The sequence below is a fragment of the Nicotiana sylvestris genome, chromosome 12 (assembly GCF_000393655.2).
Source record: "Nicotiana sylvestris chromosome 12, ASM39365v2, whole genome shotgun sequence".
Classification (NCBI taxonomy): domain Eukaryota; kingdom Viridiplantae; phylum Streptophyta; class Magnoliopsida; order Solanales; family Solanaceae; genus Nicotiana; species Nicotiana sylvestris.
Genome location: NC_091068.1, coordinates 72,959,430 through 73,031,518, shown reverse-complemented (window position 1 = coordinate 73,031,518; position 72,089 = coordinate 72,959,430). Strand labels below are relative to the sequence as shown.

Below are 72,089 nucleotides of genomic sequence, written 5' to 3'. Positions count from 1 at the left end.
AAAACTTCAAGATAACATGTTTCTTTTTATTTATATTTTTATTTTATATCTATAACAATCTAACTCCTTGATTTAGTGCTTGTATTTTATTTTGTGGTCAATATTAAATAATACTAAACATATCACGTTTGTGATATGTCTTGTTTGAGCATATTGTTTAATAAAATTCTTACTACCACTTTATGTTTCACTGCAAATTCGAATAAGCCTTATCCTTCTACATTTTCACCAAAACAACTCTCTCTAATCTTTGCTTATAGTTATTGCATTATCTATTACTTAATAATGTTATATTCATGTGATCTTTTATTAGCTTACAAATTGACTTGATATCTTGCTTATTACCCTTTTGATAAACATATATAAATATAAATTTTTTTATTCCTAAAATTTAATTTATTTTTGTACTTTTATCCTCTTACTTGGAACTCTATTTTCATTTAAATCTTTCAATAATATTTTTGAGTATTATTTAATTATTTAATATACTTATACTTAATTAATTCAAAGTATAAATATTCTCACACTATCTCTATTTTCCTCTTTATACATCCTCTTCCCTACTATGAATTTTTAATTAGTTTTTTACATTAATATTTTACCAATAAACAAAATATATAATATCAGATTTTATTTTAAGTTATAACTTTGAATTAGTTTAAAATATTAATAGATAATTTTTTTATTATTATATTTTAAATCTATTGAATTTTCTTAATTATTTTTTGTATCATGTGTAATTAAATTTTCTTTCTCTTTTAACGTTAGGATATAAATAGACTTTAATTTTCGTTCATAAAATTACTCACACGAGATATTTATTTTGTATTTCCTTAGTTTTAATTTGTTATCCAATTTTTAGTTTTTTATCTAGTAAAACTTTAATTTTGTAGTCCTATCCATAGTTTGAGCATTTCATCATAATTTTAATCTAAATCTCAAGTTCAATCGTCTTTCCCTTCTATTTCTAATATTAAATATTTTTAAATTTTTGATTATTGCTATTAAGTTACCTAATATATAGTATTTTATTTTCTTATGCGGCTTTCATTAACATGCCTCTTTATTTAATATCATAATCTGTTTATATCCTTTAATGTTATTATATAAATCGATGTATGACTTTTTAATCTTGAAATAAATATTTATTTTATTTAAAATTAATACCCAAAATTATCAAATTGTTTAAATTTATTAATAATATTTTTAAGCATTATATATTTACTTTATTTTTTAAAACTATTTTATTTCCCTTCTATTTCTTAGTATTAATATTTTGATTTTTTAAAATTTTTAATCTATTAAACTTCAGTTATGTGGCCTTATCCACATCATGACCATTTTTTATCATACTTAAAAAAAACTTTTTATATCAAATTTAAATAAGTTTTATCCTTTTTTGTTCTTTATGATAGAAATTTTGATTTTCTCTGTTTGTTTCTATTTTGCTATTGTATATTCAATACTTAATATTATTAACGTTGTCATATGCTTTTTATTAGTTTACTTGAATTTAATATTCACTTTTATCACATTCATTTTAATATAATACAAATAATAAATAAAAATTATTTCAATAGTAACTTTGACTCTATTGTTCATATTCTTAAATATGATTTTTCTTATCATATTAAAAAAAAAGTCCCATCTCAAATTCAAATATATCTTATTCTTCTATTTTCTCCATTGGACCACATTTCCAAAAATCATCTTATACTTTCAAACTTAACCTAGCAATACTCAATTCAAATATTAATCGTAAAAACTCTAATTGTTGCAACAATATTTTCACTATTATTTTAAGAAATATTTATTTATGTATAAAATATTTATTGTATAAAATTTTAATTAAAGATACCTACAGTAATGTATATTGTACCAAAATAAGGTCAGTTACAAAGCTTGATCAATTAATTAAAATTCGTCCCTACCATAATTATACAAAAAAATATTAACTAAATTATACTACTAATAGAGAATTTGTATCATAATTAAAAAATAATTCTTATTGAACTACTACTTCCATTAATTATGTTTCCATTTATAATTCAAATTTTTAATGTTGTCTTAAAATTGCCAAGTGACTTTTTTTTAGCTTGCCACTTGGCTTAATGTCATGCTTCACTACTCTCCTTTTAATATAATATAGATTATACTACTAATAGAGATTTGTATCATAATTAAAAAATAATTCTTATTGAACTACTACTTCCGTTAATTATGTTTCCATTTATAATTTAAATTTTTAATGTTGTCTTAAAATTGCCAAGTGACTTTTTTTAGCTTGCCACTTGGCTTAATATCATGCTTCACTACTCTCCTTTTAATATAATATAGATATAAATAACAACCTAATCTATCCGGTTAAAGTAAAATAATGATATAAAAACTTTGTATATTGTAAGCTTATATAACTTAGATCCATTATCTAGATGAAAATTAAGCTTGTAGGAGCTGATTGGAGGATATTTGTGGCATTTCAATAAGTTGCGCTATACGAAGCGCTATGCAAAAACCAGCAATCTCTTTGTTTGTATTTTTACTTTGTTAAGATAATTCAAAAAATGAAAACAACATTGGAACTGATTTCTTGACTAAATGTAAAACCAACATAGAGTGTTATATACTCCATCCGTTCACTTTTACTTGTCACTTTTAGCATATTTAAAAAAGGTAATTTTTTTTTTCTGTTATACCCACAATATTAATTACTCATTTCAAATCATTTTTTTCAAAATCATTAAAAATATGCATAAATTAATATGAGTATCATAGTAAATTATACACTTTATTTATTATTTCTCAAGGGGCGTGAAAAGTAAAAGTGAATGGAGGGAGTACGTATCAAGCATGACTACTCTACGGCCTAAAAATTTAATAATAACTGCATTTTCTATACTCATTGCGCTTCACACTGGCTTATTATATTCCTTCTAGAAGCGCCACTTGTTTTTATATAAAAATCTGTTTACTTTTCTTTTGAAGAAATAGAGTTTTCATTAATGGGACCTAACACTATCACTATCACATTGAAAACCCTGCAGAAAGATTTGTAGCCAGCAATATGAGAAGCACATGGAATTAGCGGCTAAGTAAGAATCTTAAAACGGCAGTTTGAAAAGAGAAGGAATGAGCAGCTTCTCACTAACCAAACCAAACAGGGAATCCACATCAAATTCCACCCCCCTCCCCCCCCCACACACACAAATTCATCAACAATCAATCCTACTTCTTCTTATAAGGATAAATTAATTATAAGGGAAATGTTCTCCATTAACTCCCAATCAAATCCAGGGCCCTCGTCTACTACCATGGACATTCAATCTTATGACTTGGAAAATATTTCAATGGAAGATATGTGCCAAAACATAAAGCAAATCATACTTAGTGAGGATGACAAACAAAGAATGTACAATCCTTGGAAGTACTCATTCATCGTCAAACTCACGGGCAAAAGGTTAGTTCATCTCTACCTTAACAGAAAAACTCAAGAGATATGGAAGTTAGATGAAAATTACCCTCTAATAGACTTAGGGGAAGATTACCATACGGTTAAACTGATGAAAGTAGAAAGCATGACTAGAATCCTACATGATGGCCAATGGTTCATCAATGGTTACTTCCTATCAGGGGAAAAATGGGTCCCTAATTTTGTAGCAACAAAGGCATCTCAAAATTGCACTGCCGTTTGGATTAGATTACCACAACTTCTCACGAAATTTTATGATGGGATTATTCTAACAAAAATTGGGAACTGCATTGGTAAATTACTGAAAGTGGATGCATGCACATCAGCCACATTGAGAGGGAGGTATGCGAGACTTTGTGGTGAAATGCCATTGGACCAGTAGATTCAAACTTTCATTATGATTGACCACCACAAACAACCCATACACTATGAAGGAGAATGCTTTTTGTGCAAAGTTTGTGGAAGATTGGGGCATTCAGACAGAACCTGCCCCCATAGGACTCTACCAAGTGGCCAAAATAATGGACCAGTCACACACGAGGCACCACAACCTAAGGAAGACACTACACAGGAGTGGATGACAGTTTTTTTTCCCAGAAAAAGTAAAGCAAATGTAGCCAATCAATCCATGAATAAGGCAAATTCCTCTGTTGGCCCAGGTATTAATGTACGCATATTTAATGCAATGTCAGGTAAGTTTTTAAACACTCAATGTATAAACTATGTCAAATACTCATTTGCTTACTAATCCTAACATAGCTTACAATACATTACAATCAGACAAAGGTAAGGGGTAACCTTAGAAGCAAATGATCTTACTGGAAAACCAAACATTGAAAACAAGGGTGGTTTTTTCAATAACCCACAAGAGCACATAGCTTTGCAAAATTCTATTAAAGAAAATAATAAAAAAGACAACTCTATTTTGCACGGCACATTAGACACCCTCTCTACAAGTGGCAAAAACGTGTCACAACCTACTAATGACAATAATCCTCCAAACCTTTTATCTAATAAAATGAATTTGGTAGTAAATCCCACTATAACCAACAAAGGCAGTCGGAATATCATTATTTCCTCTACTAATAGCCACCCCCTAAACATTAACAATCAATCAAATGAAGTTGAAAACATATTACTAGAAGCTACCATGCAAACCTCCGCCCCTAATTCTAACTTTACCATGCAACACATGGATATAGAAGACGGCCAAGTGGAAGAGAGAAAATCCATGCAAGATTTGATTATAAATCACACGCAATCCCTCTCCAATACTACAAAAGTAGAGCAAATCATTACTAACCCTACTACACAAGTAGATTGTATCCCTCTTATATTACCCCAAGCCAACAACAATGTCAAGACCACCACTAACCTTGAGAAGGAGATATCGTTTGATCCAATTAATTTACCTCTCAAGGAATCACAGAATGAACAACTTACCACCACTCCCTCCTCAACTCCAACCAAATCCAGTCATCTATGCCCAACCTCCGAGCCCACCCAACCACGTACCCTAATCATGGGTGGAACTGGGCCTTCAAGGGCATGTCATCTCCTTCAACATGGAGATCAATGGCCAGGAGTCCATTCTAATCATTCAAATCACACACTTCCTTGCTCAACTAATCTCGGAAGGGATGAGCCTAGCTATGAACAACTACATAAATCAAATGTGGATGAGCAACATACTACAACCCCTAACACCTTCACTAAATCAGAACCTAGTTCACAACATGCAACAAATGTGGAATATACCCCACAACTCCAACCAACAGCTACCACAGAATCCACCTATCAATCTTCCCTTCTTTGCACCAGAGGACCTAATGCTCCTGAACCCTATCTTCACATAGTTTGGGTTCACTTTAGAAAGGAGAGATTTCCTTCCAAAAGGAAGTCAAAGTTGCATCCTAGAGGAGATGGCCCATTTCAAGTCCTTGAAAGGATTGGAGACAATGCTTACAAGTTGGACCTTCCTGGTGAGTTCCAAGTAAGTGCCACATTTAATGTTGCTGACTTATCTTTGTTTGATGTAGGATCGAATTCGAGGACGAATTCTTTTCAAGAAGGGGGGAATGATAGCATCAAGAACAAGGATATAGTTAAGGACAATGATAGAGATGATAGAGTTTTGGAAGCTCTAAGGCCATTTACAAGATCTCAAGCTAAAGAGTTGCAAGCTAAGGTTGCTAGACTTCAATGGCAAATAAAGAAGCTTTTAATTGTAGAGGAAGAGCTCAAGCCCAAAGGAGATGAATTGTCCAAGTTTTACAACTATTTGGTAGTCCAAATTGAAGTCCAAGAGGAGGAAAATTGGGTTACCAAATCAGCCCTTGAAGTCCACCAATAGGGCTCAAAATGACCTTAAAAGAGGTCCAAAAGGGGGTGTTTCAAAAGGAGCCCAATTGGAGTCCAAACCAATGGCCCAAACTAGTTATTTTAAGGCCCAAATCTGCCCCAAAGGGTCTTGGCCGCCCCCACCTAATTTTAATGACTTTTCTTACTCTTTAGCAACCACCCTACCTAATTGTAATGAATTTGTATGCCTTAGCAACCACCCTACCTAATTTTAAGGACTTTTATGCCTTAGTATTCCTATAAATAGGGAGTTCTTCTCATTCATAAGATACAACATTTATTGATTAAGTATATCATACTTTGAGAGTTCTTTTGAACCTTTGTTACTTGTGCTTTGAGATTTATCTTTCAACCTTTACTAGTTCTTAGTTCAAGGTAGTAAGATTACTTCTCTTTTATGATATCTTTGATTCCTTTGTGGTATTCTTAGAAGGCGATTAATACTAGTTATTAATTGTTGTCTCAAGTTACTCGTAAAGTGGTCAAGATCCGAATCTATTGTTTTGATTTGCTTTTTAAGTAAAGGCGTTTGATTTCTTCCATAAATCAAGACGTTGTTACTTTGATCTTGTCAAGGCTATAGAACTTACGTTCTTGGAAGTTCTTGGAATTCTTTCCTTGAATTCGTCCCATATCCTTTATTTTCATCTCTTTAATTCTAGTTGTTCAATTCCTTGTTGTTATTGTTTCCGCATTTACTTCTCAAATTCTTACTCTAATTTGGATTCCCGACCTAGTTGTTATCAAGTGGTATCAGAGCGGTTTTTATCAAGATTTCGTTCTTGGTAAGTCTTGGGATTTCTTGAATACTAAGAGCAAAGAAAAAAAAAATTTAAAAAAAAAAAAGAAGCGAAAATCAGTTTTTAGAATAAAAAAAATAGAATTGAGTGCTCTCCGGGATATTTCTTTTGTATCTAATTTGTTACCAAAAATTAACAAAGGAAACAAGAAGAGGGGATCCTAGATTTTCTTACTCTTTCTAATCTAAACATATAATCCTTTCCTTTTTGTTCGCGTCATGTTTCAACCGAGCCTAATAGTTCTAGGATTTGGTTTTTCTTTCATTAGTTCCCCAAAAATCTGAATTTTACTACTAAGAATTTCATACGAGTTGGGTTTAATTATAAATCTACAAAGTATTTTGTTCAAAGGTTATTCCGAGAAAAAAAAAGAGAGCTAATTTTTGTGATACAGTTTACACTTTTTTTAAAAGATGTCGCGTACAGGTAGTGATGATGAACGAAGGGTTCTCCAAGAAGCTGAAATCAAAGCAAGAAATGATTTTACCTTGCAAGCTATGCATCAACAATTTGAAAGGTTGAATTTGCAACTCCAAGAGATGAGGGATACCATTGCTGATCAAAATGATACAATAGCTGAACTTAGGAGGGAAAATAATGTTAGACCCCAAGCTAGGAGAAATGTACCCCATGCTCCCATTGTAAATCAAGAAAACCCTATAGATGATTTTAATGATATTGATTTTGATAGGGTGGGAAGAGATAGGAGGGGACAAAGAGGTAGAGTAGAAGATGACAATATAAGTAGTATAAAGATGAAGATGCCATCATTCAAGGGAGCAAGGGACCCAGACTTGTACCTTGATTGGGAGAGAAAGGTTGAAGCCATCTTTGATTGTCACAACTACTCTGAGGGTAAGAAAGTTAAACTTGCTGTTGTTGAGTTTTCTGACTATGCTGCTATTTGGTGGAAAAAGCTTGCTAGGGACAGATTGCAAGAAGGACAAGCACCAGTTGCTACTTGGGCTGAGATGAAGAGGGTGATGAGGAAGAGATTCGTGCCATCACACTTTCAAAGAGAGCTACAACAACGTCTTCAAACATTGAAGCAAGGGTCCATGTCTGTGGATGAGTACTTTAAGGCTATGGATATGGCTATGATCCAAGCTAATTGTACAGAGGAAGAAGAGGCTACAATGGCTAGGTTTTTAAATGGTTTAAATAAGGAAATAGCTGATGTAGTAGAATTACAACAATATGTAACAATAGATGAGTTAGTTGATTTGTCTGTAAAGATAGAAAATCAAAATAAAAGAAAGCAGACTAGCTCGTGGAAAGGTCGGACAAGCACCATCTCCAAGAATCCATGGCCATATCATGAGATGAAGAGTTCTTCTAGACCTCAAGAAGACAAGGGTAAAGGTAAATTTGAGAACAAAGAGGGAGGTAAAACCTTTAACCCTAAACCTTTTACACCTTCTAGTTCTATTCAATGTCATAAATGTAAAGGAAGGGGACATATGATGCATGAATGTCCAAGTAGAAGAAACATCATTCTTAGAGAAGATGGAGGATATGAGAGTGAAAGAGGTGAGGGAGAAGAAGAGGGAGATGTGAGTGATGAAGATGATGTAGAACTACCTAATGAGGGCATGATTGGGGTAGTTAGAAGGATTATGACTATCAATTTGGCAAGCAATAGTGAAGAACAAAGGGAGAATATATTCCATACTAGGTGTGGGATAAAGGGAAAAACTTGCTCTATGATCATTGATAGTGGTAGTTGTGCTAATGTGGTGAGTTCATACTTTGTGGAAAAATTGGGACTTGCCTGCATGAAACACCCTACTCCATATAGACTCCAATGGTTAAATGATAGTGGTGAACTAAAGGTAAACAAACAGTGCATGATTTCATTTAATGTTGGTAGATATGAGGATGATATTCTTTGTGACATAATACCTATGCAAGCTTGTCATATCTTACTGGGTCGTCCTTGGCAGTATGACAGGAATGTTTTTCATGATGGAAGAAAGAATAGATATTCTCTTGAACTAAATGGCAGGAAATTTACTCTTGCACCTTTATCTCCTTCTCAAGTGTTTGAAGATCAAAAGAGATTAAGAGAAACAATGGGAAAACCAAGGGGAGAGATAAAAAGTGAGCTTGAGGAAAAAGAAAAGAAAGAAGGCCAAGAATTAGAAAAAAAGAGAGATGGCCGAGAGAAAGAGAGAGAGGGCAGCAATTTGAGAGAAGAGATAAAAAAGGGTTTGAATGAAAAAATAGACAGTCTTGGTGAGAGGAAAGAGGTTAAGGAAAGAAAAAAAGAGAGTTTTTATATAAAAACCAAAGAGTGTTTAAATGCAAGAAAAGAGGGGCTGCCCATAATACTACTTACTTACAAAGAGACTTTGATTAATTCTGAGTTGCTAACTTCTTCTTTGCCAAGTAGTATTTCTTCTCTTTTGCAGGATTTTGAAGATGTCTTTCCAGAAGATATTCCTAATGGATTGCCACCTTTACGTGGCATTGAGCATCAAATTGATTTTGTACCTGGATCACAAATCCCAAATAGGCCAGCCTATAGGAGTAATCCAGAAGAGACAAAAGAACTTCAAAGGCAAGTTGAGGAGTTGCTTGAGAAAGGTTTTGTGAGAGAGAGCATGAGCCCTTGCTCGGTTCCCGTCCTATTGGTACCAAAAAAGGATGGAACTTGGAGGATGTGCGTGGATTGTAGAGCAATCAACAAGATTACGGTAAAGTATCGCCACCCTATTCCTCGTCTTGATGACATGTTGGATCAATTACATGGATCCAAAATCTTTTCTAAAATTGATCTAAAAAGTGGTTACCATCAGATTCGAATGAATCCTGGAGATGAATGGAAAACTGCTTTTAAGACCAAATATGGGCTTTATGAGTGGTTAGTTATGCCTTTCGGCTTGACTAATGCACCTAGCACTTTCATGAGATTAATGAATCATGTTTTTAAGGATTTTCATGGAAAATTTGTTGTGGTGTACTTCGATGATATCTTGGTCTTTTCTAACACTTTAGAAGAGCATGTAGAACACCTAAAACAAGTTTTTGAAGTTCTTAGAAAGCAATTTTTATTTGCTAATCTTAAAAAGTGTACTTTTTATGTGGATCGTGTGATTTTCTTGGGTTTTGTAGTTAGTTCTAAAGGAGTTGAGGTTGATGAAGAGAAAATCAAAGCAATAAAAGAATGGCCTAAACCTAAGAGTGTAACTGAAGTTAGGAGTTTTCATGGACTTGCTAGTTTTTATAGGAGGTTTGTGAGAGACTTTAGTACCATTGCTTCTCCTTTAACTGAAGTTATTAAAAAGGATAAGATTTTTAAATGGGGAAAAGAACAAGATGATGCTTTTAACTTGTTGAAAGAAAAGTTATGTTCTGCTCCATTGTTACAATTGCCTGATTTTTCTAAATCTTTTGAAATTGAATGTGATGCTTCGGGCAAAGGAATAGGTGCTGTTTTGATGCAAGATTCTAAACCTATTGCCTACTTTAGTGAAAAGTTAAGTGGAGCCACATTGAACTATTCCACTTATGACAAAGAGTTATATGCTTTGGTAAGGGCTTTAGCCACATGGCAACATTACCTGTGGCCAAGAGAGTTTGTCATTAAAACTGATCATGAATCCTTGAAATACTTGAAGAGTCAAGGTAAGCTTAGTAGAAGGCATGCTAAGTGGGTTGAATTCATTGAAACGTTTCCTTATGTAATTTCTTACAAACAAGGGAAAGAAAATGTTGTTGCTGATGCACTTTCAAGGAGGTATATCTTAGTTTCTACCCTGACTTCTAAATTAATGGGTTTTGATCAAATCAAGGGACTTTATGCTAATGACGTTGATTTTGGCAAAATTTTTGCAGATTGTAAGTTGAGTCCTTTTGAGAGGTTTAACCTCCAAGATGGCTTTCTCTTTAAGGAAAATAAGTTGTGTATTCCTAATTGCTCTTTACGTGAAGTATTTGTAAGGGAAGCACATTGTGGAGGGCTTATGGGACACTTTGGAGTCCCAAAGACACTAGACATATTGGCCGAAAATTTCTTTTGGCCTGGAATGAGAAAAGATGTTGAAAGAATGTGCGCACAGTGTTTGGAATGTAAACAAGCTAAATCTAAAGTGTTACCACATGGTCTTTACACGCCATTACCTGTTCCTACTTCGCCTTGGATTGATATTTCCATGGATTTTGTGTTAGGTTTGCCTAGAACAAGATATGGTAGGGATAGTATTTTTGTTGTGGTAGATAGGTTCTCCAAAATGGCTCACTTTATTCCTTGTTTAAAGACTAATGATGCCTCACATGTTGCTGGTCTTTTTGTAAAAGAGGTTGTCAAATTTCATGGTATACCTAGAACTATTGTTAGTGATAGGGATGCTAAGTTTTTGAGCCACTTTTGGCGTGTTTTTTGGGGGAAGTTAGGTACTAAATTGTTGTTTTCTACTTCTTGTCACCCACAAACTGATGGACAAACTGAAGTAGTTAATAGAACCTTAGGAAACATGTTGAGGGCTGTTTTGAAAGGTAAATTAACTTCATGGGAAGATCACTTACCTATGATTGAATTTGCTTACAATAGAACAATCCATTCTTCTACAGGTATGTCTCCTTTTGAGGTTGTTTATGGTTTTAATCCCTTCACTCCCCTTGATTTATTACCATTACAAACTAATGATATTGCTAATCTTGATGGTAGGACAAAGGCTGAGATGATGAAAAAAATTCATGAACAAACAAGGCTTGCAATTGAGAAGAAAAATGAGCAAACTGCCTTGAGAAAGAATAAGGGAAGAAAGCAAGTTATTTTTAAACCTGGAGATTTAGTTTGGGTTCACTTTAGAAAGGAGAGATTTCCTTCCAAAAGGAAGTCAAAGTTGCATCCTAGAGGAGATGGCCCATTTCAAGTCCTTGAAAGGATTGGGGACAATGCTTACAAGTTGGACCTTCCTGGTGAGTTCCAAGTAAGTGCCACATTTAATGTTGCTGACTTATCTTTGTTTGATGTAGGATCGAATTCGAGGACGAATTCTTTTCAAGAAGGGGGGAATGATAGCATCAAGAACAAGGATATAGTTAAGGACAATGATAGAGATGATAGAGTTTTGGAAGCTCTAAGGCCATTTACAAGATCTCAAGCTAAAGAGTTGCAAGCTAAGGTTGCTAGACTTCAATGGCAAATAAAGAAGCTTTTAATTGTAGAGGAAGAGCTCAAGCCCAAAGGAGATGAATTGTCCAAGTTTTACAACTATTTGGTAGTCCAAATTGAAGTCCAAGAGGAGGAAAATTGGGTTACCAAATCAGCCCTTGAAGTCCACCAATAGGGCTCAAAATGACCTTAAAAGAGGTCCAAAAGGGGGTGTTTCAAAAGGAGCCCAATTGGAGTCCAAACCAATGGCCCAAACTAGTTATTTTAAGGCCCAAATCTGCCCCAAAGGGTCTTGGCCGCCCCCACCTAATTTTAATGACTTTTCTTACTCTTTAGCAACCACCCTACCTAATTGTAATGACTTTGTATGCCTTAGCAACCACCCTACCTAATTTTAAGGACTTTTATGCCTTAGTATTCCTATAAATAGGGAGTTCTTCTCATTCATAAGATACAACATTTATTGATTAAGTATATCATACTTTGAGAGTTCTTTTGAACCTTTGTTACTTGTGCTTTGAGATTTATCTTTCAACCTTTACTAGTTCTTAGTTCAAGGTAGTAAGATTACTTCTCTTTTATGATATCTTTGATTCCTTTGTGGTATTCTTAGAAGGCGATTAATACTAGTTATTAATTGTTGTCTCAAGTTACTCGTAAAGTGGTCAAGATCCGAATCTATTGTTTTGATTTGCTTTTTAAGTAAAGGCGTTTGATTTCTTCCATAAATCAAGACGTTGTTACTTTGATCTTGTCAAGGCTATAGAACTTACGTTCTTGGAAGTTCTTGGAATTCTTTCCTTGAATTCGTCCCATATCCTTTATTTTCATCTCTTTAATTCTAGTTGTTCAATTCCTTGTTGTTATTGTTTCTGCATTTACTTCTCAAATTCTTACTCTAATTTGGATTCCCGACCTAGTTGTTATCACACAGTGTGGAAGAATGTGGTGATACTGGTTCTCTCTCTAAGGAGGAACCCCAACAACATCCCACCAAATATGAATCCCATGCATCAGCCCAATAATATCATTATTTAGAACGTTAGAGGAGCAAACAATGAAAATTTTAAGAGGCACTTTCGTGAGCTTACAGACACACATAGGCCTTGTTTAGTTGCTTTGTTGGAAACAAAAATGGAAACTCACATATCCATCCTAGAGGAGTATCATTTCACAGAGATGGTGGAAATACCCGCCATTGGTAATTCTGGAGGATTGGTTATTCTTTGGAACAATGAGGTGGTGACGGTCAACAACTTCACTAGAAATGGTCAATCAATTCATGCAATGATAGAGGTAAAACCTAAAAACATTACTTGATTATTTTCCACTGTTTATGCTAGCAATGACTTAGCCTATAGATACTTGTTATGAGAGAACCTTAAAATAGTATTTGATAGGTATAAGGGACCTTGGCTAATTACGGGGGACTTTAATGAAATAACTGATTCAGAGGATAAGTTTAGGGGCAGGCCTATTAACCAAAGAAGGGCCAAAATCCAAATAAACTGCCTAAACTATTGTAACCTTGTAGATCTTGGGTTTAAAGGGTCTAAATATACATAGTCCAATCATCGTAGGAGGAAGGGGGCTCTAATTATGGAAAGGTTAGACAGGGTTTACTCTAATTCAGAATGGTTGCAAGAATTCAATAATGTAACGGTAACACATCTTCGAAAACTTCACTCTGACCATAATCCAATTTTGGTTAACCTTAACAACATTATTAATAATAATCATGCAAGACCCTTTAAACTAGAGACCTTCTGGTGCTCGCACATAAACTTCCCAAGAGTTGTGAAAGAAAGTTGGGAAAATAGGGATATAATCGATGAGACTGAGTATTTTTAGAAAAGCGTATTAGAATGGAAACAAGTTACCTTTGGAAATATCTTTGCTAGGAAAAGAAAATTATTAAAACGTATCAATGGTATTCAAAACTCTCCCAGCTACTAAAATAGCCAATTTCTTAGAGACCTAGAGGTAAAACTTGTTTAAAATTATGATTCAATACTCAAGCTAGAGGAGGACTACTGGAAATTACGATCTAGGATCAATTGGTTAAATGAAGGAAATGCTAATACTAAGTACTTCTATATTCAAGCCACTAACCGGAGACGGAGGAATAATATTGTCTTTTTTAAGGATAACTATGGAAATTGAATAGAAAATCAAACTACCCTAATTGATTATGTCTCCAATCATTTCCAAAATATTTTCACTACATCTCATGAACACACTAATTGGAAAGTCATTCAATTGGATAACACTACCTACAAGAAAATTGACATGTCCAGCCTTGATAGTAAACTAAAAAACCATGAGATTAGGAAAGCCATTTTTCTTTCAAACCATGCTCGGCTCCTGGACCGGATGGTCTACATCCCTTCTTCTTCCAAAAATTCTGGTCAATACTAGGAAGTAAGGTCATAAATTTACGCCAGGAAATTTTTAACACAAAAGTTATGCCTCATGATATTAATAAAACCTACTTATGTTTGATCCCTAAATTCAATAACGCAAATCAAATAAAGAACTTTAGGCCAATAAGCCTTTGTAACACTTTGTATAAAGTGGTCACTAAAGTGATTGCTAATCGCATCAAGCCGTTCCTCACTCATCTTATTAGTGATCAACAAAGTAGTTTTGTCAAAAACAGACGAGCCACAGATAATGTTATCATTATTCAAGAGGTGTTAAAACGTTTTAACAACCATAAAGGAAAAGGAAATTGCATTCTAAAGCTTGATCTAGAAAAGGCTTTCGACAAATTAGAGTAGTCATTCGTCTATAGAACCTTAAGATTTTACAACTTCCCTCCTAATATATCCACCCTAATCCTTAATTGCATATCAACAAGTACTATCTTTATCTTAGTTAATAGGAATAAAACGGAGGAATTCTATCCCATTAGGGAAATTAGACAAGGAGACCCAATGTCTCCTTATCTCTTCATCTTATGCATGGACATGTTGTCCAAAAATATTGAGCATCAAGTGGACACCCTTAATTGGGATCCAATCATTTTGAACAAACAATGTCCACCCCTGTCTCACTTGTTCTTTGCAGATGACCTAACCTTAATGGGTCGTGCAAACAACAAAACTATCACTACTATGTGGAATAGTATGAAAAAATTTTGTTACTTATCTGGACTTAATATAAACAAAGAAAACCCCAAGTTGTTACTGTTTAAATCTTGCACAATTGATAATATTACCTGGGCTACTACTATTTTTGACATAAAAATTAGTAAAGATTTTGGCACCTACCTAAGTTTTTCCATGCTCAAAAACCAACCCAGACATAAAGACTACCAACCTATAATTGATAAAATGCAGGCAAGGTTGAATAATTGGAATGCAAAATGGCTTACTATGGCGGGAAGGTGAACCCTAATAAAATCTACTCTCAGCACAATCCCAAATCACCAAATGCAATTATCTTTACTTCCTAGCAAGACGCTAAAGGAAATTGATAAGATCCAAAGAGATTTTCTCTGGGGAACTACAAGTGAAAAGAAGAGAATGCACCTAATTGGTTGGAATATGGTAACTCTGTCCAAAGATGGGGGGGGGGTGTCTAGGGATTAAAAAAGCAAAATCTAAGAATATATCCCAACTAGCCTAGCTTGGCGAATTCTTACTGACCCATCTTCTCTCTGGGCTCGTGTTCTCATTAGCCTATACGGACATACTAGTTCAACTAAGAGTGGCTCAAATACTTGGAAAAGCCTATTAAAGGGTTGAAACATTTGTAAACAAAGATAAGATGTCCAGTGATCAATCATCCAAACATGACCATATGGGACACAAACTGGATCTCAAAATGTGACAACCTTAGGAAAAACTTGATAGGCCCTCTAACAAATAATGAATATGGTTTGAGGGTAAAAGACATCCGGAATAACAATGGATGGGATCTAACTCTCATCTCTTTTGATCTCCCATAAAATATAATTAATAGTATCCACTCTTTATCCACAACTTTCATTTCTACTCACACGAGTAACCTTATATGGAGTATGAATCCTAGTGGGATATTCACAACCTCATCGTGTTACAAATTAATTGACACACAATCTCAACATAGTAAAATATTTAATTGGGTATGGGACACAAAATGTCCAAAGAAAATCCAGTGGTTCTTGTGGAAATGTTACCACTCACGCCTCCCTACTAAAGAATACCTAGGAAAAATTGGTATCAACATTGACATAAACTGCCCAATATGCAAAAATAGGAATGAATCCTTGCTACACATTTTCTAGGAATGCAAGGTGGCTCAAGTTTTTTGGAAAACAATGGGGGTGTCCTTCCATAACCAAGTGAATAATGAGCATTCGGTAGACTTTTTACGTAAAAAAACCCCTAAATTACCAACCAATCTCATCACATAGGAAGAAGTTTTCCCATTTGCAATCTGGGCAATTTGGAGAAATTGAAATGAAAATAATGCGAACAACACTAATAATCTTATTAACACAACCAAGGTCTTTCAACAAGCACTAGAATATAACTATCTAACATCCAAGCCCACTACTAGTAATATATCAATAATGGTAAAGGTAAAATGGCACCCCCCACCAAGAAACTGATACAAGTTCAACTTTTATGGAGCCTTCAACAATAGTTGTTCACATGGAGGAATCAGTGGAATTATACAACAAGGGAATGGATACTGGGCTACTACGAGAAGTATCCAACAACATCTCCTATCCAGGCTGAACTTCTAGCTCTACGGCATGCACTTCAAACGATTAGCAAGGAAAACATCTTCCCATGTGAAGTTGAAACAGATGCCACAGAGGTGATTCAATTTCTTGAAGAAGATTACCCTACTTACGATGATTTAATTCACGAATGCAGGTGGTTAATGGAGAAGGCGGTGCAGCAAAGGGAGATCATCATGAAGCACAACTTCCGTGAAGGAAACATGGTGGCACACAATCTGGCAAAGGAAGCTCTAAAGTACCGTAGTTATAATAAAACTCTTTATTTTGTATCACCACCTACCTTTGCAATAGATGCCTATTATAAGGATTTGGAGGGTTCTGTCTATGTTAGATCATGTAGTATGAATGCATGTAGCACTCTAGCAGCACTAGGTAATGACATTGCCTTACATGGCATTGCACAACTATGTACTAATGACACTACTATGGGTCTCGTACCCTAGTACGTGCTAATATTATTATTATTAATATAAGTATCTTTTCTCTTAAAAAAACACTATCACTATCACTTTTGTATTTTTAACCTTTTATATGCTTGTACTTTTAAAACTTAGCCGATAATGCTAAACGGACCATAATGACTAATTGAAAAAGCTAATCAGATTGGAGCTTGTAATACCGAAGAAATGTCATATATTTAGACTTGATGAACAAGAAATAAAGAAGCAAAGATCTTTGACGGATCTTTTATACATATCTCATTATATAAGATAAATAAGGAGTTTATCAAATGAATTCTCAAAAAACTCCTTTTAACTTGCGAATCTATAAGCCTTCAGCGGCAGCACTTGGTGCAGACTGGGGGAACCACCTCTATGTTGCAGTCACAACAGGCTTTTTGGCATGTGCTCGTGCATGCTGCAAATACAAAACCAAAAAAAAATATAAAAAATAAAATACAATTAAAAGCAAAAATGACAATGTCAAATAAGTAGCAAATACATACCAAAAGTATTTTTAGAAAGTTTGATCTTAAAACATATCGTGACATTTCTATGACTATAGAAAAATATTATTAAAGATAAAACAAAAAGTTTAAAGTTAAATTTTTTTTAAATATCAAAAGATTTATTGTTTACAAAAATCGACTTAAAAGAAAGAGCGTTATACAAAATGAAAAGGAAATAGAATTGTACGGAAGATAATAACATCTAATGCTCGCCCATGCTGCAGACGGCTAACGACAAGCGGCTTTGGGGAATTAGCTCCAGCTTCAACCTCCACACAAGTTATAGAGGCCCACAGAACAAGAATAGAGGCAATTACTAAGAACTTTGCCATGATTTCACCAATTTAAAAATGAAAAACAACCAGGAAATTGTAGTTTATAGTATTGGAGATATTTTGTTTAATATGACCAGGCTGCTTTTTATATAGAAATGATGGTGCTCTAAAAAGTAGTAAAAGAAAGGGCTCAAGATTGAGTGAATCTCAGACGAATTGTTTTTACCAATATTAACGTATCATAGACATAAGGAATAAAATTCAAAAATTCAGTTTATTCACACAAGGTAAGTTAGTAAATGCTGCAAACTAGAGCTAGATATGACCAAAATGAACTTTCATTAATTATATTTCATCAATCTCTTTTTGAATAATTTTCATACCAAGCAGTTAGTTAACCATTCTATATTAAAAAGGGTTGACCAATATTAATATGTAGATAAATAGACATAAGAAATAGAATGCAAGAATTCAATTCATTCATCCAAGATAAGTAAGTAAATGCTGCAAAATCTAGAGCAAGATATGACCCAAATAAACTTTCATTAATTGTATATCATCTTTCTCTTCTTGGATAGAATTCATACCAAGCAACTAAATTGACCAAACTTTCGGGCAAAAAATGCAATTTGTAGTGCCTCAAAAAATACTTTTTCTTCAAAATTTTACGTAAAAGCTTTCTAAAAAACGACACGGACCACGCATGCAAACCAATAAACATCTAATAAAGCTATGAAACGTCTTGGAATACAGAAATTAAGGCTAATACTCAAAACAACTTATCGTCTCGTCATATTCTTCACCTCTAAAAGAAACGTTTGTCCTTGAACAAACATAAAAGTGTATATGGACTGGTTAAAAGGTGGGGGTATCTACTCCGCATATCGTACTCGGACTCCCACGTAGCTTCCTTAATCGATTTATCTCTCCATTGCACTCTCACAGAAGAAAAACTCTTATATTTCAACTTACGAACCTGCCAGTCTATAATAGCAATTGACTCTTCCTTATAGGTCAAATTCTCATCAAGTTGAACTATGCTAAAGTCTAAAAATATGACCTATTTCATGGTACTTCCAAAGCATGGAAACATGAAATACCGGATGTACACCTGCTAGGCTAGTAGGCAATGCAAGCCTTTAAGCAGCCTCTCCAGCTCTCTCCAAGATCTCAAACGAGACAATAAACCTTGGGCTCAACTTTCCCTTCTTCCCAAGCCGCATCACACCCTTCATAGGTGACACTCTGAGGAGAACCTTCTTACCCGCCATGTAGGCCACATCTCGAAAATTTTGATCCGCATAACTCTTTTTCCTGGACTGAGCTATACGAAATTGCTCCTGAACCACGTTAACCTTTTCCAAAGCATCACGGACCAAATCAGTGCCCAACAATCTAGTCTCATTGGGTTCAAACCAACCAATTGGTGAATGGCATTACCTCCCATATAAGACCTCGTACGGAGCCATCTGGATGTTCAACTGATAGTTGTTGTTGTAGGCAAACTTCACTAGAGGTAAAAATTGGTCCGTTGACCCTCGAAATCTATAGAGCATGCCCACAACATGTCCTCTAATATCTCAATAGTGCACTCTAAATGTCCGTCCATCTGAGGATGAAACGTGGTACTCAGATTGACTCGCATGCCTGACTTACACTGCACGGCTCTCCAAAAATGCGATGTGAGTGCCTCGGTTAGAAATGATGGAAATGGGCATGTCATGCTGGTGGATAATCTCTCGGGTGTAAATTAGAGCCAACCGCTCTGAAGAATAGGAAGTCATCACCGGAATGAAGTGTGCAGACTTAGTTAACCATTCCACAATAACCCAAACTGTGTCATATTTCATCAAAGTCAGTGGTAAGGCTACCAAAAAATTCGTAGTGATGCGATCCCACTTCCACTCCGGTATCTCCAATCTCTGAGTCAACCTACCCGATTTCTTATGCTCGTACTTCGCCTATTGACAATTCAAACATCGAGAGACATAATCAACAATATCTTTCTTCACCATTCGCCACCAATAGTGTTGTTTAAAGTCCCGATACATCTTCATGACACCTGGGTGAATGGAATAGCACGAACTGTGAGCCTCCTCAAGGATCATCTATCTCAACCCATCAATATTTGGAACACAAATCCTGCCTTGAAGCTGCATAACACCATCATCTCCAATCACAATCTCCTTGGCATTACCCCGCCGCACCATATCCTTCAATATCAACAAGTGAGGATCATCAAACTGGTGAGCCTTGATATGCTCCAACAACGATGACTATGCCACAACACAAGCAAGAACCCGGCAAGGCTCCGAAACATCCAACCTCACGAACCGGTTGTCCAGAGCCTGAACATCCATGACTAGTAGCCTCTCCATTACCGATAAATATGCCAAACTACCCATGCTGTCAACCTTCCTTTTCAATGCATCGGCCACTACATTGGCCTTCCACGAATGATATAGTTTGGTGATATCATAGTCTTTCAAGAACTTTATCCATCTCCACTACCGCAAATTAAAGTCCTTCTGCTTGAACAAGTGCTGGAGACTCTGATGGTCGGTATAGACCTCACATGGAATGTTGTATAGATAGTGCCTCAAATTTTTAGTGCCTGAATAATGGCTGCCAACTCTAAATCATGTATAGCATAATTCTTCTCATGAACCTTCAACTGTCGAGATGCGTAGGCAATCACCCTACCGTCCTGCATCAATATCGCGCCAAGCCTAATACGCATGCATCATAATATATGGTGTAAGATCCCGAATCTGTAGGAAACACCAACATTGACGTTGTAGTCAATGTAGTCTTGAGCTTTTGAAAGCTCACCTCACACTCGTCGGACCATCTGAAAAGAGTACCCTTCTAGGTCAACGGGACTGAGATAGATGAAAACCACTCCACGAACGAGCAATAATAACCTGCCAAACCTAAGAACTTTCGAATCTCTTTAGCTAAAGTAGGTCTAGGCCAGTTCTGAAATACCTCAACCTTCTTAGGATCTACCTTGATGCCCAGAAGATACAATATATCCCCAAAAGGCAACTAAGTCCAGCTAAAACCCACACTTTGAAAACTTGGCATATAACTGACGATCCCCTAGAACTTGAAGTACGATCTGCAAATGCTACTTATGCTCCTCTCGACTGTAGGAGTAAATCAAAATATCGTCAATGAAGACGATCACAAAGGAATCCAGATAAGGCTTGAATACTCGGTTCATCACATCCATAAAGGCTGTTGAGGCATTAGTTAAGCCAAATGACATCACCAAGAACTTTTAATTACCATACCGAGTCCGAAAAGCAATCTTAGGGGCATATAATGCTTTAATCTTTACCTGATGGTAGCCAGATCTCAAGTCAATCTTGGAAAACACCTTGTCACCCTGGAGCTGGTCAAATAATTCACCAATCCTCGGCAACAGATACTTTTTCTTGATAGTGACCTTGTTCAATTGTCGATATCAAGTCTTTCAACTCAATTGGGGCCATACTATTATTGAAAGAACTGACCTTGCACATTTGTATCGATCTATCCTTCTTTTGCACACACCAATACCAGTTCACCCCAAGGAGAGACACTAGGTTTAATGAATGCCTTATTAAGCAAATCCTGCAAATGCTCCTTCAATTCTTTCAACTCAATTGGGGTCATACCATAACAACCCGACCGGTTATTTTGAGCTCTAACATGTTGTTGGAGGCCTTGAGTAGATTTACTTCATGTAGTATTACTTGTACGTGTGATTGGTTTCGATTTTTGAGAAGTTCGGAGTTGATTGGAAGGATAATTCTCAATTCGAAAGCTTTATGTTAGAAAAGTTGACCAAGATTTGACTTTTAAGTAAACAACCTCAGAATTGGAATTTGAAGGTTCCTATAGGTTCGTAAGGTGATTTCAGACTTGGGCGTATGTTCGGATTGAGTATTGGATGGTACGGGAGAGATTCAAAGCTTGTTATTGGAAGTTCGCATTTTTGAAAGTTTGAAATTTGTTAAGTTTGAGTTAGAGTGTACTTTGATGTTATCAAACTCCGACGGTATTCTGGGACCTTGGATAGGTTCATTTTATTGATTGGAACTTTTTTGTGAAGTTTGGTCGTTATCCGAAATGTCTAAGCATGATTCGGACGCGTTCGACGAAGTTTGAATGTTTGGAAGTTAAGAGAAGGTTTTAGTTGTCGATTCATGATCTTGATGTTATTCATGGCGTTTTGAGACTTTGGATAAGTTTGGGTAAGGTATTAGGACTGGTTGGCTTGATTGGACAGGGTCCCGAGGGCCTCGGGTGTGTTTCAGACCAAGTTTAGATGATATTTTGTTGCTGGTGATGGTTTCTGGTGTTGTTCTTCGCGAATGCGGTGGAATGCTCACGTTCACGAAGAAGGATTTTAGCTGATGGGGACTTGTGCTACACTTTAGAGATGGATGTCTCACGTTCACGAAGGTGTGGGGAAGAGGAGCATCATGTTCGCGATAAGGGCATCACGTTCGCTTAGGTGAAGATAGACATGAGACGTAGGCCTTCACATTCGCGTGGGAGTGGCTGCGTTCGCGAAGGGCCAGCTTGGTAAGCATCATGTTTGCGAGCTTTGTCTCGCGAAGAAGAATTTTGGAACTGGGAGGATAAAAAGAAGGATAAGGAATGTATTTAAGGAAAAGAAGCTACCAAAAAAGAACCTAGAGGCATTCTGATAGGCTAGCCTACCTAGGATTCTGTATAGGGTAAAAGGGAAAATAGGGGATCAGGGGAAAGCTGCTGAGAATGTGCCGTTAGTTTTAAATGATTGGCTGATATACCCATATGGAATATTTCAAACTAAATCCCTCAGGGGTAAAAGAGAAAGTTCATGAGGGGTTTCTAGGAGATGCTAACAACTTATTAGCTTAGGATACTTAGGATTCTAGAAAGGTATTCCGAGTGGAGGTTAGTTTGGAAAATGAAAAAATAAGAAAATTCTAAGTTCCCTTATAAAATAACTCTTTCTCTTATTTTTATTGAGTTTGAGCAGCTGCACATTAAGTTTTCCTCTCAAATTATTAATTCCTCTAAGAAGCTGAGACGATAAATAAAATTTTACAAAAAGGTTTTAAATACCGGAGAGATAAAAAGGTCAAGACTTTGTTTTGAGTTTTCTGCTAGATTTTTGAGTGATTAACTACTGTTTTTTCTGGGTCTTAAAATGTTGAAAATGGATTAGGATTTGTGGTTGTTGTTGTTGTTAACTTTTGATTGCTGAGCTCCATCCTTATTGAATTTCTGGATTGTTTCTGTAAGGCCCCAGAAAATTTTGCTAAGGAATTTAAGGTTTCGTGGTGCCGAGGTAGGCTCATGTGTTTGAAAATTGTAGAAAACGAGCCACGATGTGACTTTATTTGGTTATGTAATGCATTGGAGAGTTAGAGATAAATTGTTGCAGAAAATGGCCTTTCTGCAGTCCATTTTGCGGACGTAGAATCACTCCGCGCACCGCATATCCATCGCGGAGTGAAGCGGAGAATTGGCAATTTTGAAGCACTATTATGCGGGCCGCGGAATGATTCTGCTGTCGCAAAATTGATTCTGCTATCGCAGAATGATTCTGCTATATAGCAAAATGGTCGCAAAAAATTCTGCTACCACATAATCAATTCCGCTGCCCACAAAATGATTCTTCTACCACATAATTGACTTCGGAGGTCATTTTTGGAAATTTTCATATCCGATCCTATTTTGATATAAGGCCTTGGGGGTCATTTTAGAAGGTAAAACCTGATTTTTTAGGGAGAGGTAAGAACATTTTAGAGAAAGAAGGAAGAAACATAACATTCTAACCATCCAATCTTGCACCAATCTTCAAGAATCAAGGAAGCCAATCACTAGATTATCATCTACCGGGGTAAGTCCTACTCCTAAGCGTTCATGCAAGAGGTTATGAGTTCAAATATATTGTGAGGTTGGAAATAGGCTATGCATGTGACACTAGGTTGTAGTATGTTGGGTTAATGAACCATTTTGGGTAGTTTCTTGTTGAAATTTGTTGAGGGAGGAAGGGATTACCATTGTAGAGCCTTGTGGTCTATTTTGCATGCTAGGTATTTGACAAAATTCCTAAGAGAGTTATACCATGAGAATCCTTCTAACTACTAACTGATTTTTGCTATCACCCTATAGATTGTTATTGCTAGAGAGTTGAGGCATTTTAGTAACTTAAGGAAAGCTCAAACAAGGTATGTTGGCTAAACTTTTCTCTTAGAATTGAATACCATGGTGCTCATGTAAATTATGTATGACCCGAGTTGTTCAATATAAAATTGGCTATTCCGAATAAGCTAGTGTTGAAAGATATATGTTCAATATGTATTTCGAATAAGCAAAGTGACGAGAATTATGTATTCAAAATGTGTTATGAATATTCCTATCGTATTATGTTATCTTTTTGGAATGTGTTCAATAATAATATGTGTATTAAAATGCTATGTCTTTGAGTCGTATTTCAAATGAAGGTTATGGTGCCAAATTGTGTAAAAAAATCTTAATATGCTTAAGACTCTTAATTGCTCATATGTGTACCTAAAGTCTTGATTGGAAATATCTTATTGTTGATAAAATATAAAGATGTTTGGAAGTGAAATAAGTGAATTGGGAATATAAAGTGTGGCCAATGTGCCAAGAAAGAAACTTATACTTGTGGCCAACGGTGCCGATGAAATGAAATGAACGATGTGAGAAACATTGTGAAATGAGCCTTGATTCAAGTGTATTAAAATGACTTCAAAAATAGATCTACCTAAAAGCTTATGTACTCAAGTCATGCCCAAATGTGGTTGTTTTAACAAATGCTTTCCTTTATAAATATTTCCAGTGTGATTCGAGTTCTTACTTACTCAGGTGTTGAAATTGTGCATTTCTATTTTTGGGAAAGAGTATTTCAAGAATTAATGGTGTATTGCTTGCTTATGATTTTGATGTATGGTTCTATTGCTGGTCGGTGTGCCCCATTCTTTGGGAATAAACCTTTTGTGTTTAAAGTTTCCATTACTAATGAATTTGAGATTTATGATTTCCGAAATATTCTATATGTTTACGTTTGATGGTGATCCTTGGAAATAAAATAAATAAAAGTGTGGAATATGAAATACGACCATTGTTCCATGAAAGAAGAACCATATGTATGGCAAAGAGAGCCAATGAAATGATGATGTTATGGGTAGCTGAAAGTACCAATGAAGCTATGTATGGTATGAAAGGTTATGAGGTAAATGAAATCTGTATTTATGTTTCCTTTGTATCCAAATCAAAAGAATATTTTTCCCCTTATTTGGGATGAGATTGATGTGATAAAATTATTCCTCTTAATTGGGATGATATGATTGATAGAAAATGGTGATGTCGACCCACTAGGCATTGTGGTGAGGCGGCCTAACTGATCGGGTCGTGATCGGTCGCCATGCGGCACACATGGTGGTGATTATTCTGAAAATTATAATTGAAATTGTGATTGTAGTTGATGTTTTCAAATAAAATGTCCTAACCGATCGGGTCATGATCGGACTCCGTGCTAGATTCACGGTGGTATATTTACATAGAGATTGTGATTGTGATTATGCTTGAGATTGTGATTGTGGTTGATATCTTCAAATAAGACGTCCTAGCTGATCGGGTCATGACCGGACTCCGTGCTAAATTCACGGTGGTATATTGGTGCTAAAAATCTCCCAACCAAAAATAATATTATCTTCATATTTCGATTATCATCTTTACCGTCTTATTTTCATATTTTGAAATTTTTTATGTCTTCACTTGATCTTTGGATATCATTGATTGTTGCTTGTTGTTTACATGTTTATCCCTTTCTTATATTGGCATTCTATTTTGAAAGAGGACATTTAGTCATACATACTAGTGCTATTCGACGGTACTAACGTCCCTTTTGCCGAGGGCACTATATCTTTAATGGATGCAGGTGGTTCTACAGCAGGTGGCATTGATTAATGATAGTGATACACTCTCTTCCCAACTAACTTGGTGAGACCCAATTCAATTCGAGGTCATGTATTTTTTAGTTCCTCGTGTATTGTGTTTGAGGTATAGCCGAGGCCTTGTTGTCAGCATTCCCATATTACTCTTCTGTTGCACTTAGAGGCTCCGCAGACAGGTTATAGGTGGTGTTTGATGTTGGGAGTCAAAACTAGAAATGTTGGTATTTGGCAAACATGTTTTTCATTATATCTATAAACTTGTAATATTTTGGAAATTATGAATAAAACTGCTAATGGAAATGAAATGGAGTTGTTAATGAAATCTTTTCAATGTCTGATTTAGGAAGTATATATCCTCTTTATTCATGGATGAGTTTGGGTAGAAGTAAATCTAACAGGCTTGCTCGGCCAGGTTCACTCAGCGCCGGTCACGCTCCCTGTGTTTGGGGCGTGACGAACTTGGTATCAAAGCCTATGGTTTTAAAGTGTCCTAGGATGTCTCGGAGCTGTGTCTAGTATAGTCCTTCTTATCAGTGTGTTGTCGACCACATCTATAATGAGGAGGCTACTCGGACATTTAGGAATGTCAGCCTTCTTTGATACTCCAGATCATGCGATAAAGCTCAAAATATGGAGCTAATTTCCTCGTTATGTCTTATTTTCAAGATGAGTAATTTAAATATTTGAAGCAGTAAAGAGTGAATGACCCCACCATTGAATATGAGGGAGATTGCACAAGAGTTTGTTAGGAGAATGTATCGATCCAGGAGGGATTGGATGAACTTATTTCCAAGGGAAGCGTCCTTGTTCCTACTAATGTCACCGCGCCATCGAATTGTGTGGTAAAAACACCTAAGAAATGAAAGAGGGTTGTTGGTACTAATGATCTGGATTGTTTGATTTGTAAGAAGTGTCACTTGGGGACGTGTTAGATGACTATTGAAATATGTTATAGTTGTGGAAAGAGGGGGTACAAGAAGAACAAATGCCCTAGGTTAGGTATACCCGTCCTGGTCTGCCCGATATGCGGGGAGGCACATTTTGCGTCATGTTGTGAGTATGCTCGGTAGCGTGTTAGGGTTGGTAGGGTTAGGAAATTCCAAAGTCCCATAGAGAAAACCGGTAAGAGATTGTCACTCCCGCCATGAAAGCTTGGAGGAAGAATAAGGTGAATGTTTATGATGTATGCAAAAAATGGTAAATACCAAGTCAGTGAGGTGAGTCAGTTTAACGGACCTCATCCCCTTTGCGTGAAGTGTAGTAGATGTCATTCGGGGGTATATCACTATGGTACCAATATACGTTATGGATGTGGAGTCGAGGGGCATCGATTAAGTTATTGCCCTGTCAACCAAAGATCACCAAGTAAGTCACTCCTTGCTATATCATTATGAATACCGCATAAGTTTTCCTTGTTGTACATGTACATCCATATTGAGGAGCCTTCATAAACATGGCCTTAACAAGATGATGAATCACAAAACATTGCATGTACCTACTCTTTGAATGAGACGCATTATTCATGAAGCCAATTTATCACAAATTCTCTTATTTACAACCTCTCGTGGAATTGAGCTCTATAATTATTTCCTTGAATTGAGTTATAACCCTAGGCTAATATTTCCCACTTGCTTCCCTAAATTCTCAACAAGGGACTATACCTGATGAATTTCTCACAGAATCTTTTGATTTTAATGGATAACATCAGCTCACTTGTACTTATGTATGCACCGTAAAAAAGTTTGACTATATGGTATCGAATCCAATGTATAGTAGCCTAGTGTTGAGATCCTTCTTGAGCTACTCTTTTACTCTCGTGTGTATGTGGCACCTATAATATGAACAATCACTTTACTTTTTTGCCAATATTATCATGAATTATTTTCACTCTCTATTAACATGAGAGCATATCTCAACACCTATCATATGTGTACCTATCAATTGAAAGGGGTCACTCGTTCGCATAAAGTTTCTGGGAAATTTGAGATTTTCACAAATTCGTCACAGAAAGATCTTTTTGTTTGCCCATCTTAGTATGACTTTCATGTCCACTTAGATTATTTCACAGTAAGTAGCTCACTTTGTTCCTAGTATTATAAGTGCCCATGAAGTGGCATGGTATTGCAGCTTGAGAGTTAATATGGTAGAAACATGTCTACCTCATAGCGAAGTGTTCATTCTCTCTAACCAATCCATGTTTCACCCCCAGTGTTAAGATGTCCTAGCTATGTGGTTTCCCTTGTGAAAGGTTGAAATTAGATGTTTAAGATTCTAGCACATATCATGAGCATATTGATTTGAAAGACAAGTTTGTTGTATCTCTAGTCCTCTCATATAGGGTCAACTATTACGAAGAGTTAAGCTGTCAAAATGATAATAATCTCACAAGTGTTCAACTTCTTTTTCAACCTCGTGGGCTTGTGGCATAGATTCCTTGTGCTAGTTATTGTTAAGAGCATAATGCAACTTCATATATTTTGAAACCCATATCACATTAAGGGTGCCAGAATATTCTCATTTTGAGTTAAAATTGATTTTTCCCTACAGTCTAGGAGGCAACTGATGTCGCGTACTTGGCTATTTCTCCTTTAGGCTTACTATTGCAGAACAAGGCACATATGGAATGAAACGATTGTTACTTTCCTTTTTCATAGCTCATAGTCTTCTAAGAATAACTGATGCTAATGTCTTTATCCTCCCGATTATGCCTCCCATATGTCACACGTCTAAAACGACTCATTTCTTTTACATCTTAAGAACATGTACATGGTTCTCACATTATCAATGCCTACTAGGAAACTCTATGCCTCATTTGTTGAATCAATCATGTCATCACTACGATGAATCATGTTTGCGCTATCGGTAGTAAACTTCATGTCTCTTAGGATTTATAACCTCATGAAATACTTTGCTCATCACATTGATGGATTCTTAAATAATTTCAGCCCAATCTCGAACCTTGTTGTTCCTCCTTGTATTAAATCTATGGGGGATTAAGGTTCAAACATGTTAAAGAATAAGCATAATCCCATGATCAAATATATTGGATAGGAAATTTTATGGTCATATTCATGATAGTACATCTTAAAGTAATTGTTGAAGGTCGCCAAAGATTTAGTTTGGGTATTCGCATAGAGATTTAGAGTTGAAGAGGGTGAACAAGTTATTCTCAATATTTTCTCCCTGAAGATGTTATGTGAATTTCTAATAAAAGTAAAGTATGTGTAGTCACATTAGGCCTTATGGAAATCTTGAGGGAAATAGGCCGAACTATGAGTATGACATTTTCCCATCGTTGTTCTCCATGTACCCGGTGTTTCATGTGTCTATATCTAAGAAGGTAGTTGGAAATTCTTTGTGTATTATTCCGATGGAAACTACTGAATATGAAATTAATGGGTAATTGGCTTATGAGAGTTACCTAATTGTAATCCTTAATTAAACACGTCTGAAAGTTGAGGAATAAAGAGATTTCCTCTGCCAAGTGTTATGTCGAAGTCTATGAGTCGAGAAGGTCACCTTGATGGACGAAAGTAGTGTGGAAATAAAAAAAAATTGCTTGATTATATAGCAAATGGTTGTGATTTGAAAGGCACTTTCTATGTGTAATGATTTAAAAATGTGTAGTTATATCAAGATATTATTTTGATAATCCAGTGCATGTAATGCTGAGATTAGTGTTGTTGATATATATATTGTGATGCCTTGTCGAGTTTTTGGATGTGTTGTTAGGGTGGTTTTAGTGATTCTATGACAGGTGGATAGGCCCGAATACAGAGGAAACACTACCGAAATTTCTGAAAAATTTGGGAGTTAGTCAAAATTTGGGGACTTGAGGTATGTGAGAAAAGAGATGAATTATGCTAAGTGTTTGAGGCAGACTCTACTTCTCATTTGAGGATGAATGATCCTAAGTGGGGGAGAATGTAAGGCCCCAAAAAATTTTGGTAAGGAATTTAAGGTTTCGTGGTGTCGAGGTAGGCTCATGGGTTTGAAAATTATAGAAAAACGGGCCACGATGCGAACTTTTCTTTGGTTGTGCAATGCATTGGAGAGTTAGAGGTAAATTGTTGCAGAAAATGGCCTTTTCGCGGTCCATTTTGTGATCGCAAAATCACTCCGCGGGCCGCATATCCGTCGCGGAGTGAAGCAGAGAATTGCCAATTTTGTAACACCATTATGCGGGATGTGGAATGATTCTGCTATCGCAAAATTGATTCTGCTATCGCAAAATTGGTCATAGAATGTTTCTGCTATAGCAAAATGGTCGTAGAAAAATTCTGCTACCGCATGATCGATTCTGCTGCCCACAAAACGATTCTACTACCACATAATTGCACCACATAGTTGACTTCGGGGGTCATTTTTGGAAATTTTCATATCCGATCCTATTTTGATATAAGTCCTTGGGGGGTCATTTTAGAAGGTAAAATCTGATTTTTTAGAGAGAGGTAAGAATATTTTAGAGAGAGAAAGAAGAAACCTAACATTCTAATCATCCAATCTTGTACCAATCTTCAAGAATCAAGGAAGCCAATCACTAGATTATCATCTACCGGGGTAAGTCCTACTCCTAAGCGTTCATGCAAGAGGTTATGAGTACACGTATATTGGGGGGTTGGAAATAGGCTATGCATGTGACACTAGGTTGTAGTATGTTGGGTTAATGAACCATTTTGGGTAGTTTCTTGTTGAAATTTGTTGAGAGAGGAAGGGATTACCATTGTACAGCCTTGTGGTCTATTTTGCATGCTAGGTGTTTGACAAAATTCCTAAGAGAGTTACACCATGGGAATCCTTCTAATTATTAACTGATTTTCGCTATCACCCTATAGATTGTTATTGTTAGAGAGTTGGGGCATTTTAGTAACTTAAGGAAAGCTCAAACAAGGTATGTTGGCTAAACTTCCCTCTTAGAACTGAATCCCACGGTGCTCATTTAATTTATGTGTGACTCGAGTTGTTCAATATAAAATTGGCTGTTCCGAATAAGCTAGTATTGAAAGATATATGTTCAATATGTATTCCGAATAAGCAAAGTGACGAGAATTATGTATTCAAAACGTGTTATGAATATACCTATCGTATTATGTTATCTTTTGTGAATGTATTCAAGAATGATATGTGTATTAAAATGCTATGTCTTTGAGTCATGTTTCAAATGAAGGTTATGATCACAAATTGTGTGAAAAAAACTTAATATGCTTAAGACTCTTAATTGTTCATATGTGTACTTAAAGTCTTGATTGGGAATGTGTTATTGTTGATAAAATATAAAGATGTTTGAAAGTGAAATAAGTGAATTGGGAATATAAAGTGTGGCCAACGTGCCGAGAAAGAAAGTTATACTTGTGGCCAACGGTGCCGATGAAATGAAATGAACAATGTCAGAAAGGTTATGAAATGAGCCTTGATTCAAGTGTTTTAAAATGACTTTAAAAATAGATCTACCTAAAAGCTTATGTACTCAAGTTATGCCCAAATGTGGTTGTTTTAACTAATGCTTTGCTTTATAAATATTTCCAATGTGATTCGAGTTCTTACTTACTCAGGTATTGAAATTGTGCATTTCTATTTTTGGGAAAGAGTATTTCAAGAATTAATGGTGTATTGCTTGCTTATGATTTTGATGTGTGGTTCTATTGTTGGTCGGTGTGTCCCACTCTTTGAGAAGAAACCTTTTGTGTTTAAAGTTTCAATTACTAATGAATTTGAGGTTTATAATTTTCGAAATATTCTATATGTTGACGTTTGATGGTGATCCTTGAAAATAAAAAAATAGAAGTATGGAATATGAAATACGGTCATTGTGCCATAAAAGAAGAATCACATGCATGGCCAAGAGAGCAAATTAAATAATAATGTTGTGGATAGCTGAAAGTACCAATGAAGCTATATACGGTATGAAAGGTTATGAGGTAAATGAAATCTGTATTTATGTTTCCTTTGTATCCAAATCAGAAAAATATTTTCCCCTTATTTGGGATAAGATTGATGTGATAAAATGATTCCCCTTAATTGGGATGAGATGACTGATAGAAAAGGATGATGTTGATCCACATGGCAATGTGGTGTGGCGGCCTAGCCGATCGGGTCGTGATCGATCGTCATGCCGCACACATGGTGGTGATTGTTCTGGAAATTGTAATTAAAACTGTGATTATGGTTGATGTCTTCAAATAAGATGGCCTAGCCGATCGGGTCATGATCGAACTCCATGTTAGATTTACGGTAGTATATTTGCACAGAGATTGTGATTGTGGTTGATGTCTTCAAATAAGACAGCCTAGCCGATCAAGTCGTGATCGGACTCCGTGCTAAATTCATAGTGGTATATTGGGGCTAAAAATCTCCCAACCAAAAATGATATTATCTTCATATTTCGATTATCATCTTCACAGTCTTATTGTCGTATTTCGAAAATTGTTATGTTTTAACTTGACCTTTGGATATCATTGATTGTTGCTTTTTATTTACATGTATGTCCCTTTCTTATATTGACATTATATTTTGAAAGAAGACATTTATTCATACATACTAGTGCTATTCGACGGTACTAACGTCCCTTTTGCCTGGAGGCACTGTATCTTTAATGGCTGCAGGTGGTTCCACAACATGCGGCATTGATCAATGATAGTGGTACACTCTCTTCCCAGCGAACTTGGTGAACCCCACTTCATTTCGGGGTCATATATATTTTTGTTTCTCATGTATTGTGTTTGAGGTATAGCCGGGGCCTTGTTGTCAGCATTTCCATATTACTCTTCTGTTGCACTTAGAGGCTCCGCAGACATGTTGTGGGTGGTGTTTGATGTTGGGAGTCAAAACTAGAAATGTTGGTATTTGGCAAACATGTTTTTTATTATATCTATAAACTTGTAATATTTTGAAAATTATGAATGAAGCTGCTAGTGGAAATCAAATGGAGTTGTTAATGAAATCTTTTCAATGTCTGATTTAGGGAGTACATCTCCTCTTTATTCATGGATGAGTTTGGGTAGAAGAAAATCTAACAGGCTTGCTCGGCCAGGTTCACTCGGTTGAGCGCCGGTCGCGCTCCTCGTGTTTGGGGCGTGACAGTTTCTTTGTTATTTTCTTCTTACAACGTACTCTTTTCACCTAAAGAATGTAAAAATTCAGCTTGTTTCATGAATGAAAATGCATAACTTGCTAGAAATATGTTGTTTGATGCTAGATTTAAGTTTGTGTAGAATTAATGAATAAATACATGAGATTTGAATATGAATCACTATTATTTGATCTCCTAAACTTAGAGTTTGAATAATGTTTAATGATGTGAGCATGTTAATTGTTTGGTTTACTGGACTCTTGAATTAATAGTTTTCATATTTAACTACTTGCTTGTAAAACTTATTAGTTTAACATCAGAATAATAGCTTCCGTTCTAGTAATCTCAAGATATTCGAAGATCAGTATGCATGAAGCTTGAAGAATTTCTAAAGGGGGACTTAGATTGATAGGTGGTTATGATTGTAAAACATAGAAGTGGCTCTAATGTAAAAAGTCGGCTCTACAAATGTAGAGTTCAATGTGAGGTACTATTTCTGCAAAACTAAGTTGGAAGTGATTTAAATCAGTTGCCATATATGTGTTGATACCCAATTTTTCCTATATATTTTCAATATGCAAAATAACTTCAAAAAGGCATATATATGCATATGTAAGCATATCCAAGTGTTTTATTATTTTTCCATAATTTTTAAAGGTTTTTAAATCAATTTATTTTCCTTTTTCATCCATAAAATCCCAATAATTATGTCCAAAATTATTATTTTCAATGATTCATTTATTGAATCTTTATATTTATGCCAAAATAAGGCTAAGGTAATTTTTACAATCTTATTTAGTATTTTATAAAGCTAATTTCATATAATTACAATATTAGCCCTTTTAAGATTTAATTGTGTTTTTATTCATAAAAATTAAGCCCTGAATTTTTAAATTGTTAATTGTATATTATAAATCATTTTAGTGCTTTCAATTTATTTCCAAAATTTATTTACTATTTTTTATAAATTTCAAAGAGGAAAATTGGCTATTTAAATAATAGCCCAATTGCATTTATATTGTTGCCTAAATCTGACCCCAAATCAGACCCAATTTCCCCAGCCCAATTTCATTTAAACCCGACCCTAACCCAGTTTAACCGGCCCAACCCGGATCCTCTACCTACCCTCTATAATCCAGGCCGTTGATCCTTCAGATCAACGACCAGCATTTACCCTTACCATTTTTAACCCTGAACGACCCCTAAACCTAATTCATTTTCCACCACCCACCGCCTCTGAATCCCTTCCCTCTCAATTCTCTCTGCAACCCCACATGAACCATAGCCGCCGCCATCTAATTTCACCTTAATCCGCCTAAACCCCTGCCTAATCCATGGCCTCTCATGGCCATTTGAGATGTGTATCGGCTTCCTATGGTTCTTTTTTTGTTTTCACCAATAAGTTTTTTATTAATAAAAAAGAAAAGAAAATACAACAAATAGGAAAAGTATAAATAAGGGGGACAATAGCACCGATATTATTGCCCATATGCCTTGGCTATATAATCACTCCTCTGCGCCTCACATTGCCTTTTGATGACAGCCTCATGTAGAGGATTCATGGTGTAGCTGTTGGCAACGTCTCACGAGGGCATATAATCTCATAGCCGTGTGGATATTTTTCCAAAGGCATAGGACCAAGGCAACACAAACCGGGCTAAACCTTACCTTACTAATCCTATTGAGGCAAAGAAAAAGCCTCATCTTCTAGCAAGCATGTAAGAAATAGGAACTTGAAAGTACCAAGTACTCAATGATCGCCATAGATTTTATAACACAATCTGTGACGCTATTACAAGTGATGATGCTTTGAAAATGATAAACTAAAACAATGTAGAAATTAGAGTCTTGCCCCTCATTTCTCAAACTTGTGAGTTCTTCAATTTGAACTTCCTTAAATTCCTCTTTAACTATCTTCAAATAATCTTCAAAATTCTTCATTTCTTCGCGAATCTATTGGACCTCGTAGATATGGAGGTGGCAACCCCTTTTTGTTTTGCAGCTCTCATTGGGAGTTGCCTGAGCATTATTTTATTTGAGTATGCACATCTATGAGGTTTTGGACTGCCCAAAGCATCCAATAGATCCCGGTCATGGTTTGAAATCAAAGCATGGTTTGAAAACTCAGCTGAACGTTTAACATTGTCCAGTTCTACTGCTGCATCACCTGAAGTGTTTTTGCTTTTGTAGTGGACTTCCTAGAGTATGCTTCTGCTGTCCAGCCATGAAACTTATAGGAAAATCTAGCTGTTGTCCTGTATTTGGAAGAGCATGATTGTGTTGTTGTGCAGTAGATTTACCCGCTTCAGTGATAGTTTCTGTACTGTTTAAACTATGTTGTTGCTGCCCAGATTTTAGTCTTATTGTATTTTGCATCATAGTACCACTTAAAATGGAAGTGCTGCAATTTTTTGGTACTGGTGGCGAGCTGCATTGTGTTGATATTGGTGATGAGCCAACTAAACGCAGTTCATCATCTTGACTATCTTGAACATCAGTTAATAACAAGAGATTTCCAGATTCACCTTCAACTTCACCACACGACCCCTCTGATAACACTTCTTCTGTTCTGCCTGCTTTATTTGTGCTAACCAATAGATGATCATGCTCATTAGTAGTTGCAGGTCGTTGACTGCTAGTTTCTAGATTTGCAAAAGTTTGCAATGGAACAGTAGGTTCCCCTGTTTTTCCTGTAGCATTCAATTTTTTCACAATAGCAGTTCCGTCCTTTTGTTGCTCCTCATCAAGCTTATTAACAGTCACCTTGTTCCCAGGTAGTGCAACATCTGTTGCTTTACTCAATGCATTGGTAATTATTGCCAAAGCTTTTGTAGCATGAATATCTGCTGGAGCATTGTGTTTTTTTAACAGCAGGAGCTACCTCAGCTTTATTTGACAAAACTTGCCCAAATGCAGAATTGCTTGGCAAGTTTGTCAGTTGTGTAGCTCAACCTCCAGTTGCATTGTGTTCAAAATTATTATCCAGCCTTGACACAGTAGAAGCTCGTACAACTTCAGCTATTCCACTGCCTTCCACCCTATCTTGAAGGTTGCCAGCTGCACTACTTTCTCGAGCAGCAGCATGATTTTTAGCCTTCCTAAAATCATCTACTGTTTTCAATGCAGGAACAATAGTAACCGCATTGCTGCAAATTTGTGCACCATCACGATCTACAGGAACAATAGTAACTGCATTGCTGCAAATCTGTGCACCATCACGTCTATTAGCGTCAGCTAAAATTGTTTTTGGTCCAGCTGTTGTTGCTGCCTCGATTTCACCTAGTAAACTCAATACCTGTTGCTGCTCACTTTTTCTGTTATCTTCAGAATTTAACACCATTATTTGGCCAACTCTTTTTGCATTGAGATAATCCCTAGCATCACCTTGTAGTTTTTCAATAACTGGACTATTTGCCTCGACCAAACCATGACCACCTTGAAGCTTAACCCCTGTTACTTCCTCTGTCACCACCTTCTTTTCTGCTTGTTCTTTCATTACTCGACATACCTTTTTGTCATGTCCTTGATGTTTGCAACAAGTGCAATATTTAGGAAGATTGTCATACACTATTTCTTGATAATGTACGACATATTTACCAGTAACTCTATCCACAATCTGAAGCTTAACCTTTTTGGGGTGTTTGTCTAGCAAATCGATTACAACTTTAACTCTTGCCGCACTAGGTCTAGTCCTTTGTTGTGTCGCCTTGTCCACAGCAAGAGCTTTTCCAACAGCTGACGCTATAGACATTAACGACCTCTTTGCAAAGAAATTAGGTGGCACACCTGGTAACGAGATCCAGACGACTGCCATAGAAGTCTCCTCCTTTGGATTGAATCCTAGTGTCCATGGGAATGTTCTGAAGAAGTACTCGTCGCCTTTGGATTTAAGATATCCAGTCGACCTCGAGAGGAACTGAACATAATCATTGAATAAATCAAACCTGACCAACAAGTGACGAAATTCCAACTGCCCAACGTTACAGTGACCTTGGATGTCAAATTGCGTTGAAATAATTCTTCGAACCTCCTGTAGATCTGGTTTTCCGTATGAAAATTTAATCACAACTGCTTGATGCAGTCCTTCCTCCCTAATGAAGTCATTAACATCCTCCACTGTGAATTCTATGACTGGTTCTCCATGGTCGAGTTTTACTGGAAACAACTCGATTTTTGATGACACTAAGGCGGACTGTTTTGGTTGAAGTTGAGATGCATAGGTTTGTTTTGTATTATGATTTGGGATTGTTTTTGTATGGATTTGTGTTACCTCTCTCACATCCAAAGGCTGGGGAGAGATAGGCGCAGCCATGGCTGCCTTTACAAATCCATGAATGAACAAGTTTTGCCCAGTTTTGTCTGATAAACAGTACGGTTCTTGACTGCTACAGTGACGCGATAGTAGAGAGAAACTAGAGCGTTTTGCTACAGTGAAACCCTTTAGGCATACCTGCCTTTTACCTTTAAACCTTATAAACCATCCTCCTATGGTTCCTGGGTATTTGTTTCTATGGTTTCATGGCCAGACCTCGAAGGAATCTGGTCCAGTCCTTGCTCGACTTCTGTTCATGGCCTTTCAAAGCAGATCCTTGACTTTCCTGCTTAGATCGGTAACTTTCAAGGTCTTTCTCACCTTTTCTAGGTTTTCTGATACCCTAATCTTTAAGATCTTTCAATTTTCTTCAGATCTATCTTAGATCTGTGTTTACTACGAACTTCTTAAGTGTTTTCTTGATGGTTCTTCAACTTTTCTTTCAAAACGCCTCTTCATTTTTCGACGATTAGGGTTTTCCTTTAAGTTTTTCAAAAGATCTCTTCTCTGATTTTAATGCTGTTTGTGATTTTTCTATGTTTAAAATGATTTGCTCATATTATTCTTCTATCTATTTCAGCATGTTAAAAACCCTAGTTCCTTTTTTTGGTCTTATCCGAGTTCTGAAACTGTTTGTTTAAAGGTGTACCTGTTCGATTAAATTCTTTGTTTCTGACTCTCTTTTCCTTGTTTGACTCATCTGATTTTGACTTCTTATCATCTCTTAAATTCAGCTACTGTTGAAGCCCTAACTTCTTAAAAGTTTTGCCTCACTTGTTACTGTGAGACCTTTACTTGTTTCAGACTCTATTTACCTGTTACTATGTTCTTCTTCACTGTTGATTCTATGTGACTACTTGACTACTGTGCTTCGAATATTTTCTTGCTACTGAACCCTAGCTTGCCCCTACTTCTACTATAAGTTTGTGTTGCATCTTTTGTCAACGTGTTTAACTCTGCATGCTTATTCATCTCTTGCCATTTATATGGTGAAGTGCAGAATCATGTTCCTTTCTTGATTGCTCTTGATTCCCTCGATCTTCCAACTAATTGTAAAAGGTTTTCTTACAAGCCCTAATTTTTACTCATCTGTTTAAAATTAATTGATTCCTTTCCTTTACTATGATGTTTTACCTTGCTGAATCCCTTCCCAAAACTAAGCACTTTGTACTTAGACTTGATTATTTACTTCATGCTTTTATTGCCCCCTTATATGGCAATAATCAATCTGTCCCCAAACTGATTTCTTTCCTTAATTAAACATGTTACTACCCGTTAAACATTGATTCCTTAATTAAAGGGAATCACTTGTGTTAATTGATTCTGATTGTGATTATTTCCATGTTTGTGTTTATGACTTTATCTCTTCTTCACTCGTTTTCAAAACTATAAATACCCACCCCCTCTTCTTTCAAAGACACGAACAATTTGAGTTCAAGAACACACACTTACACTCAAAACTTTCTCTGTTTTCTCTACTACTACTTGTGCTACTGCTTTGTCTAGCCGGCTGAAAGCCAAGGCTAGACTGTGGAATTTTGCTTGCTTTTTGCACTTTGCTTCTCTACTGGTATGTCCTAGTTAATTTTCAAGCATCAACAACAACATCTTTCTTTAATTTTTCCAACTTCTGTCATTCTTGTCTACTTCTGCTTATGTTTCTACAGTCAAGTTACATTACTAGCATACTGAAATATGTTCCCTTCCTCTTTTAAATTAATGCTCTCCTATGTGTATGAATCCCAAACCCCATATCCTCTCTATGTGTTTGTGTTCCTTTGGTTGGTTTGTGGCCATGCCAGCATCAACTATTATTGTGCATAACTAAACCAGACCCCTGCTGGGTCATGTGCTTACAAACAATGTATTCCCAAAACCCCTTGACCCCTTTTATGACTATTAATTCTATGTTTTGCTCCTTACCCCAACTGATTTTAAACACTTCTGCTACTGATTACCTTCAAAAATGGACTTTCCAGTCCAGTTTCAAACAAACTCTTTTTTTAAACTGTATGTTTTGCACTTCCACTATATTCATAGAACCTAAGTTCTGCCCCTCTTGTGTGAGCCTTGCCTTGGGACCCTTGAGCTCCCTCTGAACTTGGGCACATAAGGGATGTCCCTTCCACATTGCACTCATTTCTGTCTGGTTATGCAAACCTGGGGGTAAACACTGCCCGGGGTCCCTTGAGGCCCTTAGGGAACTTTCACACACCCAGGTCTGAGAAAGGCTTTGAAACAACATTGACATTTGAGGTAGTTTATTCCATAACTCAGAGAGGAAGTCAAGAATCGGGCTTACTATGGTTGTAACTTTTTATTTTTGCACTTTTCTGATGTAATTCAGTCATTTTTGGTCTGTAATAATTTGTAACAAATATTGGGGTTGGCTAGTGAAAGGGATGGGGTGATTATGCATGCTTTAGCTATTAGAATATCTGTTTAATAAATTCTGTATGTTTTACTTGCATACTTAGATACCGTGCCTATAAGTTCTGAATGGCTATAATAAGACATCATGCCTACAAGGTTGAAATCAGCTTTGAAATTAGATGTCATGCATATGAGATCCAAATCATTTTTTTTATAGAAAGCATGCCTATAGGAATTTCGCTGTGATCAAATGAATCCTGCTTGCTTCACTTCATGTTCAATTAGATACCATGCCTATAGGAATTTCGCTGTGATCAAATAAATCCTGCTTGCTTCACTTCATATTCAATTAGATACCATGCCTATAACACCAAAATAAGTCTTTAATACTTAGATACCATGTCTGTAGGAATTAAAATCAGCTATAATAGAGATCATGTCTATAGGATGTAAAACCAGTTTAGTTAAAAATCGGTTTGACTCGTATAGTTCTGAATCAGTTTAAATAACTTGCTCTTTTAAATTAATACGGTTAGAAAGCATGCCTATAGGATCCAAATCGCTCGCTTCGAATTGTTTTCTGTTTTACTACATTCCTAATTAGTAATAGACATCATGCTCATTATTGCTCCTAGGCAAGCCTTAGGTAATAATGATAAAACTGAACTCGCCTGTGTTTAATTAGCACTGCTACAACCAGCAGGCAGGCATGATTCGGACTTCTTATCTGAGTTATATAATAAATTGGTTTGCTTCAACAATTAAAACACCCTGCCTTAGTACTTTAAATTCTGACCCTAACTGTGTTTAAGTCATGCTATTTATATGCATTGTCTGCGGAGGTATATATGAGCCTCTTAATTGTTTATGTGTTTCCCCTTTAAATGCAGTTCTACATGTTTTTGTTTGTCGTCTTAGCCTTTTACCTTTAAAACCTAAGAGTTAGTCTAAAGTCCTCCCTCTTATAGGAATAGTAGTCCTAAATTCCTCCGGGATGGATAGGAATGGTACGGGTAATAGCATGCAGTAGAGGTCGAGACCAATCCGCGCTTTAATACCTTAGCGGGGTGGGAAGGGTAGATATGGATATGATGACCGGTGCGCTAATACTACGTGTATTCTCTCTTCTGAGGAATGTCATACCAGGTATCGCATTGATGTGATCCATATTATAAACAAAACTAGGACCCCCTCCTTTTTATATTCTCAAGTATTTGTAAAACTGTAACTCTTTTTTTTTAAAATTCACCCTTTAATGATTGTTTTCAAACTCTTATGTGTTTAAACTTAAATCCCCTACTATTTGAGCCTATACTTGTCTATTTACTAACTGTAAAAATTCACAAAACTGTCTGGCCGGGAACCACACTAGTAGATCCTGAGGGGTGCCTAACACCTTCCCCTTAGGATAATTTCAAGCCCTTACTCTATCTCTGGTTATCAAAGAAACTTAGAAATGAACCCTATAGGTGTCCTAATGCACCTTAAATCATTAGGTGAAGACTTTTCAAAATGCAAACCTCGTTCCCAAAAGGAATGAGTTGTCCCATACCCAAAAATGTCATAAACCCGATTTTCCGAGGGAAAAAGGGGTCGCGACAACATGGCACTGCTGGGGATATTTAGGCTTTTACCACTTCAGATTGTTCTTGTGAATTTGTACCCTCCCTTATGTGCAATTACTTGTTTAAATTTCTTTAAGTATTTAATTTCCTTTTCAACTACAAAACTGACATGTCGTCCCTGTTTCTTTCCTTTATTGTCACTTTAAATTATGAAACTGTTGTATTTATCGCTTTCTTAACGTGCAAATACATGCCAACATGCTTTTAATTATTGCATTATCATTCTCAACATCATACTCCACTCGTGCCAAACAAATATTATAGCAACGCTTATAATGAGTGGTTGCGCTCTTCCTATATCCTTACCCCCTAAATTCGGAAAGGCATATTTGCGGTAAAACTAGTCGATCAACAGTGCAGTTGACAGTTCCGTGCCTTCCCCCTTGAGTTGTTTGCTCAAGGGTACCAGTCTAAAACCCCATAGAAACCTTAGTCTGTTCAAATTGTGCATGCATCATGGTTAAACCTAGTCGGGTCAGTTATGTTATCCACATAATGATCCTTTAAGATAGCCTTGTCCAAAGTCCACTGGGTTTCCCTGAACCCAAATGGACATCACCACGTTCTGTGCATTTATTTGGAGAACTAAATGCTTCATGCTAATTTTTGGTATTAAATAGTCGAGTCTGGTGGGGGTAATGACCTAATCTTATTTGTCTTGCAGAAATATGAGCCACGAAGTCCCTAGATTTGGCATGGTCACCAAAATCCACCCAAGACTAAGCTGGTGGAGAGATTTACCCTCCAGTGACCAAACTCTCGTCCGATATATCTGGGAAATCTACCGTCTCTCCTAGAGATCCAACCTAACAGCAAGATCATAGAAGCTGCCACACTATTTTGGGATTGTGAAAGGGCTGTGTTCCACTTTGGGGACATTGAAATGACGCCCTTGCTAGAGCAGATAGGAGGATTGGCCGGTCTAGCGTGGGAAACTCCGGGTTTGTTAATGTTTGAGAACTACAAGGGCAAGGGTTTCCTCAAAATGATTGGTTTGAAGAAGAACATAGAATTGACATGTCTGAAGGAATCATACATCCTTTTTGACTACTTGTATGAAAGGTACGAGCACAGCAAATCCTACCGTACCTACCCTGAAGAGTTTGCCATCACATCCTTGGGGCACATCCATCGAAGGGTTTTTGTCTTCATGTTTTGTTTCTTGGGGTTGATCGTATTTCCGATGAAGAAAGCAAGAATCCATACCAGGCTAACTATGGTAACTAAGACCCTAATGGAAGGGATTGATGGGTAGCCATTCAGCACCGTGCCCATGATCATTGCAGACATATACCGAGCCTTGGAAAAGTGTCAAAGAGGAGCAAAACACTTCGAAGGCTGCAATTTATTACTCCAACTCTAGCTCATGGAACATCTCCAAAAGGGCGAACACCGGTAAGAGATTCAACGAAGGGACTGGGATGATCACACCGCTTTCCATCATCCAAAGCGAATGAATTACATCCCTGATATGTTCGCTCAGCCTGATAATGCCAAAGGATGGGTTGAACTATTCGATAATCTAACTGAAGAACAGGTTCAATGGATGTTTGAGTGGTTTCCGACCGAGGAATTCATCGCCCGATCCAGAGATGCACCTTTCCTAATACTAATTGGTCTTAGAGGAACATACCCTTATGTCCCTCTCTAAGCTATTAGGCAAGATGGTAGAAAGCAAGTTATACCCAGGGTCGATAAGATGAGTCATTTCCGAGCCGACTTCCAGAATGATGATAGTCCCTACAAGTGCCAACCTCAGCATATGTGGCACTGTAAGATCATAATGGGGAGAGATACCATTGAACCAGACAGGTATCATGCTGGTTGTGCTCCTTTCTATTCAGGTTGGTTTGAAGATAATCATGATGGTCTAGGCCAGCCGGGGTTTGCTCGAGGTCACAGGATTATAGATGAAAGGGCCAAGGCGCAGGTCAAGTACAACCCGCTGCGCAAAAGGATCTGTGAGTACGAAAGCGAACATCACGAAATACAAGAGTCCAACCAGAAGCTAATTGAGGAATGGAAGGACATGGCTGTCAGTGCCAACAAGCGGCTTGGATACTTGGATCAAGGCATAGCGGAATTGGAGAGAAAATTTCTCAAGAGGGTCGAAGATTGTCAAAATGCTGAAGGGACCGAAGGCGGACATCTAGCTAGAGCGTACCTGCTGCTGGGACTCTGCGAGTTGGGGAAGCCGTTCGACGGAGCCAAGAATGCCAAATCTGGGGAAGGTCCTTCAAGGACAAAGTAGATAGGAGTTTATATTTTCGCTTTATAAATGTAATAAGGCCAATGGCCATTAGTGACTTTTTATTTCCTGTTTATTTAGTGTCAATTTGGGATTCGTCTTGTTTTCTATCAATAAAATGAGGCATTTAGCATTCTAAGTTCTCCAAAATAATTTGTCGCTAGGCCTATCTCGGGCACAAAGAGGTCCCCAAATTAGGACACGATTACATTCCCGCACTATGTGTTTAAATATTGCAATATTTTTTATAATCCTCACTAACTTGGTTACCTTTTTGTTTTATTCTTTGTTTTTGTTTTTATTATTCCCTTCCCCAAAGGTTAGTTCGTGCACTATGACATCATCATCCTATTCCATAAGATCCAGGGGCCCTCCACCCACTCCTCCTCTTAGTCCTGTCAAAAACAAGAATAAAAGCAAGATGGAAGATCTGAACAACGTTAGAAAGGAGAATCCAACTGAATGGGTAGAGGCCACTAACGACCATGGTACTGAGGTTCCTAAGGAGAATGTATCCCAACTTGAACAGAAATTGCTGAAATTCCAAAAAGAGCTCGATCAGGTTCAAAATCTGGCAAGCCTATCATTTTCCCTCAGCACCCCGGATATCAACTTTCCCAACACTCAAAACCCTACACCTCCTCAAAATATCCCAAAGCAATAGACTCATCCCGCTTCTCACCACCACACTGTTCCGCCAAAGACCGAATGCAACACCTGCCATATCCCAAACAATACTCCACTACTCATCCCAGAACCCCAAACTCCACAAACGATCACTTTCACACCTACCATAACACCCCTATCTACGTGGAGATCATGCCACACTCCACCCAACCTATCTCAAGCACACCTAAGTCTGATGAAGAGGATCTGCTTATCAAAAACTTAGCTGAGGAACTTAAGAAACTGACTAGCTGGATTCAAGGTGTTGAAGGAAGCAAGGGAATTGAGGGGTTGAACTATGAGGATCTTTGCATACAGCCTGATGTCAAACTGCCCAAAGGGTACAAACCCCCTAAGTTCGAAATGTTTGATGGTACAGGTGATCCAAGAGTCCATCTGAGGACGTATTGCGACAAGCTAGTTGGAGTAGGGAAAGACGAGAGAATCCGCATGAAGCTGTTCATGAGGAGTTTGAAAGGAGATGCGTTGTCTTGGTACATCAGCCAAGATCCAAAGAAGTGGTCAAGCTGGGTAGGCATGGCATCCGATTTTATGGACAGGTTCAGGTTTAATATAGAGAATGCGCCAGACGTGTTCTATATTCAGAATCTAAATAAAAAGCCAACAGAGACATTTCACGAGTATGCTACTCGCTGGAGGTCCAAAACTGCTAAGGTCAGACCTGCCTTAGAAGAGGAATAGATGAACAAGTTCTTTGTCCGGGCTCAGGACCCGCAATATTATGAACGACTGATGATGATCGAGAACCACAAATTCTTTGACATTATCAAACTGTGTGAAAGAATTGAAGAGGGTATCAAAAGCGGTATGGTTAAAAACTTTGAGGCCTTTCAAGCTACAAACAAGGCTTTACAGTCTGGTGGTGTGTCCAAGAAAGGGACGTAGGGGCTATGATGGTTGCACAAAGGACCAAATCTCCCCTCAAATACCAAACACACCTCCACTCATATATCAGCCGACCAAGCACCTTCACCCTCATACCAAGCCCCACCACCAACTTATCAATCACCTCCACCTCCCACGTATCAACCTACCTCACCCAGATATTCCCAACCCGCACATGTCTACCAAACCTATAATTCTCAACCATCCCACTATCAATCACCTCTTGCATGCCAAAACTTCCCTAGACCTCAGTCAAATTTCGATCGCAGACCTCCAAAATAATATACAACCATTGCTGAACCTATTGACCAGTTGTATAAGAGACTCAAAGCCGCTGGTTATGTCACCACCATCCCTGCTGCAACTCCTGAGAACCATTCTCAGTTGGTTAACCCAAACAAATCCCGTGCATACCACTCTGGCATGAAAGGGCATACCATCGATGAATGTCGTTCCTTGAAAGACAAGATCCAGTCTTTAATTGATAACAAGATTATATTGACAAAGGAACCCGCTCTAAATGTCCACAACAATCCTCTACCAGACCACAAGGGTGGAGGTATCCACATGATTGAAATAGAAGATGACTAGGATCCCGAGGGATCAATCAGGTTGATCGCAGAAGGTGATGACCCAAAGAGGCCAATAGTTACCCTTAATCCGATCATAGTCTAGATTCAACCATCTAAGGACGTTGAGGTGAATAAGTCTGTGCCACTTGAGTTTGAAGCAATGTCATATACAAAAATACCAGCACCAATTGAGGTTGAATTCATGTCTCCAACAAATGCACCTGCACCATTTGAGGTTACAGTTTTGCCACCCAAAGCACACGCTCCGTTTGGAGTAAAGATAGCCATGCCAATCCCAGTGGCGATGTTGACCATGACACCATTCCATTCAAAGGTTGTATCCTGGGACTATACAGCCGAGGCGAGGAAGAAAGGCAAGGTCAGGTTCGAAGAGACTATTGTAGCACAGGGTATGACGAGAACTGGTAGAGTCTATACCCCTGAACATCTAGTTGAGTCAAGCAAGCAGGCCTCTAATCGGCCACCCATCATTGAGACAGGTCCGGACGATCTTTGGAGGAAGATACAGGCTAAGGAGTATTCTGTTATCGACCAGTTAAACAAGACGCTAGCACAAATATCCATTCTCTCCTTGCTGCAAAATTCTGAGGCACACAAGAATGCTCTACTAAAGGTGCTAAGTGAGGCATACGTACCAGGCAACATCACTGGCATGGAAATGGCTAACATGGTAGGACAGGTGCTGGAGAGCCATAAGATCACCTTTCATGAGGACGGGCTGCCACCTGAAGGGTTAGGGCACAAAGCATTGCACATCACTGTGCAATGCGAAGATTATTTCATCACTAGAATCCTGATCGATGGAGGTTCCACTCTTAACATTTGTCTGCTGGTAACACTCAAGAAGCTGGGTAAAGGGCTGCATGAGATAAAAGATGGAGCAATCAATGTGAAAGCCTTAGATGGTTCCCAGAGGTCCACCATTGGTGAGATTATTCTATGCTTACAGATGGGACCAACCTGGTTCGAGGTTGATTTCCAGGTAATAGATGTACCAGCGTCATACAACTTACTACTAGGATGGTCGTGGATTCATGCTGCTGGAGCCGTAGCATCAATACTGCATCAGACGGTAAAGTTCGAATGGAATCACCAGGAAGTGATCATTCATGGTGATGGCAACAACCCTATATACAGTCGCCAGACCATTCCGGCGATCGAAGGAAGAAGGAAGTTGGGTGGAGAAACTTACCACCACATCGAACGGGTCAATGTTGTCGACAAAGACAAATGGTGGGATAACAAAATTGAGAGTATACTGAATTGGAGCGGGTACGAACCTGGAAAGGGGCTCGGCAAGAATCTCCAAGGAATCTCTAAGCCCATAAAACTCAAGAAACATGGTGTCACACCTCCTTTTTACCTACACTCCCGGAAAGGGTATAAGGGAGTTTTTTCCAACTTAAAGTGACAATCGAAATGAGATTATTTTATTAAAAATTCAGAGTCGCCACTTGGGATAATTTATGGTGTCCCAAGTCACCGGTTCAAATCCCGAATCGAGGAAAGAATGACTCTGTATCACAGTCCGCGAACCAGAAATCTGGGTAAGGAATTCTGTTAACCCGGGAGAAGGTGTTAGGCATTCCCGAGTTCCGTGGTTCTATCACGGTCACTCAACTGTTATAATTGGCCTATTATCTGATTTTAACACATGATCAAACCTATGTGCATTTTAACTTTAGACGGCTTTTAACCATTTTTAAAGAAAGATTTGCAACATCATTTAAAATATGTCTTGAACTACGTCACATAAATGCACCCGCAGTCCGCAACACATTTTATATAACATTGTTGAAATTTGGATTTGGGTCACATAAATGTGCACCCGAGTTTAGGAAGATAGATTATTAAAATAGCGCGCCTAAAGCAACTACGCACTTCCACATTAGCGAGGGCCATAGAAAATTCACTAAATGACACACCACGATTTCTAATTTCAAAGGATTTTATTGTTCGAAGTTATTATAACCGGGTACATGAAATGCGCCCCCGGATTTTAGCAATTATGAATCACAACTACGTCACGGGAACCGTACCGTAGCCACGATGATTTATTTATTAATCGTGCCTAAAGTAAAATACGAATGTTTAGGAATTACTCATTTCCTAAATTTAAGAATCAATGTATGACCATAGGACATGAATACGTAAAGATTGGTAATTAAGAAATATTTTAGCTAATTGCAATTATCTTGGAGAAACCGTTTATTAAAGAATAGAATGTAGACTACTCGTTTTGGGCCAGAATGATCATCTCAATTCTCTTTTAAAATATTAACACAATCCACATCATATTAATTGTACCCATGACATTCCACCCAAACTTATTGAAAGAAAGAAGAAGAAAAGAAAGAACGGATCTATGGTCCATAAATTATTAACCAATCTAGAATTAATAACAACTAAAACATCTAGAACAAATGCTGAAACTACCTCCAAGATTTCTCATGCTCTAATGTCGACAAAAAAAGAAAATTCTCGTCACAATTAAAAATATCCAAACAGTCATTTCATGCCAAACGAAAAAAAAACATATAGCTAGATAATAACTCTTCGGTTAATAACCCAATGATTCACGCCTTCAAAGACAAAAGATAGGAAGAAGAATGGGCCGTTGTATTAAATGAATCTGAAGTTTAAGAAACTTACATCTGTTCAAGCCAAGACAATAATCATGATCATAAACCTTTGCCCGCGGCAGCCTCGACGGACCTCTCGAACCACAAACAGGACCAACAATCTTTAATTCCGAAACTCCGATACTAGCACCCGGTGGTTATGGAGCTGTTTTGTGAGGTATGTTTGTGCTGATTTTCAGCTGTTTCCATGGAATTTTTCGCCTGGAATGTTGGAGGTATTTTGGAGCTAGTTTTTTTGGATTTTAATGGTAGAAACAGGGGCTGCTCGGGGTGAGGTTTTGGAGCGCTTTTCGCGGCTGAAGCTTATGGGTTTTTCTACTGGAAGTTCGAAGATGGAGAAGAAGGTTCATTTTTAACCTTTTTTCGTTATCTCCATCTCTGTTTCTTGTTCTGGCTTATGGGCGCTGTTCTTCTTTCTTTTGGGATTAGGTTTCTTTTTTGTTTGATTCTTGAGCAAGAAGGAGATGAACAAAGAGACTCTTGGCTGTAGGATAGGAAAGGAGATGGATGCCATTTTTTTGTTGCTTTAGAGTTGTAGGAATTGAAAAAACTTGGTTATGGTTTCTATAATTAGGTATTTTATAGGGAGGTGGAAAGGGATGATGACCATTGAATTAGAAGGAAAATAGATGACTAGGATTAAATCTTGTACTTAAATTGGCTAATGGGTTGAGAAGAATGGGCTAAGGGTAATTGGGTTGGACCATGTCTTTTATTTCAATTTTGGGCTAAGAAGACTCCAAAATTATTATTTAAAATCATAGCTAAATTCCCTTAATATAAGATAAATTCTAATTAATTAAACTAAACTATATTAAAACATGAAACTATTACATATTTTTTTTATATTTTTTCAAGATTATATAAAGATAAAATTAAGGTACTATTTTTTGTATTTTTTTTACTCTATGAAAGGTACATAAAATAAAAATATTTTTTGTAATTTTTATTTTCTTGTAATAAAATAAAGTAAAAGAGTAAGAATGAGTTGAAATAGCTATATTGAGCCTAAATTAAATATTTACGTGATAAAATATGGAAAATCTTGGGGAGGGTCAAAAGTCACATGTCTACACATGGCACAACCTTCGGTTTGGGATATGAATACACCTGGGAAGAATTCAACAACTGGTCGCCACTATGGCGCGGTCCTTACTATCCACTAGAGCGGCCAATACCACATCTGGAGTAGACCTTCCAACATGCCAACATTATTTATGGGTCAAACGAAGAAGAAGCACTTACAACAGTGAAGAATTTGTTCCTAGAAGGCAATGATATGGATTGTTGTGTTGTTCTCGAAGAGGAGTGGGAGGAAGGCCCTTCCATACAGGCTGTGAGCAAAGGGGCACACCTCAACAATTGGACCATCAGGACAACTAGAGCCCGACGAGCCTCGGGGTAGCAAGGCTAAAACAAGAATCATTCACTGTTTTATTTACTAAATAATTTTCTTTTCGCATTTTCAATTCCCGCAATAAAAAACCTTCAATGTTCAAAACAGCTATGCAATTTATCAAAGCATTTTGACTTTTCTTATGAATCAACACTCATTGTCATTTTCTCTCATAACTTTACTTATACAGCATTACTATTACTTATCTTGATGAATCAATGACTGTGACATGCAATGAGACAACACAACAAACAGACATAGATTCAGAGGAAGATGACATACCTGACGAGATTGTTAGAGAAGTTGAGAACTTTGAGAATAGACCTAAGTCCAACCTGGACGAAACCAAAATTGTTAACCTGGGAGATGCAGAAAACGTCAAGGAAACACGCATCAACGTTCACCTATCGCCATCAGAAAAGAAAGAATACACATAATTTCTAAAGGAATATGAAGACATATTCGCCTGGTCGTATGATGACATGACTGGTCTGAGTACGTCTATTGTGGCTCACAAACTGCCAACCGATCCGACATGTCCACCGGTGAAACAAAAACTCAGAAAGTTCAAGCCTGATATGAGTCTGAAAATCAAAGAAGAAGCCACCAAGCAGGTCAAAGCGAAGGTTCTCAGGGTAGTAGAATACCCGACATGGCTAGCCAACATTGTGCCAGTGCCAAAGAAGGATGGGAAGGTCAGAGTCTACGTCGATTACAAGGATCCCAACCGGGCCAGTCCGAAAGACGACTTCCCTTTGTCGAACATACATATCCTGATTGACAACTGCGCCAAGCATGAGCTGTAGTCATTTGTGGATTACTTCGCTAGTTATCATCAGATTTGGATGGATGAAGAAGATGCTGAGAAAACGGCTTTCATTACGCCGTGGGGAATGTACTGTTACAAGATGATGCCGTTCTGCCTGAAGAATGCAGGGGCCACCTACATGAGGGCCATGACTACCATTTTCTATGATATGATACACAAGGAGATTGAGGTATATGTAGATGATGTCATCATCAAGTCCAAGAAGGCCACTGATCATATGGAAGATTTGAGGAAGTTCTTCAATAGATTACGAAGGTACAACCTGAAACTAAATCCTGCGAAATGCGCATTTGGGGTTCCTGCTGGAAAATTGCTTGGGTTTATTGTGAGTCGCCTAGGAATAGAACTGGATCCATCAAAAGTTAAAGTTATTCAAGAAATACCACCACCAAAGAACAAGAAAGATGTGATGAGCTTCTTGGGAAGGCTCAATTACATCAGCCGATTCATAGCATAGTCTACGGTTATTTATGAGCCAATCGTTAAGATGTTGAAGAAGGATGCCGCTACCAAATGGACTGATGATTGCCAAAGGGCCTTCGACAAAATTAAGGAATACCTGTCAACACCACCAGTCTTGGTCCTGCCCGAGCCAGGTAGACCCTTATGACTCTACCTTGCAGTATTGGATGGAGCTTTCGGTTGCGTTCTGGGGCAGCACGATGAAACAGGGAGGAAGGAGCAGGCCATTTATTACCACAGTAAGAAGTTCACCCCATACGAGGCCCGGTATTCTCTATTAGAGCGCACCTATTGTGCTTTGACTTGGGTAGCTCAGAAGTTGAGGCACTACTTCTGTGCCTATACTACATATCTCATATCAAGGATGGATCATTTGAAGTACATCTTTCAGAAGCCCATGCCCACTGATAAGCTATCCAAGTGGAAAATCCTATTGAGTGAGTTCGACATTGTTTATGTAACTCAGAAAGCAGTCAAGGGACAAACATTGGCAGACCACCTCGCTGAAAATCCCATGGATGGAGAATACGAACCCCTAAAAACGTATTTTCCTAATGAATATGTATCATTCATAAGAGAATACATTGCAGAATCCTATGACGGTTGGAGAATATTTTTCGATGGAGCAGTAAATTTCAAAGGAGTCGGCATAGGAGTAGTCCTAGTATCAGAAAATGGTCAGCATTATTCGGTGTCCGCCAAACTTAGATTCCCGTGCACCAACAACATGGCCGAATATGAAGCTTGCATCTTAGGGCTTAAAATGGCCATCGACATGAACATTCAAGAGTTGCTAGTGATTGGAGATTCGGACCTACTTTTACATCAGGTGCAAGAAGAATGGGCAACCAAGAACTCCAAAATACTCATGTATTTGCATCATGTACAGGAATTGAGAAAGAGGTTCACAAAGATGGAGTTCCAACATGTTCCTAGAGTCCAGAATGAGTTCGTCGATGCATTAGCTACCTTGTCATCGATGATACAACATCCGAACAAGAATTTCATTGATCCTATTCCAGTAAAGATCCATGATCAGCCAACTTACTTTGCCCATGTCGAAGAGGAAGCAAATGGAAAGCCTTGGTTTTCATGATATCAAGGAATATTTGGCAAGAGGAGAGTACCCAGAGCTTGTGAATCCTTCTCAGAAATGCACACTTCGGAGATTGTCCAATAATTTCTTTCATAGCAGAGGAATCCTGTATAGGAGGACTCCTGATTTGGGATTACTAAGGTGTGTCGACGCAAAGGAAGCATCCAAGTTACTAGAAGAAATTCATGCTGGGACCAGCGGTCCATATATGAACGGTTTTGTCTTAGAAAAAAAGATACTCCGAGCAGGTTACTTTTGGATGACCATGGAAACGGACTGCATCCAGTATGTCCGGAAATGCCACCACTGTCAGATACATGTAGACATGATAAAGGTACCCCCAAATGAGCTTAATGCAACGAGCTCACCATGGCCGTTCGCCGCCTGGGGGGTGGATGTTATTAGACCAATCGAGCCTACCGCCTCTAATGGACACAGGTTTATCTTAGTAGCCATCGACTATTTCACTAAGTGGGTAGAAGCAGCATCTTACAGAGCAGTAACTAAGAAAGTCGTGGTAGACTTTGTTCGCGACCACATTGTTTGCCGATTCGGGATTCCAGAATCAATCATTAATGATAATGGATCCAACCTCAATAGCGACTTGATGAAAACTATGTGTGAAACTTTCAAGATCAAACACAAGAATTCCACAGCCTACAAGCCTCAAATGAATGGAGCTGTACAAGCTGCCAACAAGAATATCAAGAAAATATTAAGGAAAATGATAGAAAGGCATAAACAGTGGCACGAGAAGTTATCATTTGCTCTACTAGGGTATCGCACCACGGTCTGTACATCAACCGGGGCAACCCCCTATATGTTGGTTTATGGTACAGAGGTTGTCATTCCCGATGAAGTAGAAATTCCTTCCCTAAGGATCATACAAGAAGTTGAGCTCGACGACGTAGAGTGGGTAAAAAGTCGTCATGAGCAACTAGCCCTTATAGACGGAAAGAGAATGAACGTAGTCTGCCATGGTCAACTCTATCAGAACAGAATGTCCAGAGCCTTCAACAAAAGAGTCAAGCCAAGACAATTCACATCAGGGCAGCTGGTGTTAAAGAAAATTTTTCGCATTAAGATGAAGTCAAAGGGAAGTTCTCTCCCAACTGGCAGGGTCCATACATGGTTCACCGGGTTCTGACAGGAGGAGCCCTCATACTTGCAGAAATGGACGGAGAAGTCTGTCCAAAGTTGATTAATTCGGATGTCGTCATGCATTACTATGTGTAATCTTTATGCTTCCCCTATATATGATGTAAATTGAACTACGTCTGACCTGATTCCTATTTAAGAGGGGATATGTAGGTAGCCCTATGGATTCGGTTATAACTCAATAAAATTTTCATTTCCCCATGCAGTTGGAAACTGGGGCAGAATTTTGAGGAGGACCCTCAAAATTCCGAAGTAATTTCAGCCGATTGTCGCAAGCAACAGTCAGAAGCATCAACCCATTAAATTGGGCTGGAAAGGTTGCAATGTCCCGAGCTATGTTGCAGTCATCGGTTCATCTGAAAAGCTATCTTAATTATATACTTATGTCATATTTTTATGAAATCATGCATGTTTATTACTGAAATTGCTTTATTTAGCAACGCTACCCCAATGATACAGACAGTATCACCAGATCAAAGCCGAGCAGGTCAAGTAAAGCCAGCAGGGATATGAACTAACCTCCCCCCTTTACAAAACTCATGATTTTTCTTTGGATGCAGGCACTTGGATTGCGAGATCATCAAGCATACTATACACTCATAGGACAAACCTATTTAGAAATACAACTCTTCGAACCGTCGCACTTACCAACATTTGCTATCCACACACGCTAGTGATGATCTATCTGTCACAATGCTCTCAGTAATCATGACATCGTAATCTGCTATCAGCTAAGAAAACTCTACTATCACTCATTATTTGCATTGCTGCATAAGGCTACCTTTCTGCCTTCCGAGACTAAATGTTGTCTCCATCTGCATCGTGCATTGCATAAGGATACCTTTCTGCCTTCCGATACTAAACGCTGTCTCCATCTGCATTCTTGCATAAGGCTACTATTCTGCCTTCCGAGGTTAAGCTCTACCTCCTTCTGCATCTGTGTTGCATAAGGCTACCTTTCTGCCTTCCGAGACTCAACAACGTCTCCATCTGCACTCTTGCATAAGGCTACTATTCTGCCTTCCGAGGTTAAGCTCTACCTCTTTCTGCATCTGCATTGCATAAGGCTACATTTCTACCTTCCGAGACTAAACGATGTCTCCATCTGCATCCTGCATTGCATAAGGCTACCATTCTGCCTTCCGAGGTTAAGCTCTACCTCCATCTGCATTCACACCTTTGCACAAGGCTATCATTCTACCTTCCGAGGCTAAGCTCTACCTCCAATTTTCTTTGAAACTAAGCACTATCTCAAGCAACGTTTATTTCATTTCTCTTACGGGCTAAGATCTGCCCTTCAAATCGCAAGACTAAGCTTTGTCTTGTCTGCATCATGCTACTCCATCTCAGGGCTGAAAGATCGCCTCATACTACATCTCATGGGCTGAAAGATTGCCAAATTATCCAAAGGCGTCATCGTTCGGAGGCACCATCTTCATAGCCCGAGAATACCATGTCATGGTGTGAGGATCCCTTTCAATCTTTTGCATATCATTATTCAAAGGTATCATGGTTCAGAGTCACCATCCTCATATCCCAAGAGCATTATTTCATGGCCTGCGAATCCTTTATCATACGCTTCATGGCCCAGGACGTCATGGTTTAAGGACGTCATCCTAACCGTTCAAAGACAACATTCATGGTCCGACGGGAATTTGCATCATGTCTAAATTTATGCACAAAATACGCTTGTATTGTTTCATTGCAGGTAAATCGGCGAGCAATGACCATCCCAGCAGGAGCAATCCCGCTCTAGTTCCCGCAACCATATCAAACCTTAACCATCCCCACAAGCCGTCCACTCACCCCGCCCTGGATATTGCATCCGTCTTTGAAATCGCTTCATCGGTATACTCCGTCGATGAATCCTGAACTACATATGACCCGATTCCTGTAAAACCAGGGGTATGTAGGCAGCTCAAAAGTCAGGGTGCAGCCTAAACCTCTTCAAACTGTTTCGCTCGGCCAAAATTTGCCATCATATCTTTACCCAACAACTCTTTCATCCTTCCCGGGTAAAGAGGGGCAGCTGTTGATACCCAATTTTTCTCTATATATTCTTAATATGCAAAATAACTTCAAAATGGCATATATATGCATATGTAAGCATATCCAAGTGTTTTATTATTTTTTCATAATTTTTAAAAGGTTTTAAATCAATTTATTTCCCTTTTTCATCAATAAAATCCCAATAATTATGTCCAAAATTATTATTTAAGATGATTTATTTATTGAATCTTTATATTTATGCCAAAATATGGCTAAGTTAATTTTTGCAATCTTATTTAGTATTTTATAAAGCTAATTGCATATAATTGCAATATTAGCCCTTTTAAGATTTAATTGTGTTTTGATTAAGCCCTACATTTTTAAATTGTTAATTGTATATTATAAATCATTTTAGTGCTTTCAATTTGTTTCCAAAATTTATTTACTATTTTTATAAATTTCAAAGGGGAAAATTGGCTATTTAAATAATAGCCCAATTGCATTTAAATTGTAGCCTAAATCTCACCCCAAATCAGACCCAATTTCCCCGGCCCAATTTCATTTAAACCCGACCCCTAACCCAGTTTAACCATCCCAACCCGGATCCCCTACCTACCCTCTTTAATCCAGGCTGTTGATCCTTCAGATCAACGGCCAACATTCACCCTTACCATTTTTAACCCTGAACGACCCTTAAACCTAATTCATTTTCCACACCACCCGCCGCCTTTGAATCCCTTCCCTCTCAATTCTCTCTACAACCCCACATGAACCATAGCCGCCGCCATCTAATTTCACCCTAATCCGCCTTAACCCCTACCTAATCCATGGCCTCTCATGGCCATTTGAGATGTGTATCGGCCTCCTATAGATCCTGGGTGTTTGTTTCTATGGTTTCATGGCCAAACCTCGAAGGAATCTGGTCCAGTCCTTACCCGACTTCTGTTCATGGCCTTTCTCCGGCCATCCATGACCTTTCTCCGGCCATTCATGGCCTTTCAAGGCAGATCCTTGACTTTCCTGGTTAGATCGGTAAATTTCAAGGTCTTTCTCACCTTTTCTGGTTTTTCCGATACCCTAATCTTTAAGATCTTTCAATTTTCTTCAGATCTATCTTAGATCTGTGTTTACTACGAACTTCTTAAGTGTTTTCTCGAAGGTTCTTCAACTTTTCTTTCAAAACGGCTCTTTATTTTTTGACGATTAAGGTTTTCCTTTAAGTTTTTCAAAAGATCTCTTATCTGATTTTAATGTTGTTTGTGATTTTGCTATGTTTAAAATGATTTTCTCATGTTGTTCTTCTATCTATTTCCGCATGTTAAAAACCCTAGTTCCTTTTTTGGTCTTATCCGAGTTCTGAAACTATTTGTTTAAAGGTGTACCTATTCGATTAAGTTCTTTGTTTCTGACTCTCTTTTCCTTGTTTGACTCGTCTGATTTTGAGTTCTTATCATCTCTTAAATTCGGATATTGTTGAAGCCCTAACTTCTTAAAAGTTTTGCCTCACTTGTTACTGTGAGACCTTTACTTGTTTCTGACTCTCTTTACCTGTTACTATGTTTTTCTTTATTATTGATTCTATATGACTACTTGACCTACTTGACTACTGTGCTTCGAATATTTTCTTGCTACTGAACCCTAACTTACCCATACTGCTACTGTATATTTGTGTTGCTTCTTTTGTCAATGTGTTTAACTCTGCATGCTTATTCATCTCTTGCTATTTATATGGTGAAGTGCAGAATCACGTTCCTTTCTTGATTGATCTTGATTCCCTCGATCTTCCGACTAATTGTAAAAGGTTTTCTTACAAGCCCTAACTTTTACTCATCTGTTTAAAATTATTTGATTCCTTTCCTTTACTGTGATGTTTTACCTTGCTGAATCCCTTCCCAAAACTAAGCACTTTGTACTTAGACTTGATTATTTACTTCATGCTTTTACTGCCCTCTTATATGGCAATAATCAATCTGTCCCCAAACTGATTTCTTTCCTTAATTAAACCTATTACTACCCGTTAAACAGTGATTCCTTAATTAAAGGGAATCACTTGTGTTAATTGATTCTGATTGTGATTATTTTCATGTTTGTGTTTAAGACTTTACCTCTTCTTCACTCGTTTTCAGAACTATAAATACCCACCCCATCTTCTTTCAAAGACACGAACAATTTGAGTTCAAGAACACACACTTACACTCAAAACTTTCTCTCTTTTCTCTACTACTACTTGTGCTACTGGGCTGAAAGCCAAGGCTAGACTATGGAATTTTGCTTACTTTTTACATTTTGCTTCTCTACTGGTATGTCCTAGTTAATTTTCAAGCATCAACAACAACTTGTTTCTTAAATTGTTCCAACTTCTCTCATTCTTGTCTACTTCTGCTTATGTTTCTGCAGTCAAGTTATATTACTAGCATGCTGAATATGTTCCCTTCCCCTTTTAAATTAATGCTCTCCTATGTGTATGAATCCCAAACCCCATATCCCCTCTATGTGTTTGTGTTCCTTTGGTTGGTTTGTAGCCATGCCAGCATCACCTATTGCTGTGCATGGCTAAACCAGACCCCTACTGGGTCATATGCTTACAAACAATGTATTCCCAAAACCCCTTGACCCCTTTTATGACTATTAATTCTATGTTTTGATCATTACCCCAACTCCTTTTATGACTATTAATTCTATGTTTTGATCATTACCCCAACTGATTTTAAATACTTCTGTTACTGATTACCTTCAAAAATGGACTTACCAGTCCAGTTTTAAACAAACTCTTTTTTTAAACTGTGTGTTTTGCACTTCTACTATATTCTTAGAACCTAGGTCCTGCCCCTCTTGTATGAGCCTTGCCTTGGGACCCTTGAGCTCTCTCTGAACTTGGACACATAAGGGCGGACCCTTCCACACTGCACTCATTTCTGTCTGGTTATGCAAACCTGGGTGTAAACACTGTCAGGGGTCTCTTAAGGCCCTTAGGGAACTTTGACACACCCAGGTCTGAGAAAGGCTTTGAAACAACATTGGCATTTAAGGTAGTTTATTCCATAACTCAGAGAGAAAGTCAAGAATCATGCTTACTATGGTTGTAACTTCTTATTTTTGCACTTTTCTGATGTAATTCAGTCATTTTTGGTCTGTAATAATTTGTAACAAATATTGGGGTTGGCTTGTGAAAGGGATGGGGTGATTATGCATGCTTTAGCTATTAGAAGGGTAGATATCTGTTTAATAAATTCTGTATGTTTTACTTCCACACTTAGATACCATGCCTATAAGTTCTGAATGGCTATAATAAGACATCATGCCTACAAGGTTGAAATCAACTTTGAAATTAGATGTCATGCCTATGAGATCCAAATCATTTTTTTTATAGAAATCATTCCTATAGGAACTTCGCTGTGATCAAATGAATCCTGCTTGCTTCACTTCATGTTCAATTAGATACCATGCCTATAGGAATTTCGCTGTGATCAAATAAATCCTGCTTACTTCACTTCATATTCAATTAGATACCATGCCTATAACACCAAAATCAGTCTTTAATACTTAGATACCATGTCTGTAGGAATTAAAATCAGCTATAATAGAGATCATGTCTATAGGATGTAAAACCAGTTTAGTTAAAAATCGGTTTGACTCGTATAGTTCTGAATCAGTTTAAATAACTTGCTCTTTTAAATTAATACGGTTAGAAAGCATGCCTATAGGATCCAAATCGCTCGCTTCGAATTGTTTTCTGTTTTACTACATTCCTAATTAGTAATAGACATCATGCTCATTATTGCTCCTAGGCAAGCCTTAGGTAATAATGATAAAACTGAACTCGCCTGTGTTTAATTAGCACTGCTACAACCAGCAGGCAGGCATGATTCGGACTTCTTATCTGAGTTATGTAATAAATTGGTTTGCTTCAACAATTAAAACACCCTGCCTTAGTACTTTAAATTCTGACCCTAACTGTGTTTAAGTCATGCTATTTATATGCATTGTCTGTGGAGGTATATATGAGCCTCTTAATTGTTTATGTGTTTCCCCTTTAAATGCAGTTCTACATGTTTTTGTTTGTCGCCTTAGCCTTTTACCTTTAAAACCTAAGAGTTAGTCTAAAGTCCTCCCTCTTATAGGAAAGTAGTCCTAAATTCCTCCGGGACGGATAAGAATGAGACGTGTAATAGCATGCAGTAGAGGTCGAGACCAATCCGCGCTTTAATACCTTAGCGGGGTGGGAAGGGTAGATATGGATATGAAGACCGATGCGCTAATACCACGTGTATTCTCTCTTCTGAAGAATGTCATACCGGGTATCGCATTGATGTGATCCATATTATAAACAAAACTAGGACCCCCTCCTTTTTATATTCTCAAGTATTTGTAAAACTGTAACTCTTTTTTTTTAAATTTGCCCTTTAATGATTGTTTTCAAACTCTTATGTGTTTAAACTTAAATCCCCTACTATTTGAGCCTATACTTGTCTATTTGCTAACTGTACAAATTCACAAAACTGTCTGGCCGGGAACCACACTAGTGGATCCTAAGGGGTGCCTAACACCTTCCCCTTAGGATAATTTCAAGCCCTTACCCTATCTCTGGTTATCAAAGAAACTTAGAAATGAACCCTATAGGTGTCCTAATGCACCTTAAATCATTAGGTGGTGGCTCTTCAAAATGCAAACCCTGTTCCCAAAAGGAATGAGTTGTCCCATACCCAAAAATGTCATAAACCCAATTTTTCGAGGGAAAAAGGGGGCGCGATAACATGTAATAATTCATATATGGATTCGTGACTTTTATGAAAATAGCATGTGAGTTGATTACGGCTATGTTTTAAAAGGCTAAGACCTTCAAAAGGTCACTAGGTCGGGCCTGCTTTCAAGGCCTGAAGGCCAAGTCTGATGGTTCTGAAGCTTAAGGTCATCTGGGCCTCAACTTCGTAGTAGTCGAGTGAGCCCAATAACTCTCGTGGCCCGTTAAGAGTCAGTAGCCTTTCGCTTGAACTGTGGCCCATTCTTATTCCTACTTTATTGATTATAGGATAAGAGAAATTTTCATAAAGCACTACTCCCTTCGATTCAGAATAAGTGACCAATTTGTCTTTTCATTTTGGTTCAAAATAAGTGTCCAGTTATGTAATCAAGAAAGAATTCAATTTATTTTTACAAAATAACCCCTATGTACATATCCATAAAAAGTTTTCTTACTCATATTAAATGTTTAATTAGGGGTAGTTTAGTCATAGTAGGTATTTTTGTATAGAATTTAGTATTTTCTTAATGGGCGTGCTAAAAGCAAATTGGTCACTTATTGTGAACCGGAGGGAGTATCTTTTAGTGGTAATTAGCTATCTATAGATACCATTTGCTATATTACTGATTGTAGATACGTTTTCTGTTGTTATAAGATGTATTTGATGTATTTAAGCTACTGTATTCATGAATACAGTAGCAAAAATAGGTGTGAATTAGGGAAGTCCAGCTAATCAGTTGTTGTATTCGAGTGTATTCGACTGTATTCATGGCGTGAAACATATGATTACAACTGGATAGATTATTGTATTCGCCTGTATTCACGGCGTGAAACAGGGGATTACACTGTTTTTAAATGGAAAGTGAATCAATTAACATAATAGACTCCTAATATAACTCAACAAACTCAATTACAACACACAAATTTTGTATTTCCAGTTATAAAAAAGATTCTCAACCGAAAAATACTCCAAAAACATAGCAATCTTCAGAGAAATTATACAATACATCTGAATACATAAATTATATTAATTAAAAAAATATATAAATACATTCATGGCATATAGCGAGACAATGAATACAATAAAATACATAGAATACAATGGGATACATTGAAATACAATTAAAAAAAGACAGTGAATACAATGAAATACATGGAATACAGCGAGATACATTGAACTACAATGAAAAAATAGACAATGAATACATGAAAATACAGTGTGATATATTGAAAATACATTGAAATATATTAATCGAAAATCAAGTTGCTCAGCCCTAATGGGTCCCCAAATCTGATCCAATGAATTACCAATTGGCCCATCAGTTTTCGAAATATTCCTCTTAGTTTCATTTGAAAAGCACTAAATACATCATCAATCAAAGATATACAGACGATTCAGGTAGTGTATTCAAAACCCTAGGATCGCACTGAGCCCGTGAACGGAAAAAGGAAGGAATCACGATGCTAAGAACACCACCATTGAAGCGAAGGGCGCAGATCAAGCAACTTGAAGATGGCAGTCCGAACTCCGGCAATCGACAACTCATCATCTATGAGGATACGCCATTACCTGATTCGGAAACGAGATCCAAACAAAGGCTCTTGAGATACAACCTTAACCCTTCTGATGCTAACTTGATGGAGAGGGTTGCGCATCCATGGAAGCCTATACTACACCATGTCTCCCTAGAGAGAAAGGAGAAAGGAGAGAGCGTGAGGTTTTTGACTGGGGAAAGAGAATGACAAGTATCAAAGTAGAGAAAGAAAGAAAATAGTGTAACTGAATAGCGTATTTAGTAGCTTAGGGGTAAGAGGTAACCAAAATTAGATATTTTGCTATAAACATTAAAAGGTATCTATAGAATATAATTTTTTAAAATGATATTTATTTAAAATAAATAAGGTGTTAACCTTTGCTATATGAGGTAAAAATCTCTTGATTATAACTAGCATGCCACAATGACATGTGCAACTTTCAATTCCTAAAGTCCAACTTTTGAATCTAGAGATTTAGATAACCAATTTAGTCCATTAGAGTATATTTGTTTTCAATTTGTTTTGAATGAAATAGTTTATAATTATCTTTTTTTTAATTAAAATTAAATTGTATTAATAAAAAAGTATATATGTACAAAGCCAAGTAGTTGATGACCATCTACTATCCAGAATCTGAATCTAGTCCTTGATTACACATTTCATTCACACACTACAAATCTAGGAATTGCTTAAAAGACTAAAAACAGAAGATATAATGATCATCACATACAAAGGAACTAAGCAAATCTATATAAGCTATGTAATATGTGTTGCCATGATGGATGTCTTCTACCTCTAGTGTGCACGTGAAGGACAATCTCTCTGCAAATTATGTGCTCCTCGAAAGTGCCTTGCTGGAATCTAATCATGTTTCTTTTCCTTCATAAACTGTATATTAGCAAAGCAAATACATAGCTAGTAATGGCCCCTCGCCCTGTCTTCTTTCTAGCCATTCGATAAGCCCAGTTAAGCTCCCCTTTCCATCCATTTATGTTACTTTTCATGCCTAACCACACCGGTAATCTGGTCCACACACTTTTTGTTACTGAGCATTCAAAGAATAGATGCTCTAGTGTTTCAGTAGTGGTTTTGCAGAATGCACAATCTTGAGGCACCTGCACTCCTATTTTATTTAGCCTATCCAGTGTAGCTAGTCTTTCATGTGTAGCCAACCATAATATGAACTTGAATATGGGATGGATGCTTGTCTGTAAGACTATGCTCTTCCAAGGGACTTTCTAATACTGGAGCATCAGTATAAGGTCGGCCTGCTTAATTGAAAATTGTTCGTGCACCAGCAAAATCTTCAGCCGATCAATCAAGGATCCCTTCATGGATTAACTCTGCAGGGTCTTTCTAGTCTCTAAAATTTTCCTGATCACCTATGTTGCAGCCTTAGGTGTAGGCATGTGCTCACAATCCTGTTTTTTGATGTAGTAGTTATGAACCCATTTTATCCACAAACAGTCTTTTTTTATTGCAACAACCCATAGTTGTTTGTTTGATCACAACAGCTTTGTTCCAAGTGCACAGCTTTATGACATTCAAGCCACCAGCAGTTTGGGGCATATAAACTTTTTCCCAAGATACCAGTGCTTTCTTTGTAATGGATGCCTCACGAGTCCATAAGAAAGATCTACACACTGTTTCAATCATCTTCATAACCTTCTTGGATAAAAGGAATATTTGTGCCAATAGGTTTGAATACCAAACAATGCTGATTTGATTAGTTGTAGTTTACCAGAGTAAGAAAGCAGTCATGCAGACCAACAACTAATTCTTGTTGTGATCTTCTCAATTAAGGGCAGACATTGTTGAATAGTTAATTTTTTAGATGACAGGGGTACTCCTAGATATTTGAAAGGGAGAGTACCTTCTTCAAACCCCAGTAAGTTCAATATATCTTGTTTTTCATATGCATCCATCCCAGCTTGGTAAATAGAGCTTTTATCAGTGTTGGCTTGTAGTCTAGAAGCTGTAGAAAATCTTTGAAAAGCCCCTTGAAGGAGTTTAATGGATTCAATATCTGCTCTGCAGAACATGAGTAAATCATCAGCAAAACAAATATGGATTATGCCCAGCTATCTGCATCTAGGATGGAAGTTGAGTTTATAATTATCTTCCTTAACTATTTAGCGTGCACCAATCTTAGAATAAAGAATAAAAACGTTAATGATGTTATTAGGACGAATTAACTCCAAGCGTTGCCTTCTAGCAATTTTTGTAGCCTTACCGTACTTTCAGCAAGCTTATTAAGTTTTAGTTAATTCATTAGCTAATAAATCAATTTATTAGTTTAACTTGGAACTTCTTTAATAATTGCAGTGGTAGAATTTCAATAATTTAGTAAATTGCAAACATTTTCCTTAATTTAGTGATATAATTGATCTTGTTAATTATTCTTGGTGATCAATCTTATACTCTTTCCATAATTCTATATTCATAATTTATGGCCTTACAACCATCTCAAAATTAGAAAAAGAAATCCACACACTAGTATGCTTTAGGCACGTTTCAAATGATATGGCTATGTATACATCCGCGTAACATAGATATGGTTCATAAATTAAAGGGCAAAGCACGTGTTCGCACCGCTTACCTAAATCATTTATTAATAATAATATGTCTTTAATTATGCACATGTATGCTGTGATTCTTGACCCGCAAAACAAGACAAAGACGCGTACGCATGACTTGTTCAAGATAATTTTCATAATTACAATAATCAAGCAATAATAAGCAGATAAAAAGCAAAGTCCATAAAACACAATAGACATTCAGATTAGTTAAGCCAATTTTAAGTTAATTAAGCGACATGCTAAAACCACAAGATTCGGGGAGTGCCTTACACCTTTTTCCCGATCAACAGAATTTCTTACCTAATCTTTTGTCTTCGCAAACTATAAATGGAATCAAAACTTTTCTTAATTAAGAATTTAAATAAAAAGTGATCTGAAACACCGAAAATATTCTATTCCAAGTAGCGACTTCTAAAACTAATAAATCAATCTCTATTTAAATAATGTCACTTCAATTGAAAAAATTATTTTTTCGAAGAAAAAAAAGGAGATGTGACGCTATTGTGTCAAACAATAGGAATCGGCGACGTTCAAAGAAGCCAAATTGGGAAAATGAAAGTCCAAAAATTATTAAGCCTGTTTTGCCCAGCCCCTACTAAGAGTTCGCCATCCCTGTCCTACGAACTAATTGGCATACTAAAAGCAATCCTGTCCCATTTTTTCGACCTAGTCACAAGCAATAGATATTGTAAACGCACAAGATTTATATTGTCCTTTTTCTTCATCCTGCTACATCAAAATGATCAAAAAGAAAAGCAAACTTACTTCTTATGATCTCTTTCATCTCTGCCTGGCTCATTGTAACCCGTTTTGAGAAAAAAAATTCCAACAAAATCCAATTCTCCTTGAATTCAGCAGAAATTTCATTGAAATTAAAGAAAAAAAGTGCTTTCAATTTCTCCAATCTTGCACATCTATCAGTCAGATACAGCAAGGACAACAAACCACAAGAATTTGACTTCACAATTTCCACAACTACCCCCCTCCCCCCCCCGGGAAAGGAGCAAAAATAAGGGATGAAGTAGAATACAATATATTACAAATTAAAGCTATTGAAGAAAGGGGGAAAAAAAGAAGCAAAGATGGGATCAAAGAATTTGCCACCCTCTTTGACCTTTACACGAAATGAAGTCGTAAATCACAACTGATGTGTACATTTGGGTCGACTTTCATTGTTTGGTTTATTATATAACTGCTTAAGTTAATTGTACCGATAATATATAAAATATTTATATTATCAAATTAATTTAATCTACAACAATGTTTTTTATAACAATCTCATATAATAACCTGAAAAATCTAATCTATCCTATTTGATTACACTAATGGCATAAAATTATGTATGTAATTGTTAGCATTGATAACTAACATTTATTATATTATATGGAGAGCAGTGGCGGAACGAAGTACCGTGAAGTTATCAATCAAAACTCTTCATCAAAAAATTATATTGTACAAATAAAGTAAAAATAATATTTTTTTAATTATATGCAAGTTATTGAATCCCCTTGACAAGAAGAATATCTAAACTATTGTACTAAGGGAGGTTTAAAATTGTTTGACTCAAAAGATATTGAAACATTTTTGAACAAATCAATCAAAGAAAGTGAAGGGGTAAATCTTAGTTAAACATAATAAATTCCAGATCAATGAGCTAGTTGAACAAATCGTACATAAGATGAAATAGAGGTAATCGATCTTATTGAAATTTTCATTGTGACTCCCATTAATCAATGGAGGAGGTGGTTTTACATGTTTTTTATGGAGATTGCTTCATTCTTCCTTTTTATTATGAAGGTTGCAGAGGAGAGAAATAAAGAGAAAGGGAGAAGCCCCGAAAGAACCCCCCCCCCCCCAAGCGAAGGTTTTTCCTTCCTATATATAGTCATGGGACCTTTGCTATTTGCTTGGTCTGACTTTCCCACATTATCTATCTTGGTCGTCCCCTGGACGTTGTTCCTTCTGACTCGATGGATGTCGTGAGTGCGGGATGTAGAATGGACCATGTCGTCTTTTGATACCCTATCTCTTGGAAGGGATGTTGGTCAGCTTGACCACAATGGTCAGATTTTGACCAATACAGTTAGTCCCTCCGTTTGTCAGGGTCATCCTCTATCGGGCCAGACAGACGGATCATGATTGCTACAAATTGGAGAGAAATCTGACTACTTATCCCTCGGTTATGCTCCTTACGTTTTGAGTGAGGTGACGACGCTATTTCAATATCCTTGGACCGTTGCGGCAGTTTCGGAATCGAAACGTCCTTTGGATTGAAACGTTGTTTCGTGGTTGCCGCCATTATGACACACGTTCCTAGGGAATCGAAACGTTTCTTTCCCTATCAGATTCGATTGGTGACTCTTGGGTTTCGTGCTTGGGGAATTTATGTCTCTTATAAATAGAAGGAACACATCATTCGATTGACACACTTCTTTTCCCTTTGCTTGAAAGAGTTTTGCGAATATACTTTCTTCCTGATACTCCGAATTTTTATTCACCCCAGTTGACCGAAAACTTTCATCCTTCCTTTCCATTATCTTTTTGCTGCACCATCTTGACGAAATGGCTGGTGATTCTTCTCACGCTGATCCCCCTGCCGCGATTCTGGCGCCGGAAAATGTAGCTTTGTCCACCGGAGGAGTAGAAGTGGTGGAAGATGAGGAGGTCCCATCGGTAACCGAGATCTTGCCTCGTCCTGAGAGACAATGGACCGACTTCTGCAGTCGCACCGGGGTGGAGCCGGAACCTGTCCCCTTTGTTATAAAAAAGGAAGCCATTGCAGAGTTGAAAGCTAGGCGTGGAATCCCTAGTTACGTTGACATGCAGCCGGCGGTAGGGAACGACATAGTCCATTTCGATCGCCCTGGGTACTACGTGTTTTATGTCTACCCCTTTCTTATTGGGTACACACTTCCTCTCCCTCTCCTCGTGGTAGATTTCCGCCGTTTTTACGAGGTATGTCCGCCCAACTTTCGCCGTACCTGTACAAGCTGTTCCTTATATTGCTCAAGTTTGCGGAACTCGCCGATCGTAATATCTCTTTGGATCACATGCTTAATATCTTCGCCCCTCAACTCATTCGCGGAACGATGACTCACATGCATCCTCGGGGGTCGAAGAGTCTGGTGGTGAAAATGGACGATAGGGCCAACCGTCGTTTCTACGAGAATTATTTCTATCTGCGGATCGAGCACATTGTTAAAATATCTAAAGTTATTGAATCCCCTTCACAAGAAGAATATCTAAACTATTGGAGTAAAGGAGATTTAAAATTGTTTGACTCAAAAGATATTGAAATCTTTTTGAACAAATCAATCAAAGAAATTGAATGGGTAAATCTTAGTCAAACATAATAAATTCTAGATCAATGAGCTAGTTGAACAAATAGTACATAAGATGAAATAGAGGTAACCGATCTTATTGAAACTTTCATTGTGACTCCCATTAATCAATGGGGGAGGTGGTTTTACATGTTTTTTCTGGAGATTGCTTCATTCTTCCTTTTTATTATGAAGGTTGAAGAGGAGAGAAATAAGGAGAAAGGGAGAAGCCCCTAAAGAAAAACCCCAGGTTTTTCCTTCCTATATATAGTCATGAGACCTTTGTTATTTGCTTGGTCTGACTCTCCCACATTATCTATCTTGGTCGTCCCCTTGACATTGTTCCTTCTGACTCGACGGATGTCATGACTGCGGGATGTAGAATGGACCATGTCGTCTTTCGATACCCTGTCTTTTGGACGAGATGTTGGTCAGCTTGACCGCAGTGGTCAGATTTTGACCAATACAAAAATTACTTTAGATCATCGATCTAAATTCCAAATGTTATATCCTAATATTTTTTTTTGTATTTTCTTGTATAAATTGCAGGTTCCACCACTGTAGATAAAAATTAAGCTCGTAAGAGGTGACTGGAGGACATTTGTGGTATTTCAATAAGTTGCGACGTACGAAGCGCTATTGCCGTGGTAAGTACGTTAATGCAAAAACCAGAAATCTCTTTGTTTATATTTTTATTTTGTTGTTCAAAACTAAAAATAACATTGGAACTGATTTATTAACTCATATACATATAAAATTTGAAGTTTCTATATCCATTGCGTTTCACACTGGATTATTTATATTCCTTCTAGAAGTAGTGCTTGTTTTTATATAATAATCTGATTATTTTTGTTTTGAAGAAATACAATTTTCATTAATGAATCCTAACATTACCACTTTAGTATTTTATCCTTTTGTATTATTGTACGTATATACAGTCAAAATCATATGCCTCCGACTTATAGACTCGACGGTCCGTCCTAAGCCTGAGTCCGGACGAGGTTGAGTTCGAGCCCAATGGACTAGACTAGAGATCGAAGATAGAATGCAATGCGCGGAGATAGGAGTACGAGGAGTACCGAAGCTGAGTATGCTCGACCCCGAAATTATACAGTTATGGATCTGTAACAGAATGAGCTAGATTCCTCCCACGTCTCCAAGATCATGGCGCAAATCCCGGAAGAATATTCCTTACTGTAAATAGAACTATACCTTATTTAGGGTTCCCCTATTATATAAAGGGGACCCCAATCATTTGTAAGATCATCTAATTATTGAGCAAAAAATATACTCTCTACTTTCTTGCCTACTGTTCATCAGAATTGTCTTTTATCTCTATTGTTATTACTTTACATTTCTTGCTTAATTGTTCTTATTGTTCTAAACCCACCTCGAGGTCACTACTGCTGAGTAACATTGGTTTGTTTCAATTATTTCTTTCATTTCTACTTCATATTTCTTGATTATCAATTGGTACTGAACTAAATCACATATCTTTAAAACCACTAATCAAGTTTAATTGTTACTCGTATTTTCGAGGTAAACAGTTTGGCGCCCACCGTGGGGCGAAAGATAATAGTGATTATTTCTTTACTGATTCTCATTACACACGTTGTTTTTACACTTTTTCTTGTCAAGATTTTTTGATTCTTAGGCTGAAACATGTCTAGCTCACAAAACGCACATGTTCACAACAACAAAGGTCTTGGAGAAAACAACAATGCAGGGGTCGGTGTACCACCGATAAACCCAGGGGAAGTGCCAAATATGGAATCAGTTGATGTTAGATCACACATTGCTCTAAACGTGGATTTAGGCATAGATCCTGAGGAAATGTACGCAGGGAAGCCCGATCTGGTGGCCAAGGAACACAAGGAATGGGAGATGAGGGAATCAACCTCCAAGTGATATTCGAGATACTGCAAGCTCAGCAAATCACTATCGCTCAACTTCAAAGTCAGAATAAGACTCCGAGCGTAGCTGAACATGAAAACACTGACGTCGAACGGAAATGACTCGGGGAATGACCCCACCATTATGAGGATGCTCGAAGAGCTCACCAAGAGGTTCGAATCCAGAGAAAAGAAGATTGAAGACAATGACAAAAAAGTGGAAACTTACATCTCTCGTGTTGATCAAATACCGGTGCACCTCTAGTTTTAAAAAGTTTAGATGCCAAGAAGTTTATACAAAAACCATTCCCTTAGAGCACAGCTCTGATGTCTATACCTAAAACGTTTTGCATGCTTGATATATCCAAGTATAACGGGACAATCGACCCTAACGAGCATATTGCTTCGTACACTTGCGGGATCAAAGGGAATGGCTTGAACGACGATGAGATCGAATTAGTTTTGTTGAAAAAGTTTGGAGAAACACTATCGAAGGGAGCCATGATTTGGTACCATAACTTGCCTTATAACTCTATTTATTCGTTTGCTTTGTTAGCAGACGCCTTCGTGAAGGCACACGCCGGGGCCATAAAGGTGACCACGAGAAAATCGGACGTCTTCAAGATAAAACGGAGGAACAAAGAGATGTTGAGGGAGTTTGTGTCTATGTTTCAGATGGAACGAATGGAATTACCACCGGTTTCGGATGACTGGGCAGTACAAGTTTTTATGCAGGGTTTGAATGAAAGGAGCTCGATTGCATCTCGACAATTAAAATAGAACGTGATCGAGTACCCAGCTGTGACATGGTCGGATGTGCACAACTGTTACCAATCAAAAATCAGGGTCGAGGACGACCAGTTGGGAACTCCCTCAGGTTCAGTTCATTCTAACAGGTTCGCAGCCAATCCCCCGAGGGATGCATACAGGGAATCGAGATCGAACAAGGAACAGTATTAGCCATACGTCGAGTGGACAAACAACGGCTCGAGACGTAACACCCCTCGAAATGATCGGAGAAACGATCAAGGCCAAAGTTCTCGAGGACTCATGAGTAAGAGCGGATTCGATAAGCATACCGACCCCATAGAGGCACCTCGATTGTCAGAATATAATTTCAGCATAGATGCATCAGGGATCGTGTTAGCTATTGGTAGAATCAAAGACATCAGGTGGCCCAGGCCCATACAAACAAATCCTTCTCAAAGTAACCCAAACTTGATGTGCAAATATCATGGCACGCATGGCCATAAAACCGAAGATTGCAGGCAGCTCATGGAGGAAGTGACTCGGTTGTTCAACGAAGGTCACCTTCGAGAATTCCTCAGTGATCGAGCCAAAAATCACTTCATGGAGAGAGATGCAAGGAAAAATGAGCAAGAAGAACCACAACATGTAATCCACATGATCATTGGTGGAGTATATGTCCCTCAACGACCTGTATTCAAACGCACCAAACTATCAATCACTAGAAAAAAAGACTCAGAGCTATGTGCCCGAGGACGCCTTATCGTTCTATGATGAAGAAGCAAAAAGCATATCACAGCCACACAACGACGCCCGGGTAATTTTATCCTTTTAAATAAAATTCAAGTTAAACGTGTTTTAGTGGATCTAGGTAGCTCAACAAACATAATCAGATCGAGGGTCATAGAACAGCTCGGCCTACAAGATTAGATTGTACCTGCATCCCAGGTCCTAAATGGTTTCAACATGGCAAGTGAAACAACAAAGGGAGAGATTATCCTGCTAGTAAACGTAGCCGAGGCCATACAAGATACTAAATTCCATGTCATTGAATGTGACATGAGATATAACGCACTCCTCGGAAGACCATGGATACACAACATGAGGGCAGTGCCTTCGACTCTTCACCAGATGATGAAGTTCCCAAAAGAGGTAGGATTAAAAACATTCTACGGAGAGCAACATGTTGCGAAGGAGATGTTTGCAATCGAGGAAGTGGTACCGATACCGGATCCTTTGACCTCGGAGAAATCGAGCATCGAAGGTAAACATGCGGCCAAATAGCAATCACCGCCTCCAGCCTCGACGGAATTGGAGCAACAGTCAATCGAAGATGAAGATGAGGATTTCCTTACTCCTCGAACCTTCATCGTTCCCGAATAGTCCGATGTAACTAAGTCAACGATCGAGGAACTAGAGCAGGTCATACTGATCGAATATATGCCCAAAAGAAAAGTATACCTGGGAACGGAATTAACCCCCAACTCAGAAAAAAACTCATTCAACTTCTTATTGATAATATGGATTGCTTTGCTTGGTCCCATTTAGATATGACAAGGATTCCACCAGAAATCACTACACATCAGTTAAGAATCGACCCTAGGTTCAAGCCAGTGAAGCAAAAAAAGGAGGCCCCAGTCCGAGGTGAAACATGCATTCATAAAGGACGAAGTAACCAAACTTCTTAAAATAGGGTCTACGTGGGAGGTGAAGTACCCCGAATGGTTAGCTAATGTAGTCGTAGTTCCTAAAAGAGGAAACAAACTTAGAATGTGTGTAGACTATAAGGACTTGAACAAAGCATGCCTGAAAGATTCTTTCCCACTGCCCAACATCGATTGCATGATCGATGCCACGGCCGGCCACAAGATCCTAACTTTTCTCGATGCCTACTCCAGGTACAATCAAATTCAGATGAACCTGGAGGACTAGGAAAAGACTTTGTTTATTACTAAATTTGGAACTTATTGTTACAACGTAATGCCCTTCGGTCTAAAGAATGCGGAAGCCACATATCAACGCCTAGTCAACAAAATGTTCGAAGAACAAATAGGTAAAACAATGGAAGTTTACATTGATGATATGTTGGTTAAGTCCCTGCGTGCAGAGGACCATTTGACTCATTTGCAGGAAACATTCAAAATTTTGAGAAAATACAACATGAAGCTTAACCCGGAGAAATGTGCCTTCGGAGTCGGCTCGGGTAAGTTTCTAGGATTCATGGTATTGAAATGG

The 72,089-nt window shown here is 37.6% G+C and overlaps 2 long non-coding RNA genes across 2 annotated transcripts; both read right to left on the bottom strand.

Moving 5' to 3' along the window:
- Window positions 1–17,087: 17,087 nt before the first annotated feature.
- LOC138884270 (uncharacterized) lies at window positions 17,088–48,609 on the bottom strand. Its single transcript, XR_011404435.1, has 2 exons — window positions 48,120–48,609; window positions 17,088–17,342 (listed from the first exon to the last, which is right to left on the bottom strand). It is a non-coding gene; the product is annotated as an uncharacterized lncRNA (long non-coding RNA).
- A 12,340-nt stretch (window positions 48,610–60,949) lies between these two features.
- On the bottom strand, window positions 60,950–64,881 carry LOC104223210 (uncharacterized). Its single transcript, XR_011404404.1, has 3 exons — window positions 64,661–64,881; window positions 62,110–63,347; window positions 60,950–61,466 (listed from the first exon to the last, which is right to left on the bottom strand). It is a non-coding gene; the product is annotated as an uncharacterized lncRNA (long non-coding RNA).
- Window positions 64,882–72,089: the final 7,208 nt, after the last annotated feature.